The sequence below is a fragment of the Babylonia areolata genome, chromosome 28, assembly GCF_041734735.1.
Source record: "Babylonia areolata isolate BAREFJ2019XMU chromosome 28, ASM4173473v1, whole genome shotgun sequence".
NCBI lineage: Eukaryota > Metazoa > Mollusca > Gastropoda > Neogastropoda > Buccinidae > Babylonia > Babylonia areolata.
This window is the reverse complement of record NC_134903.1, coordinates 22,983,676-23,055,519: the sequence shown is the minus strand read 5'-3', so window position 1 is coordinate 23,055,519 and position 71,844 is coordinate 22,983,676. Positions and strand designations below refer to the sequence as shown.

The 71,844-nt window shown below is 44.7% G+C and overlaps 1 protein-coding gene and 1 long non-coding RNA gene across 2 annotated transcripts; one reads left to right on the top strand and one right to left on the bottom strand.

The window, feature by feature from the left end:
• Positions 1–17,587: 17,587 nt before the first annotated feature.
• On the bottom strand, positions 17,588–66,652 carry LOC143301874 (uncharacterized). Its single transcript, XM_076616291.1, has 12 exons — positions 66,316–66,652; positions 64,786–65,042; positions 63,164–63,252; positions 62,309–62,435; positions 57,873–57,994; positions 52,846–52,929; positions 51,189–51,275; positions 49,539–49,627; positions 42,606–42,825; positions 38,859–38,981; positions 36,017–36,185; positions 17,588–18,234 (listed from the first exon to the last, which is right to left on the bottom strand). The coding sequence occupies exons 1-12, from the start codon at positions 66,586–66,588 to the stop codon at positions 18,012–18,014; spliced, it is 1,863 nt and encodes a 620-aa protein (XP_076472406.1). The 5' UTR covers positions 66,589–66,652; the 3' UTR covers positions 17,588–18,011.
• Positions 42,858–45,981, top strand: LOC143301875 (uncharacterized). Its single transcript, XR_013057857.1, has 2 exons — positions 42,858–42,952; positions 44,002–45,981. It is a non-coding gene; the product is annotated as an uncharacterized LOC143301875 (long non-coding RNA).
• Positions 66,653–71,844: the final 5,192 nt, after the last annotated feature.

The following is a 71,844-nucleotide window of genomic DNA, read 5'->3' as shown; positions in this document are numbered from 1 at the left end:
TGGTGGAGAGAGATGGATAGAAGAGGACTGGGTGGTGGAGAGAGATGGGGAGGACAGGGAGAGGGATCTGGGAAGGAGAAAGAGTGAAAAATAAATAAATGTAAGAATGAATGAAAGACAGAGAGAGGGGGAGGTGGGGGGAGACAGAAAAAGAATGGACAGGTTGGGGGTTAAGGGGAAACAGAGATAGTTGGGGAAAAAAAATTTAAAAAAAACAAACAAAAAACCCCCTTCGATTTCCTGAAATAGAACACTCCCTCCCACCCCCACCCCTTTACCCCCAGACTCCAATTCACACTCATCTCGCATCCCCCCCAACCACCCCAGACTCCAATTCACACTCATCTCGCATCCCCCCCAAACCCCCCAGACTCCAATTCACACTCATCTCGCATCCCCCCCCAACCCCCCCAGACTCCAATTCACACTCATCTCGCATCCCCCCCAACCCCCCCAGACTCCAATTCACACTCATCTCGCATCCCCCCCAACCCCCCCCCCGACTTCAATTCACACTCATCTCGCATCCCCCCCAACCCCCCCAGACTCCAATTCACACTCATCTCGCATCCCCCCCCCAACCCCCCCAGACTCCAATTCACACTCATCTCGCATCCCGCCCAACCCCCCCAGACTCCAATTCACACTCATCTCGCATCCCCCCCCCCCCCAACCCCCGCAAGACTCCAATTCACACTCATCTCGCATCCCCCCCAACCCCCCCCCCCCGACTCCAATTCACACTCATCTCGCATCCCCCCCAACCCCCCCAGACTCCCCCAGCCACACACCCCCCCCTCCAGCCCCCACCACCCATCTCACCTTCACCTCCATCACCCAGTCAGTTTCTTTTCCGTCTTTTTAATTTCATTTATTGAATTTTTCCCCCCGCGAAATGTGTTGTGGGCGAAAGGTCAGGGGTAAGTGTATCAGCAGTATTCTGCTCGCTCCTCTTCTTTCCCTTTCCTTTTCTTCTTCTTCCTGTTGATGATGTTACTGATCTGGAAATTTCACAGGACTGAGTCCAAAGATGTGTTGCGTTGACAGACGCACGAACAGAAAAATACGTGCGCATGCACATGTTGGTCTACAAACACATACACACGCACACACACACACACACACACACAGAGTCATGAACTCCGCGGTCCACAATCAACCCAGTCTCCGCACAGTCCAATGAACGACCTTCACCTTGACCTGAACCCTCGACCTGGATGTAGGTCACCGTGGCCTCTTTACGGCCTTGATGTCAGGGTGACACAGTCACGGTCACTGTTGACCAGAGAGCGGACAGGTCAGTCAGTGGACAGGGCGGAGGAAGAGGTGACGGCGAAAGACAAACCGCGGCAGTTCAGTGGTCGCTATGCTGGGTGTCTCGTGTGTGTTGTACTTGCAGCGTTTTCCATTGTGATGTCATGTAGTGATTTGTTTTGTTTGGCATTGTACTGTGAAGTAGGGAATTGCTTTGTTTGGCATTGTGATGTAAAGTAGGGAATTGCTTTGTTTGGCATTGTGATGTAAAGTAGGGAATTGCTTTGTTTGGCATTGTGATGTAAAGTAGGGAATTGCTTTGTTTGGCATTGTACTGTGAAGTAGTGATTTGTTTTGTTTGGCATTTACTGTAAAGTAGGGAATTGCTTTGTTTGGCATTGTACTGTGAAGTAGTGATTTGTTTTGTTTGGCATTTACTGTAAAGTAGGGAATTGCTTTGTTTGGCATTGTGATGTATTGTAGTGTATTGCTTGGCATTGTAATGTAAAGTAGCGAATTGCTTTGTTTGGCATTTACTGTAAAGTAGGGAATTGCTTTGTTTGGCATTGTGATGTATTGTAGTGTATTGCTTGGCATTGTAATGTAAAGTAGCGAATTGCTTTGTTTGGCATTTACTGTAAAGTAGGGAATTGCTTTGTTTCGCATTGTGATGTATTGTAGTGTATTGCTTGGCATTGTAATGTAAAGTAGTGAATTGCTTTGTTTCGCATTGTGATGTTTTGTAGTGTATTGCTTGGCATTGTAATGTAAAGTAGTGAATTGCTTTGCATTTTAATGTAATGTCGTGAATTGCTTGGCATTGTAATGTAATGTAGTTAATTGTGTTGCTTTGCATTGTGATTATTGTAGTGTGTTGCTTTGCTTTGCATTGTGATGTGTTGTAGTATATTGCTTTGCTTTGCATTGTGATATGTTGTAGTGCATCGTAATGTAATGTTGTGAATTGCTTTGAATTGTGATGTAATGTAGTGAATTGCTTTGCTTTGCATTGTGATGTATTGTAATGTGTTGCTTTGCTTTGCATTGTGATGTAGTGTGTTGCTTTATTTCGCATTATGATGTATTATATTGCTTTGCATTATGATGTGATGTATTGTAGTGTATTGCTCTACATTGTAATTTAATGTAGTGAATTGTGTTGCTTTGCATTGTGACGTATTGTAGTGTATTGCTTTGCATTGTGATGTGTTCTCGTGTATTGCTTTGCTTTGTAATGTAATGTATTGAATTGCTTTGCATTATAATGTAATGTAATGAATTGCTTTGCTTTGCATTGTGATGTGTTGTAGTGTGTTGCTTTGCATTGTGATGTGTTGTAGTATGTTGCTTTGCTTTGTGTTGTGATGTGTTGTAGTGTATTGCTTTGTATTGTGATGTGTTGTAGTGTGTTGCTTTGCTTTGTGTTGTGATGTGTTATAGTATGTTGCTTTGCTGTGCATTGTGATATGTTGTAGTATGTTGCTTTGCATTGTAATGTGTTGTAGTATGTTGCTTTGCTTTGTGTTGTGATGTAGTGTGTTGCTTTGCTTTGCATTGTGATGTGTTGTAGTATGTTGCTTTGCTGTGCATTGTGATATGTTGTAGTATGTTGCTTTGCATTGTAGTGTGTTGTAATGTGTTGCTGTGCATTGTGATGTGTTGTATTGTTTTGCTTTGCATTGTCATGTGTTGTAGTGTGTTGCTGTGCATTGTGATGTGTTGTACTGTGTTGCTTTGCTTTGTGTTGTGATGTATTGTAGTGTATTGCTTTGCTTTGTGTTGTGATGTATTGTAGTGTGTTGTTTGCTTTGTGTTGTGATGTAGTGTGTTGCTTTGCATTGTGATGTGTTGTATTGTGTTGCTTTGCTTTGCATTGTGATGTGTTGTATTGTGCTGCTTTGCTTTGCATTGTGATGTGTTGTACTGTGTTGCTTTGCTTTGTGTTGTGATGTATTGTAGTGTATTGCTTTGCTTTGTGTTGTGTTGTGATGTAGTGTGTTGCTTTGCATTGTGATGTGTTGTATTGTGTTGCTTTGCTTTGCATTGTGATGTGTTGTAGTGTGTTGCTGTGCATTGTGTTGTGTTGTAGTGTGTTGTTTTGTATTGTGATGTGTTGTAGTGTGTTGCTTTGCTTTGTGATGTGTTGTAGTGTGTTGCTGTGTATTGTGATGTGTTGTAGTGTGTTGCTGTGCATTGTGATGTGTTGTAGTGTGTTGCTGTGCATTGTGATGTGTTGTAGTGTGTTGCTTTGCTTTGTGATGTAATGTAGTGTGTTGCTTTACATTGTGATGTGTTGTATTGTGTTGCTTTGCTTTGTGATGTAATGTAGTGTGTTGCTTTGCATTGTGATGTGTTGTAGTGTGTTGCTGTGTATTGTGATGTGTTGTCGTGTGTTGCTTTGTATTGTGATGTGTTGTAGTGTGTTGCTTTGCTTTGTGTTGTGATGTGTTGTAGTGTGTTGTTTTGCATTGTGATGTGTTGTAGTGTGTTGTTTTGTATTGTGATGTGTTGTAGTGTGTTGCTTTGCTTTGTGATGTGTTGTAGTGTGTTGCTTTGCTTTGTGATGTGTTGTAGTGTGTTGCTTTGTAATTGTGATGTGCTGTAGTGTGTTGCTGTGTATTGTGATGTGTTGTAGTGTGTTGCTTTTCTTTGCATTTTAATGTTATTTCGTCGTGTTGCATTGTATTGCACTGTGCTGCAATGTATCGTATCGTATCGTATCGTATCGCACTGTATTCTATTGTGTTGTATTGCATTGTGTTTCATTGCATTGTGTTTCATTGCATTGTGTTGTATTGCATTGTGTTGTATTGCATTGTGTTGTATCGAATTGGGTTGTAATATTTTTTTGTCACAGCATGATTTCCGTGTGTGAAATTCGGGCCGCTCTCCCGGGGGTAGTGTAAGGGGTGTGTGTGTTGGGGGATGGGGGGGGGGGCGTGGGGGGGCGGGAGGGGGGGTGCTGGAGCACTTTGCCACAGTGCAACCCCTCCTTCCCCCTTTTTCTGTATTGAGGTGGATTAATTTTCACAATCAAAGTGAATTTTTCTACAAAATTTAGCCAGGCACAACCCTTTTTTGCCGAGGGTTGTTTTTCGTGCATGGTGCATGGAGACCTCTGTCTTTCATCTCATCCACATGACAAACACGAAAGTGTACTGAAGGGTGGAGTAGAGATCCAGGTCCGTGTATGGAATGGAACCCCTGGACGTCTCCCTGTGGGGGGATGGGGGTGGGGGACCACTGGGCCCCCTGCACAGACTGTGACCCTGGGCTGTCAGTGTGGACAGTGTCCCCACCTGCCGGAAAAGTCCTCTTTGTTTCTGGCTCGTCCACTGTCTTCCCAGTGTCTCTCCTTCCTGGTGTTCTGCCTTGCAGTCCGTCCACCTGTGTATGGAGTTGTCTTTTTCTTTAAAGAAAGCCTTCAGTAGTATTTCTGTGTAATGTTTTTCTGGACTTGATGATTTGGCAATCGCACTGTGTTGCAGTCTTTGTTCTTATTGCTCGTACGATGTGTGAGGTGTTGGAAAGCTTTGGTTTTCTTGGTTTCACGTGCACGGATGTCACTGTGCTTGAGCCTTACTTTCTTACACACACACACACACACACACACACACACACACACATATATATATATATATATATATATATATATAGAGAGAGAGAGAGAGAGAGAGAGAGAGAGAAACAAAGACAGACAGAGACAGAGAAGGATAGTTTATTTTTGACTGCTGTCCAAATCAGCGTGTCTTTTTTTTCCCCATTGACAAAGAATCCGTTTCTTTCTTTCATTTATTTTTTTTTATTCATTTATTCATTCAGTCAATCGTTTTAACAGAAACAAATATTATCTGTGTAGTAATCATGCTTATACGCACTCATACGCACATGCAAACACAAGCACACACATATACACACACGTGCGCGCGCGCGCACACACACACACACACACACACACACACACACTCAGAGAGAGAGAGAGCACGTAATGTTTGCTGTTTGGAGCTTCGAGAGGTAGACGGAGTAAGTGTTCTTTTTTACCCAGAAAGTTTGCAAGAGGTGTGTTAAAAGAAGAGAGAGAAAAAAAAACAACAACAAAAAAACAAAACAGTAATAGAACTTTTACACTGTAACTGACAGGCTTCTCTCTCTCTGTCTCTCTCTCTCTCCCTCTCTCTCACTCTCCACCTTCCCCCACCCACCCCCCGCACCGGATAAAATTTCATCCTGTTTGAAGGGATTCAGTTTGACGGTGTGCTCATTTGCCTGTTGTTTTTCTTCTTGATCAGAGTGTCACAAAACTAGCACTCATATGTCTGCCAAGTGCGTGTTTGTGTGCATGCGTACCTTTGTGTGCTTGCGTGCCAGTCCGTGCGTGTGTGTGTATATGTGTGTGTGTGAGTGTGTGCGTACCAGTGCGTGTCTCTGTATGTGCGTGCGTCTGAGAGAGAGAGAGAGAAACGCATGAGCACAGCTCAGCACGTGAACAGCGTAAACCGCTGACCTACATTTAGGTAACACGTGATTAGGACTGCTCGTGCCGCGACTGAAAAGGCCACCTGAAGAAGAAGAAAAAAAGGGGGAGAGGGGGTAGGTGTGTGTGTGTGTGTGTGGGGAGGGGTGGGGGGGTGGGGAGGGGGAGTCGGGTGTTTACTTGGTGCGTGTGGTGTGGGTTTTGCCGGTTATGCACAAGAATGGTGATGTTTATTTCAAACACACACACACACACACACACTTGTGTGTGGACACGTGTGTGTGTGTGGTGAGTCAGTGCCAACGCTCGCCATTGTGTGCGTGTCCTTTTTGTTGACTGGAAGAGTGAAAGGAACTGGGTCTTCTTGTAAACAGTTCGAAGTGAATTTCGGTTAATGGGCGTCAGAAATAACAGACGTGGTCAGGATTTCCTTTCTCTCTCTCCCTCCCCTGGCTTTCTTTTTATGCCTTTTATTCTCTTGCCTTTCTCCTTTCGTTTATCTTTTGTCTGTGTTGTATTCACTCACGCACGTGTGTCTGTGTACACACTGGACACTCGCACGCCCACACGAATATGCGTCCACACGTACACACGCACACACACACACACACACACACACACACACGTTAAACTCAACTTGTTAGTAAAAACCATGCCCATGTATCTATTCATTTGTCACCTTTACCTCTTCATTCCCAGTTACCACTGCCACTGATGGCCACCTTTTCGAAAACTATTATGTTGGTTCTTTTTCCAACTTAACTGTTAAATTTAGTTTATTTAAATTTTAAGTACATGAAGCTGGTTTAGCAATTCAGTGGCACACACTGACAAAAAAACAAAGCCATTGCCGAAAAACAGTAGATAAAAAACAATTATATTGCCGGCTCCCATCTACCCTTTTGATAACTCTTCTGCAAGCTCGTTAATTACAATAACGACAATAATAATGAGAAGAAGAAGAAGTAATGAGTTAACACACAGCCTTGTTTAACTCCTCTTGGACTACTGAAATACTGAAAATAATAACATTTATCACGCACACATACGAAAACAGTATCATGAACAGCTTTCAGTGAGTTATATAGCTTCACATCAGTGCTGATGTATTCAGTATATCTCAGATGACAAATTCGGGAGCCTTGAATGAAATCGACAACAGCGATGCATACTTTATAGAAAGGTACTTTTGGATTGTAGCCCCAAGTTAACCCTGCCTGTTCTTCAACATTTCCTCCCTCTCTGCCCTTCTCCTAAGTCAGAGAGAGAGGGGGGGGGGGAGCAGGGGCTGGGTGTGTGAACTGTCGACCTGACCATAAAACATCCAGAGCCATTGCTCTGTCTGTCTGTCTCTCTGTGTATCTGTGTTTTCCTGTCCCCCTCTGCGGTCTCTGCTTCTGTCTGTCTGTCTCCACCTGTGTGTGTGTGTGTGTGTGTGTGTGTGTGTTCCGCTCGCTGTCTCTCTCTCTCTTCCTCCGTCTCTCTCTCTGTGTCTCTCTCACTCCCCACCCCCTCATCTCTCCTGTTGAACTGCCTTGTCCGAGCCAAATGCTGTTCTGTCTGCGACCTTTGACCTGTCTGTGACCTGGGGACCGAGGGGTCAGTCTGACATGTGACCTCACGCCTCCGTTCCGTTGAGCAAGGCACCACGCGTCAGTCTTCACCACCCCCTCCCCTCCCCCTTCACTTCATGGTAGGGAGGATGGGAAGGCAGCGAGGGAGATGTTTTCCCCCCCCCCATCCCCCCCCCGCCCTTTTCTCCCCTGTCTGTTCTCCTCCCCCGCCCCCTGGCCCCCAAATCCCCCCCCCCCTTCACCCTACGCCCACCTCTCCCTCACTCCTGAGCAGAGTCCCACAAGCTCGACAAAGCCTGCTCTGTTATTGTGCTGTGTTGTGTTCAATTTCCTTCCAGCTGAAAACGTTCTGCTGAGCACACGCCTGTCTCCTTCACTTAATTGTTGAGACAGTGGGGTGCAAACTGAAGGCCGTCAGTATCCGGGTTTTCTCTCTCTGTCTCAGTCTCTCTCTCTGTCTCAGTCTCTCTCTCAGTCTCAGTCTCTCTCTGTGCCTCTGTCACTCTCTTTCTCGGCTTTTATTTGTATTTATATTTGCATTTCTTTTTATCACAACAGATTTCTCTGTGTGAAATTCGGGCTGCTCTCCCCAGGGAGAGCGCGTCGCTAAACTACAGTGCCAACCTTTTTTTGTGTGTTTTTTCCTGCGTGCTTTTTTTTTTTTATTTGTCTTTCCTATCGAAATGGATTTTTCTACAGAATTTTGCCTGGAACAACCCATTTGTTGCCGTGGGTTCTTTTACGTGCGCTAAGTGCATGCTGCACACGGGACCTCGGTTTATCGTCTCATCCGAATGACTAGCGTCCAGACCGCCACTCAAGGTCTAGTGGAGGGGGAGAAAATATCGGCGGCTGAGTCGTGATTCGAACCAGCGCGCTCAGATTCCCTGGCTTCCTAGGCGGACGCGTTACCTCGAGTTCATCACTCCACTTGGTGGAGGTGGGGGAAGGAGGGGGAGATGTTATACTGGCTTCCCCGTTTCATATTGATTATTCTCTGTCTCGGTATTTTATTATCATTACTTTTATCATTATCTTTTTTTAAGGGGGTGGAGGGAGGGGGTGGCACGCTCCATGACACGCACTGAAAATAAACTACTGGGTGATTTTAACATCGACTTACTAAAACCTTAAGCACGCTGGATTTATAACATAAAACATTACATTCAGATCAACTGATTGACCGACCGACACGAGTCACAACCACTTTCAACACCATTATAGATCACATATACACAACGTCAAAGCAGGATATCGCTCAAGTGTGCTCCCAAGTATCTGGCTGTAGTGACCAGTTTCTTTTCATTTTGTATCACGTGGTCGAAAAAAGGAGTTAAAATTCCCAAACAAGCCACAGAACTATCATTTACAGATGTTTAAAAAACTATGAAAAAGATGCTTTCCTTTTCGATTGACCGCAGTCCTGATACGGCCTTAGTGGTCGGCTGGGCTGTAAACAACATGATCTGATTGAATTTCCATTTACCGAATTCCCCGATTTACTGAATGCCATACCTATCAGTTCACTGATCCAGACAAAGCCATAGACTTTTGGACGCGCACATTTAATGATGAATTCAACAAACACGCACCCTTAAAAACCAGCAAAGCACTATCCCAAATCTCCATGGATAACTGGAGAAATCGAAAAAGAAATACATAAACGTGACCTTCTAAAAGCTGAAAACCATAAAGACTTTAATGTGGAGAGAAACAGGGTAACGTAAATGAAACGTAAAGCATAACATCACTGCCATCAAGACTTAGTATCTGATAAACGCAACTCCAAATCTGTTATATTTGGACTGCCATCAACAAATTAACAGACAAGGAATATTCCAAATCGCAAGTGGATACGGAAGACCTTTCCCCGAACATTATAAATGACTACCTTTCAGATAAAGCAGAACAGATGATGACAAATGATACATGGAAAGACGACTTAAAACAGTTAAACGATTTTTGTTCATTTAAAAGTATTGATTCCAAAGTATCCATTCCTTTCTTATCAGTACCATACGTATATGCAACCCTGCTGTCCTTAAAGCAGTCTAATACAAGAGATCTGGATGAACTGGATTGCAAAATCATTAAAATATCTGCCCTAGTTATAACAGATACCTTGACATACATATGTAACCTTTGCATTGAAATGAATTATTTTCCATTGTTTTAAACAAGCTACAGTCACTCCATTCTTCAAATCAGGTAACCAGTCAAATACCCCAAATTTCAGACCAGTACCAATTCTTTCAATTCTCTCAAAACCATTAGAAAAACACATAAAAACATATACTTTCCCATTTGAATAAACTGAACCCAGTGATGGCCATGGAGCTGGTAACTTTTTCCCTCTTTTGACTGACACGCAAGGTGGAGCATTTTTGCAGGTGAAATTGCATGGCTCACTGTTTCTCGCAGATGGTGAGGGAATCGAGGTCTTCTTGGGGGGTGGGGGGGTAGGGGGGGGGGTCTGGTCAGCTTCCTTCTTGATTATTTTGTTGCACATGCCTTGGATTTGATGGCCTTTGGGAGGTCACTGATGTAGAGAAGGAAGAGACAAGGGCCGAGGACTGAGCCCTGGAGAACACCTGATTTGACTGGAATGTATTGTGAGGTGACTCCCTCCACCACAGCTTCTTGCTGCCTGTCCACAAGAAAGTTTTCAATCCATGTGCTGAGCTGACTTCTAATTCCGTAGCGGCGTAATTCATATACAAGCAGGGCGTGGCTGACCCTGTCTTTGTATTCAACAACGGTTTGTAATTTATTTGCAGACGACAGTTCACTTTATTCCAATCATTCATCCATAAACGTATTGACATCAAAATCGCAAGAAAGCATCAACCAATTAGCCAGATGGACGGAAATTAATCATATGTGTCTTTATGCAAAGAAAAATAAATGTATGTGTATAACAACCAGACAAAAACGTCAAAATAATTCAACAGATTTATTTTCTATTTCTCTACCTGGAATAAAAAAATTAGGAAGCAAAATCGCATGAGGTACTAGGTATCATCCTTGGTGATAATCTATCTTGGTCCGATCATGTTGCTTATCTGTGTGAAAGAATATCCCTAAAAGTATTTAAACTATCTAAAATTAAACATTTTCCTAATACCCATGCTCGTAAAAAGTTCTTTCAAACAAACATCGAATCAATAAATTATTGTGGATTATGCCTCGACAGTGTGGGATTCAGCTAATGCAATTATTCTAAAACCTTTAAATAGATTGTATAAACGCGCTCATAGTTGAGAGTGTCTCTGATGATCTCCGTGGTAGTTGAGAGTGTCTCTAATGATCTCCGTGGCCATATTTTTGTCTTCCCATCGTCTTTCTTCTTCCACGCTCATAAATAAAAAAGATTGCAAGCTTTTGAATCTTGTTCATTAGTATATTTCTTTCCACTTTCTCAAGTCCGTCGATCAGAATCAATCTATCCACTTGCAGGTCTTCTGTATTCCTCTTTGTTTTGCTGGATACGCTCTTCAGTTTGCTCACGACGTTTGAAATTCTTTTCAGACTGTTGTCCAGATTCACATGTGTTTTTTTTTGTTTTTGTGTGTGTGTGTGTGTGTGTGTGTGTGTGTGTGTGTGTGTGTGTGTGTGTGTGTGTGTGCTGTTCTGAAGGTTTTATTTTATACATAAAATTTTGTTTGAAGCCCCAATCTTTTTTGTCTTTTTTTTTTAACATTAAATTGGACTGTCTCCTGCTGTGACATTCTTGCAAGCGCCTGTGATCACTATCCCTTGCTATGAAATCAGCTGCACTGAAAAGTTAACCACGAGAAAATTCACACACAAATCAGCACGAACCGTGCGGGCAGCGAACACAGACTTCAGTGGCTTCATTCACATACACACACACAGCTCTTGTCCTGGGTGAGCCAGGCGTTACCTGCACCATCACATGCATATTCACGTGTGTTGCTCACAACACGTCCAAGCCATTCACACTGAGGAGTGATGTAAACTGTACTGAACTACAGCAAAACACATTTTCTTTGTTTTTCCAGTTAATTTGGTTTATTGGATTCTAGTTCCCGCTGATCAATAAAATCAAAGAGCGATCAAACGTCACCGAACAATGCACATGCAATCACTTTGCAAAAATCGCGTCGACAACAGCTATCAAAACCTGGTGAGTCCTTCAACAACAGCTCAACCCACACACGCCCCACACCAGCCAATGTCCATGGGAGAGACAGAGACAGCGAGAGAGAGAGAGAGAGAGAGAGAGGGGGGGGGATTCAAATGTTTTATTGAAAATGAATTTCAATCTGAAAGAGATGGAGAGATTGAGAGAAAGAGAAGGGAGAGAAAGAGACAGACAGACAGACAGGGGGTTGATAAAAGGGTGAAAAAGAACAATGAACTCAACTATGAACAAATGCGATGACAGAACGTCCGGGGCAGTGCCACCATGTGTCCGATCTCTTTCCCCTCACACCCATCCACCACCCCACTCGCACACCCATCCACCACACTCACCTATCCACCCACCACACTCACACACCCATCCACCCACCTACCCACCCACCCACCAGCACACTCACACACCCACCACCACACTCACCTATCCACCCATCCACCACACTCACCTATCCACCCATCCACCCAACACACTCACACACCACCACACCCACCCACACATGGCGAATCCCCCCGCCCCCTTCCCTGTCTGCACAACTTACTTCAAACCCTACTAGTAATGAGAGAGAGAGAGAGAGAGAGATTGGAGGATGGAAGTGGTGAGATCTCCGGAGTGTGCGGGGCAGGCGGCAAGGCCATGTTGTGGGGTAAAGGTTGGTGGGGGGATGGTGGAACTGTCCCACCGTCCACTATCTCCCCCTCCCCTTCCCTGTGCCCAGGTGTGAGAGGTGGCAGGGGTCACGGTGACCCAGACCATTCAGCCGAGGGCTGTGCGGAGTTGTAGTGAAGGGAGTCAGGTGAACGATCTGTCTCTGTGGGGGCGGGGTTTGCGGAGGGAGGGGGATGATTCGGTTCGGGGTGTCACCTCATACAGTGTCGTAGATTTTATTTACTTTAATGCCTGCTGAGTTCATGTAAGTGAGAAGTGTGTGTGTGTGTGTGTGTGTGTGTGTGTGTGCGCGCGCGCGAGTGCGTGTGTGTGTGTGTGTGTGTGTGTGTGTGTGTGTGTGAGAGAGAGAGAGAGAGAGAGAGAGAGAGAGAGAGAGAGACACTGACACTATTTTATTATCCATTCAGCTTCAAGGCCCTTTAGACAATTTCCGCAGCATAATTTCCGTGAGAGAGAAAGAGAGAGAATCACCACCATACGAATCCTGCAGTTTATACCGCCATTAGACTCCACCGCCACCCCCACCTCCCCCAAAAACAAAACAAACAAAAACAACAAACCCCCAGAAGTCAGTTAACACTTGCCGCCCCTGTAATCCCCTTCCTCCATCCACACCCCCCACCCCGCCCCTCCTTTGACTTTAATCCATCGGCTTTCCGCTGACAGACACAGCGACCTCGTGGTCTAAGTCACCTTGTCCTGGTCGTGACCCTGACCTCTCACCCATGACCGCGCGTGCCCCCTACAATCTCGCTTGATGGCGGTGTGCGTGGTGTGTGATGAGTGTCATCGGCGATCATTGGGCACTTTGTTCACGTTTTCTGTCCCAGATTTTTCATCCGAGTTTTTCTGCTCCGAGATTTTTCATCCGTGTTTTTCTGTATGTCTATGATTTTTTTCATTTGTTCTTCTGAAATTTTTAATACGTGTTTTATTTAAAGATTTTTCGTACGTGTTCTACTGTCTCTGTCTCCCCCCCCCCCCCCCCCTACACAGATGGCTCAGTCACCAAAGACCAGTCTGGCTGGGGATTCACTGCGAAACAAAATGGAAAAACAATTTGGGAAGAGAATGCTGCCTACAAAGTCACAACCTCCAGCCTAACGATGGAAGTTGAAGCTGCGACACATGCCCTCCAGTGGCTATCGTCCATCCATACGCCCGGAAACCAACATGCCATGATTCTAACCGACTCAGTGAACCTCATACAGAAAATTGAAAACGGAATGGGAAGCCCAGAGTGGCATAAGGCAATGCGCAACTTTCAGATTAAAAAACTCACATGGTCATACTGCCCGGGACATGCAGGTGTTGAGGGAAATAAGCGAGCTGACAGACTTGCTGGTAACGCAACACCAACGAGCGGCCTACATCTAGGAAAATCGGAAATCCTCAGAAAAGTCAAAGAATACCAAAAAGAACAGGTACAAGGCCATCACACCATCGATCGCCTCAAAGAAATAAAAGCAGAGAGAGGGAGCGGCCGCAAGTCTAACATGAAAGGTAGAGCACGATGCTTTGCAAATCAAACAAATATCGGCATCATTTCCAAACCAACATTGCGCAAATTTCTTCAAAACGGAACAGAGTCTCTGTGGGCCTTTCCAAATACAACAGACTGAGCAACACACTAGACGCCACGTTCTTGGCATCAGAGATCTTTTCCCATCCCTCTTGCGGCCAGTCAGTGGCAGCCTCTGTGCGTGTGTGTATGTGTGTGGATGTGTGGGTCTGTGCTTTTGAGTGCGTTTATGAATGCGCGAGAGTGTAAGTGTACACAAGTGTCAGGAGAGATCTGTGTACGTGTGTGTGGGAGGGGAGGTGGGAGTGCGGGGGGAGGTGGGGTAGAGGATGAGGTATGTGAGTGTATGCATGCCTACACTGTGGGAGCAACAGGATATTGGAACGTATATATATATATATCTTTGTATATTTGTGTGTGGGGTTGGGGGTGGGAGATATGGGCGTATGTGTGTGTGCTTGTACAAGTAAGTGTTCATCTCTGTGAGTGTGTGTTTGTGTGTGTGTGTGTGTGTGTGCCGTGGAAGCTACGATACGTAGACTAGAAATGAGTGTGTGGAGGAGGGGGGTGGAGGAGGTGCAAGGTAATGTGTGTGTGTGTGTGTGTGTGTGTGTGTGTTGGAGCTCATGTACGTTTATATGTATTTGACTGTACTTTCGTATCTGTGAAACTGCATGTTTGGTGCATTTCTGTTATGCATGTGTGGGTGTATGTGTGAATGTGTGTCTTCATATTTTACATTTATTCGCTTATTTATCACCATTGTTGTCTTATTTTTTTTATTTTTTATTATTATCATTTTATTAGTATTACTGTTATTATTACTACTACCTTTTTCTATATTATAAGTATTATTCATTTATTTATTTATTTATTTATGTAAGCTTATCTATTATTTATTCCCCCGTTTTTTTTGTTTTTGTTTTTTGTTTGTTTGTTTGTTTGTTTGTTTTTTCTCAAGGCCTGACTAAGCGCGTTGGGTTACGCTGCTGGTCAGGCATCTGCTTTGGCAGATGTGGTGTAGCGTATATGGTTTGTCCGAATGCAGTGACGCCTCCTTGAGCTACTGAAACTGAAACACTCTCTGTGTCTGCAGTTCCTTTCTCTCTGCGTGCTTGTTATTCAACTCTTTCTGCGTCTTCCCGCTTCTCTCTCTCTCTGTGAATGCGCGCGCGCGTGTGTGTGTATGTGTGTGTGTGCTTCTTCCTCTGTGTCTGCCCCCACACCCTCTCTCTCTCTGTGTCACTTTCTTTCTCTCTTTTCTCTCCCCCCCACTCCCCCCTCCCCCCCCCCCCCCACACACACACACCCTCTCCCTCTTTCTCGCACCGGTGGAGTCCTGTACAGGACAGCTGTTCAGTTTGATTTTCTATGGTCTCCAACTGATCACAGAAAGTCCAACTGATCACAGGTAGTTCAACTGATCACAGGAAGTCCAACTGATCACAGGAAGTCCAACTGATCACAGGTAGTTCAACTGATCACAGGAAGTCCAACTGATCACAAGAAGTCCAACTGATCACAGGAAGTCCAACTGATCACAGGTAGTTCAACTGATCACAGGCAGTCCAACTGATCACAAGAAGTCCAACTGATCACAGGAAGTCCAACTGATCACAGGCAGTTCAACTGATCACAGGCAGTTCAATTGATCACAGGAAGTCCAACTGATCACAGGAAGTCCAACTGATCACAGGCAGTTCAACTGATCACAGGAAGTCCAACTGATCACAAGAAGTCCAACTGATCACAGGAAGTCCAACTGATCACAGGAAGTCCAACTGATCACAAGAAGTCCAACTGATCACAGGAAGTCCAACTGATCACAGGCAGTTCAACTGATCACAGGCAGTTCAATTGATCACAGGAAGTCCAACTGATCACAGGAAGTCCAACTGATCACAGGCAGTTCAACTGATCACAGGAAGTCCAACTGATCACAGGAAGTCCAACTGATCAGAGGCAGTTCAATTGATCACAGGCAGTTCAACTGATCACTGACAGTTCAACTGACAGCTCAACTGACCACTGACAGTTCAACTGATCAGACAGTTCAACTGATCACCACAGACAGTTCAACTGATCACAGACAGTTCAACTGATCACAGCTGTTCAATTGATCACTGACAGTTCAACTGATCACTGACAGTTCAACTGATCAGACAGTTCAACTGATCACCACAGACAGTTCAACTGATCACAGGCTGTTCAACTGATCACAGACAGTTCAACTGATCACCACAGACAGTTCAACTGATCACTGACAGTTCAACTGACCACAGGCAGTCCAACTGACCATTTAGTATTCAATCACATGGTCCGGATCAGACGCCACAGAACTTTTCCTTGAGATGCTTTGTCTGAGGAAGAGGCAAAGACAGAGAAAGAGAGGGAGACATAGAGAAAGAGACAGACAGAGAGAGACAGCGCTGAGGGAGTTGGACATTGGCAAAAAGTGAAAGGGAGACAGGAATTCATGTGCTGGAAGTGACACGATTATTCATTGTCCGTGTTCATTTATGAACTGATTTATACATAATATATGTGGGAAGAGGGTGTGTGTGTGTGTGTGAGGAAGGCATGTTGGTTCATCGTGTGATGGGTGATTTGGATCATCAGCATTTGATTTGTCATCTATTCTGTCACCTCTGACATTTCGTTTTTGTTAAACACACACACACACACACACACACACCATAGTATATGAAAGGAGAACAGCTTGCCTTCAGGCATTTACATAATATACATGCAAACACACAGGGTTCATTTGCATTGTTTATTACAACAACAATAAATAAATAAAAAGGCCAAAGCAGATGTCTTCTGATTTTCAATATAACATTATAATCTTACGTTTTAACTTCATATTGTGAACAATTATCCAACATTTTTAATAACCTAGCAGGAATATATATATACACTTCACAAAAACGTATGCACATTAAAGCAGGTATGTTTTTGTAAGGGGAGAAATAAATTCTGCAAGGTGCATAGTGGTCTGCCACTGACCTCTCTCACTGATCACACTGATGACTGTTGGAGGCACAGACGTACCATGCGTTTGTAGAATACATGTTTCAGCCACAAAGTTAGTCATTCAGTGGTGTGTAAATAACAGATGTGAATTTTCATTGTGAAAAGGGAATTAAATTTGGAACAAATCGCCTCTGAACATGAGTGGTGCTCATTACACTGTACACACCGCTGTGTGCAAAGACAGGAGTGGTGCTCATTACACCATCTGCATACACCGCTGTGTGCAAAGACATGAGTGGTGCTCATTACACCGTCTGCATACACCGCTGTGTGCAAAGACATGAGTGGTGCTCATTACACCGTCTGCATACACCGCTGTGTGCAAAGACATGAGTGGTGCTCATTACACCGTCTGCATACACCGCTGTGTGCAAAGACAGGAGTGGTGCTCATTACACTGTACACACCGCTGTGTGCAAAGACATGAGTGGTGCTCATTACACCATCTGCATACACCGCTGTGTGCAAAAAAAAAAAAAAAAAAAATCATTTCACCATGCCCCCATGATTTCTGTGCAGGTTCCAAAGCGGTCATTAACTTTTTGGGGGATATGTTGGCGTGATCCTGACATACTTCTACCCCTCTCAAATCATTGTTTTGTCTGGTATGGATTTATGTGTTAGTTGGGTAAAAGCATGAACACTGAGACAATTCTTTTAAAATGTTATACAAATGTGTGTGTGTGTGTGTGTGTGTGCGCGCGCGCGCACACGCACATGTGTAATATGCTTACAAAAAAACTGCATGTCATTATTCAAAATAATATGTGAACAGAATGACAGTGTCGCCCAGTCTCATTCCCTTACTTCCCATGTGTGTCATGTTACTTCTGTCCATTCTATTATCGCCTTTCGGTACTATGTATTCATTCAACTCTGAAATGACAAAAACAAAAAAATAAGAAAAGAAAAAAAAGTTTATTCTTTGAGCACAACAGGCACAGAAGCAGAAAGGGGCATTTCTGGGAAAAGTTTACATTGAGTGACAGAGCATTAACTTCAGACTAGGAAATCAACTTTTCAAATGGCACCGCATAGCCTCTTCGTGGGACAGTCCTTTCCTTTTGTCACAGGAAAAACAGAACAATATTTCAGCTTCCCCCCCAACCCCCCAAAAAAACAACAACAACAACACACACACAAAAAAACGAAATTATAAAGCAAATAACAGTCATCTTTTAACTTCACAACTCTTTAAGTGGCAAATTTCAACATTGATGGAAGTCAAGTGGAAACAAAACTTTTAAAGCACTGGTATTGTTTCCCTTCCAAACACACACATACATTGTCAGAATCGTACTGACAGAACACAGCCCTGCCCGTTCAAACAATGGAGCACCATGAAATCCAGGACTGAGAGGCCTCAGCCTCCCCATCCTGCCCTCCGCCCTGCCTCCTCTTCTCGTCAATGTCTTCTTCGTCTTCGTCATCGTCCTCATCCAGGTCAGACTCCGCGTCAGAGTCTCGAGCCGGCTTGGCGAGGGCGGGCAGAAACTGGGTCACCGTGACCCACTTGTCCTCCTCCCCCTCCTCGCTTTCGGGAACGCTGTGAACAGAAAGGAATATCGTCATGGTGACTGATGATGATGAAGGTGATGGTGATGCTGACAGAAGCAGCTGGCAGCCCCCTGTCTGACAGCCTGTCCATGTGGCGGCAGACAGCCATGTGTGGGCACAGAGGAAGCCCCGGGCACAGGGACGACCGTGGAAATTGCAGTGAGTGGCTCCAAGAGTCCTGCCGCCATCCAGAAAAATGAAGCTGTGTCTGCGGACTTACCGTCATGTCCATATGCATGCTGGAGACTAGGATAGCAAAGTAACAGGCCACGCACTACAGGAATATGGCTTTATCAGCCAAACAACAAAAAATGAATACATTAACTAATCAATAATCATGATGATAAAATAATAATAATACTAATAATAAAAAAAAAAGAATAAACCAACCAAGCCCACCGTCACCCCCTTTCCCAAGTCCACTCCTTCAATCAAAGCACTGGCACAAGGTTTGAAAAACAACAACAACAACAACAAAACTGACACAGATGAATTTGCTGGGTCCCCACTAGCACATTCCTTAACAGTCCATGGTAAAAATACTATCAACTATACAGAGAGTACAAAAAAATGATTTAAATATGAAATAAAATAACAAAAGAATCAGCTACCAGACAGGTCAGAATGCCAAAAGAAAAATAACTGACACCATTCTCTGCAAGAAAATGACAACATTCTGGAAGAAAAAAATGGATGAAGTGCACGTGCAGGGGCACATAGACATGACAGAACTTAGGCCTGGGGGGGGGGGGAGGACATAGACATGACAGAACATAGACCTGTGGGGGGGGGGGGGAGGACATAGACATGACAGAACATAGACCTGTGTGTGTGGGGGACATAGACATGACAGAACATAGACTTGTGGGGGTGGGGGGACATAGACATGACAGAACATAGACCTGTGTGTGTGGGGGACATAGACATGACAGAACTTAGACCTGTGGGGGGGGGGAGGACATAGACATGACAGAACTTAGACCTGTGGGGGGGGGGGAGGACATAGACATGACAGAACTTAGACCTGTGGGGGGGGGGAGGACATAGACATGACAGAACATAGACCTGTGGGGGTGGGGGGACATAGACATGACAGAACATAGACCTGTGGGGGGGGGGAGGACATAGACATGACAGAACTTAGACCTGGGGGGGGGGGACATAGACATGACAGAACATAGACCTGTGGGGGTGGGGGGACATAGACATGACAGAACATAGACCTGTGTGTGGGGGGGACATAGACATGACAGAACATAGACTTGTGGAGGGGGGGGGAGGACATAGACATGACAGAACTTAGACCTGTGGGGGTGGGGGGGCATAGACATGACAGAACATAGACCTGTGGGGGGGACATAGACATGACAGAACTTAGACCGGGGGGGGGGGGGGGGGCTGGGGGGAGGGCATAGATATGACAGAACATAGACCTGGGGGGGCCTGGGGGGGAGGACATAGACATGACAGAACTTAGACCTGGGGGGGCATAGACATGGCAGAACTTAGACCTGTGTGTGTGTGTGTGTGGGGGGGGGGGGGCACAGACATGACAGAACTTAGACCTGGGGGCGGGGCGGGGCATAGACATGGCAGAACTTAGACCTGGGGGGGGGCGGGGCATAGACATGGCAGAACTTAGACCTGGGGGGGGGGGGGCGGGGCATAGACATGGCAGAACTTAGACCTGGGGGGGGGCGGGGCATAGACATGGCAGAACTTAGACCTGGGGGGGCGGGGCATAGACATGGCAGAACTTAGACCTGGGGGGGCGGGGGGGTGGGGGGGGTGGCACAGACATGGCAGAACTTAGACCTGAGGGGGGCATAGACATGGCAGAACTTAGACCGGGGGGGGCGGGGGGGGGGGGGGCATAGACATGACAGAACTTAGACCTGGGGGGGCGGGGCATAGACATGGCAGAACTTAGACCTTGGGGGGGGGGGGGGGGGGGCATAGACATGGCAGAACTTAGACCGGGGGTGGGGGTGGGGGTGGGGGGCATAGACATGGCAGAACTTAGACGGGGGGGTGGGGGGGGGGCGGGGGCATAGACATGGCAGAACTTAGACCGGGGGGGGCACAGACCGAGGTCCCGTGTGCAGGATGCACTGAGCGCATGTAAAAGAACCCACGGCAACAAGAGTTGTTCCTTGCTAAATTCTGTAGAAATCCCACTCCGACAGTGAAACAAATACACCTGCAGACAAAAGCAAAGAAAAAAAAAAGAGAATGTGGCGCTGCACTGTGGCGACACGATCTCCCTGTGGAAATCAGCCTGAATTCCACACACAGTGATGTGTTGTGCTTTGTTTTGTATTTCTTTTTATCGCAACAGATTTCTCTGTGCGAAAATCGGGCTGCTCTCCCCAGGGAGAGCACGTCGCTACACTACAGCGCCACCCAATTTTTTTGCATTTTTTCCTGCGTGCAGTTTTATTTGTTTTTCCTATTAAAGTGGATTTTTCTTCAGAATTTTGCCAGGAACAACCCTTTTGTTGCCGTGGGTTCTTTTACGTGCGCTAAGTGCATGCTGCACACGGGACCTCGGTTTATCATCTCATCTGAATGACTAGCGTCCAGACCACCACTCAAGGTCGGGTGGAGGGGGAGAAAATATCGGCGGCTGAGCCGCGATTCGAACCAGCGCGCTCAGATTCTCTGGCTTCCTAGGCGGACACGTTACCTCTAGGCCATCACTCCACAAACAATAACACGCCACAGTATTCGATTATTGGGGAGAAAAGCCCTCTTTAAAGATGATCAACACTCCACTGTTCAATCTCTATTAATTTATGGTGGTTTGAAGTGAGAATCACACGAGTTTTGAAGACCATTCGTCACCTAATATCTATCACCTTTTATTTAGATACTCCAATATCCGACCAAAAAGTCTACCATATACTTTTTCCTCCGGAGGTGTATGCTTTGCAGGTTCGCACCTCCCCTTCCTGCCCATCGGGGTGTCCGTCTGATCTCACAGGTCAAACCATTTCAGCCGCGTGCTTACCATGCCACACTTGCCTGCAGCATCCCACGGGACAGAGAGAGAACTCCTTTGTCACGTAAATATAATTCCTCTTCTCTCCTTTCTTCCCCCCCCCCCCCCCCCTCTCTCTCTCTCTCCAAAGCCCTAGCAACCAGACGAATTGAAACCGACACACACTACGTGTCAAGAACAAAGTGGAACAATAACTACTGACGTCATACCAGGCCGTGGCGTCGCATGACGTCAAAAGCCAATGAGTCTTGCCCTCTTTGACGTCACCCGGGACATCATATCTTTGAAACAGCTGCAAAAATAATTGTTGGGGTGATGGAAAAGTGTGGGTGGTTCACGTTCCAAGCTGAGAGACAGAGACAGACAGAGAGAGAGAGAGAGAGAGAGAGAAGGAAGTGTTCTACACACAGAATCTGAACGAGACACGCAAAAAGGAGACACCCCTTTTTTCTTTATCAATTGACTTTTTTTTATTTTTTTTTTTAAGTTGTTCAGAACAAAAAGACTTGGCTTCAAACGCACACGGAAGCACGCACCCCCCAACCCCCTCCTCCCAACAGTCGAAAACGTAACACAGTGATACTTTTCTAACACACCAAGACAGACATGAAGAAAGAAAGAACGAGTACTTTCGGAAACACACCCGCGCGCACACACACATAGACAAACGCAACAGACACACACACAGAGAACCGCCCGTAAGAAAACAACACAGTCATTTATGGAGGGCATTGCACCTGCACTTCAACACGCCTTTCTGCCGATACCACTTCCTCCCTTCGATAAATTGGAAACAGTTCCAAGCACTCTGCGGCGTTGCTTTGTTTGGAAACAAACTAAAAGATAACGTATGTGACAGAGACCTCTATTACCCCACCCCCACTTCAGCAAAAGGGAACGAGTTCTGTGCGCAGTACAAGGGAAACGTATGCCATTCAATGAAACCACACGCGTTCACGAACGCATAGTGTCCCTGTGTGTGCGTGTTTGTGTGTGTGTGTGCGCGCGCGCGTGTGTGTTTGTGAATGTGTGCATGCGCGCGCGTATGCAAGTAAATGCGATTGTGTGCGCGCGTGCGTGCAAGCGCGAGCACACAAAGAGCAAGCGTTATAAACAAATGAAATTAGTGGTAGTTTTCTCCAATGCCCATTCAATTCTACATGTCAGAGTCTATCGATGTGATCTATCGATGTGGTGATCTATCAACACGGGGATCTATCGATGTGGGGATCTAGAGATCTATTCTCTTGACCCTTTGCCATCCACACTCGAGAAATTAAAATGCCCGAGTGTGACAATGTTCATGAACATGTGCGTAAGTGTGCGCGCGAGAGCAGAGTTTGCCTGAGCACGTTGTGTGTGTGTGTGTGTGTGATTGATAATAAGCACATTAACCCCCCAAAAGAACATCACGCACTGCAAGAGAAAGCGCGCGGGGGTGTGTGGAAAAACCCAACCCACCACCACCACATCACAGCGGGTGCAACACAGACTGCAACAGGTCACGGTGACCTGAACCCACGCACGCGCAGCCCCCCCCCCCCCCCCCCCCCCCCCCCCCCCCCCCCCCCCCGCCCCGAGCCAACAAGAGACCCCCTTCCCGACCTCCTTCTGACGTCACACCAGCGAGTAAACAACGCCACCACTTCTGACGTCATGGTCCGATCGAAGGCTACAAGTGTGCTGCTTGCATTCACAGTGCTGACCTCGTCTGTCTGTTTCTCTCACACCACCACCACCATCCACACAAAAAAGAATAGACAGATAGATAGATGGACAGACAGACAGACTGCCTGATTAATTGATAGATCAAATAAATAATAAACTAGTGGCTTTGATGAATGAAGAAGATGGTGTATGTATGTATGTATGTATGTATGTATGTATGTGTGTGTGTGTGTGTGTGAGAGAGAGAGTGAGAGAGAGAGAGAGAGAGAGAGAGAGAGAGGGGGGGGGGGGGGCAGACAGACAGACATATTTTGTGAGAGAACACATAAAGCCTGTCTCTATAATTCGTTTCAGAAAGAAATCCTGTACAAGCTTGATCGATAAAAAGAAACATCACAATCACCCTCTGCCTGCACCCGTCCCCCTTCCCCCGCCAGCAATGAACAGCAATACACTGGTACAGTGTAGCCCCCCCCCCCCTTCCCCCGTCCCCGCCAGCAATGAACAGCAATACACTGGTACAGTGTAGCCCCCCCCCCCTTCCCCGCCAGCAATGAACAGCAATACACTGGTACAGTGTAGCCCCCCCCCCCCCTCCGCCAGCAATGAACAGCAATACACTGGTACAGTGTAGCCCCCCCCCCCCTCCGCCAGCAATGAACAGCAATACACTGGTACAGTGTAGCCCCCCCCCCCCTCACCCCCACCCCACCTTTTCTTTTTGTTTGATTGCATGTGCACGCGCCCTTGCGTGTCAAGATCAATGTAATATATATAGTCAGTCTTTCCACTCCTACTTCCCCCCAGCCTCTCGTGTCTCTCCTCTTGTGCAACGATACAAACCACACCCTCCTCTCTCACCCACGCACCCAGCCTCCCGCCCGTGTATACTGCACCCCCACCTCCCCCCCCTCCCATCTCGCCCGTCCCCCCCCTTCCCCTTTATCTTAGGTGTAAACTGCCTTGTTAGTGTTGTTATTTCATCAGTGTCGTTATTGTTTGGGTCTCTCTCCATCTGTGCGTGCGTGCGTGTATGTGTGTGTTTGACACACGATCTGTCCATCCACAGGATCTTCAACATACACACACACACACTCTCTCTCTCCCTTCCTTTATATATATATATATATATATATATATATATATATATATGCGTGTGTGTGTGTGTGTGTGTGTGTGTGTAGACATATGTTTTTGCATGCACACACTCACAAACACACACACACACACACATGCACGCACAAGGACTAACACAAATTCTACAAAACAGCCCCAACTCTTTCTCCCCTCGCCAAAATCCATCTTTTTCCATCCCCCTCCCCAGCCCACTCACACAATCTCTCCAGCATTTCATCCTCCTAACATTCTTTTCTGTTGCTCTTTCGGTTTTGTTGCTGCCGTTGTTGTTTTTGTCCATTCTCTTCGTGTTCTTTGTAGTTAGCGAGCGTTGAAGTGGAGGGGTGAACTGTGGCTGCCCTGTGGAGGGATCTTCACCTGGCAATCACCGGGTCAGCTGGGGGATGTAATATGCTCATCTGTCACAACACGCTGCACCCGCATACTCCTACCCCACTGGGTTTTTTGTTTGTTTTTGTTTTGTTTTTTTATCCCGGGGTCAAACCTGACTGGCCCACATTAATCCCGGGGTCTGTGCAGACTAGCCTTGGACTGCCCCGGTAAGTGACCCCTACTTGCTGGACCCCCCCTCAGACACCCCCCCCCCCCCACACACACACACACCCTCCCCGTAATGGATAAAGAGAGGACATTCTTGGTTCGCTTGAAATGACGCCCCAAGATCAAACTGGCCCAGACAGAATCGGTGCAGGCCATCGAAGTAAAACGCCCCCACATTTATTTCCGTCACGTTAATAAAACTGAGGAACAAAGATGATTTCCAACTTGGAGGTGCGGGGTGGGGGAGAGGGGGAGGGGTATCTTGCCTCCGGTATATAAGACCCTGAGGTAAAATAAAGCAGGGGGAGTAAGGGGGGCTGGGGGGGGGGGGGAGGTGGGGGTGTGAGACTGTTACTCCACACCACTCCATGAGCTAGGCGGAAATCCTCCAGATGAACTTCCCATACACTGAGCACAAAAAGTGAGGGACCATGCCAGGACATGGCAAGGCTGGCATTCTACATAGGGACTGAAACATAAACAAATTCAGCATCGCTGGGGGTTGAGATTATTCAATCAAACAGAAAACAGCAACGTCAAAATATCAGCATTAAAACCCCTTGGCTGCCATAAACGTATTACGTACGTGCATAGTGACGTCACTGGTGACGTCATCAGGAAAAGGGAAATAGCTCTGGAGGGCTGAAAATTTACACAGTTTGTCCAGAGTGGTATATCTCCAGACCATTTTCTCAGTTTTAGGCTTATTGTTTTTGATAATGTTTTATGACCAGAAACAGCACTTTCTGCTGTTTTCCACTTGGCACTGATGGGGTTTTAAAGGTGGTTACTACGTCAGGCATGGAAACAGGTGATCCGACACCAGATACTGATAAAATGTTCTGAGATCTCTCTTGAAACACGATGCGGAAAATCCCAGTCTCACACATGAAGAGCCCGGAATGTTGTGATGAAAGATGGGGCAAAATGTCCACATGTGATATGAGAAAACTTAACTATCTCCTGAAGAGAAATTCTTTGCTGACAAAGGTGACATATTATTAGAACAGTACAATCAACATCGTGTAAAGTACCAAACTATAACAGCAACTAACTGAAAGAGAATCAATACAATAATAGTGTGGTCTAGGTCACATGACAGAAACACTTAACTAGTATGCAACAGGGAACCAGCAATCCATTGTGTGTGCACAGGAAGGAGTGGGTGGCAGTGTCCCTGTCAATCTGTCTCAGGCAGAGTAGGAGACCAGGTCCACAGTTCAACCAGAAACATGGCCGGAGGGGGGAAGGGGGGGGGTGCAGTGGGTCAGGAACACTGGACTCAAGAGATGTGGTGACATGCCACTGGTTTTTGTTTGAGTCAGTGAGGTAAAGAAAACACAAACATGCACACACGCACACACTGTCTCACACACTCTCTCTCTCTCTCTCTCTCACACACACACAATCACTCTCTCTCTCACACAGTCACACACAATCACAAACACACTCTCTCTCTCTCACACACACATACTCTCAAAGAAACACCAACACACACAAGTGCAGGTGGGTGTGGGTGGCAACCTGCAGTGCCACATGTGCATGACTGGGACATTCATTTCAGTGCACTGTGACAGGGGCCCACACAGTGTCCCCCCCCTTCCCCCCCCCCACTCACATAAATACACACACACAATCATTAACACACATGCACACACACTCACACACAAAATTCACACACACAGTTATGGTGTGTTTATAACTCTACAAGCTTTCTTGTTTAATGGTTTAAGGATTCTCATGTTTGGATGGTTGGTTAATCTAAGATCTACAGTTTGTTCAGAAAAAGTGGTGATTTCAGAATCTGAATAAGTCAACATAAAATGTCTGAATTTACACTTATTGTAACAACGGTACACACACACACCTCATACCCTGCCTTTTTTTCCTCAACAAGAACTGCTGCACATCCTAAAATGAACCAAGAACCCGGTCAACACCACAGTCTTACAAGCTATTTCTGTCACTTTGTGTGTGTGTGTGCCTGTATATGTGTGTGTATGTGCATGTGTGTGTGTGTGTGTGTGTGTGTGTGTGTGTGTGTGTGGAGGGCAGCTGCTATGTACATATTTATGTTAAAATATATGTATGCAGTGTGCATGTGTGTTTGGTTTGCTGGTCAAATTTTGGTGTGTGCATGTAACATTGATGTGTAATGTGTTACATAAACAAGAGTGCTTTGTAAAGCTCAAAGAGCAAATTTCTGGACAGTGTGCTATTTAATTATCCATTATTATTATCGTTATCATTATTACTATCATTATCATTATTACTATCATTACTACTGTGTGACAGTCCATATGTTGACACAAGTGAACATGTGTGTGCGTTTTCTGGTTTTCATGTGTTTTTGTCTGTGATTTATTATTTGATGTTATATATGAATAATTAAGTAATTATTTTCTGCTGTCCTTCACTCCATCCCTCCCACATGCCTTAATTTTTACAATATTTATCGCTGTGTGAGCTGATGCAGCGTTGTGTGGTGTGCACACACTGAACGTTTCAGTTGACAGCAGTGTGTGCACTGTTTGAGTGTGTCCTGGTGCCACCTGTAACATGCAGCGGGGTGCAAGGAAGAGTGAATGAAGAACACCACAACAATGTCCTGTGGCTATTTCTCTATGTCTCCATGCTATGACACCAGCACAGGTGTGAGGAGCAGTGGCCCTGTGGTAAAGTCCCTGACTAAAAAGCAGGTATCCACGGGTTCCAGTCCTGCACAGACAGGATTTTTTTTTCTTCCTCCTCCCTTCACTAGAATGTGGGTTGTGGTCTGGGTACTTGTATTTTGCTTGAGTTGATACACCAGTATCCTGTCTTCAGCATCATCATAGCACATGTAAAAGAACCCACAACAAAAAGGGTTGTCCCTAGAAAAATTGCACAGAAAAAATCGCTTTGATAATAAAACAAACTGTATTGTATTTTCCTTTTTTGTCACAACAGATTTCTCTGTGTGAAATTCGGGCTGCTCTCCCCAGGGAGAGCGCGTCGCTACACCAAGAGCGCCACCTTTTTCTTTTTTGTATTTTTCCTGTGTGCAGTTTTTATTTGTTTTTCCTATCGAAGTGGATTTTTCTACAGAATTTTGCCAGGAACAACCCTTTTGTTGCCGTGGGTTCTTTACGTGCGCTAAGTGCATGCCGCACACGGGACCTCCGTTTATCGTCTCATCCAAATGACTAGTGTCCAGACCACCACTCAAGGTCTAGTGGAGGGGGAGAAAATATCGGCGGCTGAGCCATGATTCGAACCAGTGCACTCAGATTCTCTGGCTTCCTAGGTGGACGCGTTACCTGTAGGCCATCACTCCAGTGGACAGTTGTGGACAAAAAACAAAACAGCCCAACATCAAATGGGTGGTACTGGAGTGTGGCTGAACTCTCTCCATCAGAGACCGCCCAGATTTTACACAGAGAAATCTGTCGTGTTATCAGTACAATACAACACAACATGACTGTCAGACAGACACACTGTGACAGACAAACTGATCCCCACACCCAATCCCTTGAACAAAGGCGTGTCGCAGTCACAGTGACCACCATGAACCCTCTGACTGCTGAAAAGTGTGCTCGTCAGTGAAGGGCGGTTCCCTCACTGAGGTAAGACACGACTTGCAGGTGAGGACATTTGTCCCCATTCTTTACCAGGACTTCTTCCACACAGGACTGCATTACGGTCTGCAAAAATCAATGACAGACACCACTGACAACGGTACAGACATGAAGCAGTAACAGAACTTCAAACGTGTGCCTCTCACTCGGACCTTGCATCACCCAGTTCAGGAGTCACGGGGTCAGGGTTCAAGAAGGGGATGAGCTGCCCTCCACAGCCTCTGCATCAATGCACTGACCACCACCACCACAACCACTGCCATGATGGCTGGAGGGAGAGGGGGCAGAGGGGTGGGGGCGGGGTGCGGGGTGGGGGGCGGCGGCTATGGGGGATCCTACCTCATCAGGCGTTTGTCACACCCCCACAGCAGCTGTCACCTCTTGTGTGAGGTCAGTGGGTTTATTTCTGTTGCACTCATTTGATCAACACACACACACACACACACACACACACACAAACAGGAACACAGAAACAAACATGTACCACATACACACACACACACACATAAAAAATGAAGATGGGTGTATGTGTGTGCAGGTGGTTAGCATGTGCACGTGTGTTCATGCATGTGTGTGTACGTATATATGTACGTTTTAAATAGAGAAAAGGTGATGTTTTTTATCAGGCTTATTTTGCTAGGACACTATTGTGTGAGAATTTGTTATACATGTTGCATGGCAAATTTTACTGTTTGTATGTATCACAAACTTCACTACTCTTAATTTCTCTAACTCAGAGTGAGATAAAGTGATTCTGATTGTAAAATGTGTTCCTGTTCAGAACAGTCATGTCAGTTTTACCAACCGCAGTCAGGACATTTTTATTTTAGATATCTTATAAACCCTCGAACATTTTCAACATCCAGGTTACCCCAGACATATAAATATTTGCAAAGTCCACAAGAACACAAATAGCAATGTTTGTCTGAAACATTAGAAACCCAGAAATATGCATTGAAATCCGTAAGAAGACTTAAGTTCTGTATATCTGCAGCCAAATTTTACAGCATAGTGTAACTTGGGTTTGCCTTGCAACAGAAACCTAGGATTACACACTAATTTTAGACAGAGAGAGAGAGAGAGAGAGAGATACAGAGACAGACAGAGACAGAGAGAGTGAGAGAGAGTCAGACAGACAGACAGAGACAGAGAGAGATGAAATGTCAGCATTACCGTGCAGTTGACATTCAAAAAAACATCTTGTATCATTACTACTTCAGTTTCTTCTTCTTTTTCACTGTTATCACACTGGGCTTTCAATTTTCTGACTGGGTCAAGGTCTCATGCCTCCCCCTTCCCCTCCTTGGTTTCAGCATTGTAGACATGTAATATATATATGTCAATGATATTTATGTCACATATCTTTACCCCACTGATTCTTCAACCTTTGCATCCTGCTCTGTCTGTGTGTGATTTTGTGCATTCATGTGTGTGTGTGTGTGTGTGTGCGTGCGCGCGCATACATGCGAATGTGTGTGTGCATGTGTGTGCATGCATGCATGTGTGTGTGTGTGTGTGTGCATGTGTGTGTTCAATTCATTTAATGTCTATCCAAATTAAGTGATATTAGACAAAAAAAACCCAAAAAAACAACAAACACACACACACACACAAAAAGGGGGGGAGGGAGGAAGGAGGGAAAGGGTAAGGGGGGAAAAATCACAACAATGTGGCTAAAACAATAACTGCCAAACTGAAAAAAAGAAGAAAAAAAAAAGAGGATAAATCGTTTTAACAACCCAGCTGGACTAGGTAGGCCTCCTTAAGTCATGGCTGACCATGGATAGAGTATATCCCACCTAATGTCTAACTGAGCTGTCTGCTTGGACCAAGCAGCGTCGCCTGTGACTGTAGAGACCGATGCGAGAGAGACAGTCTCTGTCACAGCGGTCACATGTGTAAGCTGATGCTGGTCTGTCGGCTGCCGTCCCTTTTCTGCGAGTTCGCTTTTCTGCTGCAGCAGCTGACAGTTTGTCCTCACCAGTCTGTAGCTGATTCTTGAGAGTGCTTCTCCAGCTGTTGCGGTCATCTGCAAGGTCCTCCCAGGACTTAGTGTTGATCTCAAGCGCCTTCATGTCACGTTTGCAAACGTCTTTGTATCTCAGCTGTGGGCGGCCAGTGCTTCTCTGCCCCGTGGCGAGCTCTGCATAAAGGATGTCTTTTGGGATGCGACCATCTTCCATGCGGCGAACGTGGCCCAGCCAGCGCAGCCGACGCTGTCTCAGCATGGTGTACATGGTCGGGAGGCCAGCGTGAGTCAGGACTTCGGGGTTTGTCACCTTGTCTTGCCAGGAGATGCTGAGTAGTCGCCGTAGGCTTCTCAGGTGGAAGGTATTGAGCCTTTTCTCCTGACGAGCATGTGTGGTCCACGCCTCACTGCCATACAGCAAGGTGCTGAGGACGCAGGCATTGTATACAGCCATCCTTGTCTTTGTGGTCAGCTTAGGATTTGTCCACCCTCTTTGTGTGAGGCGGGCTAGTGATGTGGCTGCCTTCCCGATCCTCTTGTCGATCTCAGTGTCAAGGGAGAGGTTGTCGGTGATGGTGGACCCAAGGTAAGTGAATTGATGGATGGCTTCAAGCTCATAGTCATCAATGGTGATGGCTGGTGGAGACGGCGTGTCTTGGCCTAGGACGTTTGTCTTCTTGAGACTGATGGTCAGACCGAAATCTTTGCAGGCCTGGGAGAAGTGGTCCATTAGTGACTGCAAGTCCCGCTGGGTGTGGGTCACAACTGCGGCATCGTCAGCAAAGAGCATGTCTCTGATGAGGGCTTCGTGGACTTCTGTCCTTGCTCTGAGACGGGCGAGATTGAAGAGCCTGCCATCTGATCTGGTCCGCAGGTAGATCCCTTCTTGCGCTGTGCTGAACGTATATCTCAGGAGAAGAGCAAAGAAGATTCCAAGTAGGGTGGGGGCGAGGACACAGCCTTGTTTGCCACGCTGCGTACGTCGAAGGGCTTGGAGAGGTTACCATTAAACTGCACCGTTCCTTTCATGTTGGAGTGGAAGGACTCAATCAAGCTGTGCAGTTTGGGGGGGCAGCCGATCTTTCGAAGAACCCTGAAAAGGCCATCTCTGCTGACTACGTCAAAGGCCTTGGTGAGGTCAATGAATGCGACATACAGGGGCATCCTCTGCTCTCTGCACTTCTCCTGGATTTGGCGAAGGGAGAAGATCATGTCTACCGTGGATCTCTCTGCTTGGAAACCGCACTGTGATTCCGGGTAAACGCGTTAGGCCAGTTTCTGCAGGCGAATTAGGAGGACCCAAGCGTAGACTTTGCCTGCAATGCTGAGAAGCGAGATGCCTCTGTAGTTGTTGCAGTCGCTCCTTTCGCCCTAGTTTTTGTACAGGGTGATGATCTTGGCGTCCCTCATGTCCTGCAGTACAGCTCCCTCATTCCAGCACTGACAGAGGACTGTGTGCAGAGGATGCAGAAGAGTAGTCTTGCAGTGTTTAATGAGATCTGGGGGAATTCCATCATGGCCAGGTGCCTTGCCTGATGTCAGGCTGTTTATGGCCTTGCTGAGTGCCTTCTTGATGCCATCATACATCCCTCGGATGTTGCCTCTTTCAGCAGCATTCTGTATCTCTTCACTGAGCTCTGTCTAGTACTCATTTGCACATCGCCTGGCGTTAAACTGAACCTTACTCCTGGCGGCCCTGAGGATTTGCAGGTTCTTCTCACTGGGTGACCGTTTGTACTTGGTGAGTGCAGCATGCTTGGCCTCAATAATGGGAGTCATCTCTGATGATTTGGCCTCAAACCAGTCGTGGGACTTCACAGTTTTCTTCCCAAAGGTGGCCATAGCAATGCGGTGCATGGTGTCTTGTAGCGTTTGCCATCTTTCTGTGGCAGAGTCTCTGGGCTGCAATGCATCAAATTCTCTCTCAAAGGCCTCTGCGAACTGTTCTACAAGGTTTGGCTGAGACATCTTGCTGACATCAATGCGAGAGTTCCCTTGTTTCTTTGAGCTGTGGAACTTCTTTGGTTGCAGTCTAATCTTGCAGCATACCAGAGAGTGGTCCATGTCGCAGTCTGTGCTGTGGTAAGAGCGAGTGTGGAGAAGGTTTTTGATGGCAGCTCGTCTTACTAGGATCAGATCCAGTTGGTGCCAATGTTTTGAGCGCGGGTGCCTCCAGGAGACTTTGTGTTGGGGCTTCGTCTTGAAGGAGTTGGCGATGCACAGTTCATGGCAGGTACAAAACTCAAGTAATCGCTGTCCGTTCTCATTTATTTTCCCCACTCCAAAGGAACCGAGACAGGAGGGCCACAAATCGTTGTCTGCACCCACTCTGGCATTGAAGTCACCCAGGAGAACAAGTTGTTCTGTCCTGGGGATGTTCCTTATGGTTGATGCGCGAATTTCATAGAAATCATCCTTGGTGTCTGGAGAGGCAGACAGAGTTGGAGCATATGTGCGGACAAGAGTGACATAGCCTTTGGAGGTGTTGAGGTGGAGAGTCAACAGTCGTTCTGAACTGCCGCTTCCAGGTTCAATCATGTTCAGCAGGCTGTTCCTGACTGCAAAGCCCACTCTGTACTCTCTTGGGGCATCAGAGCTCTTTCCTTGCCAGAAGAAGGTGTAGTCCCTCTCCGTTAGTGTTCCAGAGTCAGCCAGCTGTGTTTCCTGCAGAGTGGCAATGTCCACATTTAGTCTCTTCAGCTCGCTGTTTATGACAGCCGTCTTTCTGGCGTCGCTGATGTCTTGCAGATCTTGGGAGAGCCCAGGCATCATTGTCCGGACATTCCAACAGGTCAGTTTCATTGTTGATCCGTTTCTTGAATTTTCTTTTTGCCTGGTGCGGAAATTAACGACCTGCTTGTCCGATATTCTCCTAATCTTCATACACCCATAGAAGAAGGCAGGTTGTGGCGGGACAGCACCTAATTGGCTGGGGACTGCCCAGCTTGGGCAGGCGGTAGCTGTCCAATGGGACGCGAGGGTCCCTCCCACCATCAGAAGCAACCCCTGGCGTCGGCTCTACGCCAATTGAGCGCTAACTTATAACCGGTAACTGCTGCTTCACGTGTTGTTCCGACGCTAGTGCTAGTAGCGAAGCTGGAGTGTCCTCTCCAGGTTTTAGGTGCAAGGTGCAAGGTGTATGTGGATGGATGGACGGATATAAGCCTAGGCAATGTAATATGGAAGACAGGCTGTCCAATTGGACTATCCATCAAAGATTTGACACAGTCCAACATTAGCAGAGACAAGTCAAAGATATATACATGAATCTTGAAAAAAAAAAAAAAAAAATTATAACAGCAACCAAATTGGACTATTCAACAATGATTAAAGCAACTGAACAATAAAAGTGACGAGTCCAATATTTCTTGCATCGGAAAAGATGCTAGTACAGGTATATGACATTTTAACATGTCGCAAGTAAATACATGATCACTTGTTATAGGATTACCACACATACAGGAAACACTTTTTATGTATTTTGTCTTGAAACAGTTCAGTTTCCATCTGCAGGTCAATGATGCAATCTGCCTTTTACTGTAAATGTGTTGTTCATGTTTACCAACAATTCCATAAATATTACTTATTTCTTCGTATAAGTTGGAATGCCCCATTTTCCTTTCTTCTGACTGAAAGTATGATCGCTGGTTTGTTCTACTATACTATAACATTCTTGCCATGAAAATGAAAGAGATAAATATGTTGACTCAGCTGATTCCTTTGCTCCTTTTTTCGCCAAGAGAAATTATACAGCAGAAAATGATTTGAAACCTGAACTGAATCTTAAGTCCGATACTGACTTTCCAAAAAGAGCTAGGACCATAGCCATATGACCATAAGTACATATACATCTACTACTGTAACAAGCTCTGATCTAAATCTGAAGCATAATGTAGCCAAACAGTCCGTTTTATCCCCTATCCCACCCTGGGCACTCAAGAGAGCCCAGTTTGATATTGATTATACGAATGTAACAAAGACTGAAAACATAAGTTTACTGTCATCTTGTGCCCGAATCCACTTATGTGATCAATATCCAAACCACCTGATGGTTTATACAGATGGTTCTGTGTTAAACAATAATGCAGATGCCGCATATATCATACCTGAACTAAACACAGAAAAAATTTATAACATGAGAAAAAATAAGTCAATCTTTACCGCAGAGCAAGTTGCAGTACTTATGGCATTGTACTTCTTACTCGATTTGACAAAAAAATATATTCCAGACTGCTTTTTGTGTTGACTCTCTAAGTCAGTCATTAATGCTATCAAATCTTTACACTCAAAAGTTAGATCTGAAATTATTATTGAAATTAAACATCTAATTCATCTACTCTCATTGAAGGGTACTGGTACAACATTTATCTGGATTCCTTCGCATTGTGGCCTTCTTTATAATGAGAAGGTGTGTGTGTGTCTCTGTGTGTGTCTGTGCATGCATACATATATATGTGTGTGTGTGTGTGTGTGTTTAAGCATGTAATGTGTGTGTGTGTGTGTGTGTGTGTGTGTGCGCGCGTGCGTGTGTGTGTGCGTGCGTGTGTGCGTGCGTGCGTGCGTGCATGTGTGCGTGCATGTGTGAGTGCGTGCGTGCGTGTGTGTGTGTGTGTGTGTGTGTGGGAATGAATATACTGGTGTGAGTGGGAAGAGAGGGTTTAGGTGTGTGGCATGAAGAAGCTAAAAGTAGAAAGAAACCTACTCAAAATGCCAAAGCGCAGATGCATATACATGTATCTAAAGTAACCTGGCCTCCTCTTTTATATATTATATATATATATAATGTCGACAGTTGTGTGCTGAAGGTTTCAACTCCCAGTTAACAGTGCATCATCTATCTTTTATGTGCAGTGTGTCAAACAGTTTCAACTCCCAGTTAACAGTGCATCATCTATCTTTTATGTGCAGTGTGTCAAACAGTTTCAACTCCCAGTTAACAGTGCATCATCTATCTTTTATGTGCAGTGTGTCAAACAGTTTCAACTCCCAGTTAACAGTGCATCATCTATCTTTTATGAGCAGTGTGTCAAACAGTTTCAACTCCCAGTTAACAGTGCATCATCTATCTTTTATGTGCAGTGTGTCAAACAGTTTCAACTCCCAGTTAACAGTGCATCATTTATCTTTTATGTGCAGTGTGTCAAACAGTTTCAACTCCCAGTTAACAGTGCATCATCTATCTTTTATGAGCAGTGTGTCAAACAGTTTCAACTCCCAGTTAACAGTGCATCATCTATCTTTTATGAGCAGTGTGTCAAACAGTTTCAACTCCCAGTTAACAGTGCATCATCTATCTTTTATGTGCAGCATGTTAAACACCATTTTGAAGATTGGCTGGCCCAGGAGGTTTTTTTATTTTCTGTTTTCATCTGTAGTTTGTGTTTGGTGCCATGCTCACGCTGATCGCAGTTTTTAAAATCAATGCACATAGTGTATAACTGAGCACTACCAGTGCTGACTGAAACATCCATACAAATAGATATACAAATATATATTGACAGACAGGTACACACACACACACACACACACACACAAACACACATGCAAATTATACAAGCTAAATATGATACACACAAGTAACAATTTTAAAAAGTAAACACACACCTCTGTCTTCTTCCCTCTCTCTCATGCACACACACACACACACACACAAACACATATACTCACGCACACCAAACACACACAAAATATTTTTTTTAAAAACACACACACACAAGAAACATCATGCCATCAAAAACAACACATACTCACAAACCCAAACAAATCATGAATTTTCCACACTCTCTCAGTCCCCCCCCACCCCAGAGAAACCAAAGACAGTCACAGAGACACACATTACCTGTGTCCTGGAGGAAGTAACTGCCACACTTTGAGCTGTGCTCCCCCAGACACAAAGACACAGTGACCAGAGCGCAGTCTAGAGGCAGCAAGGCAAACGATTCTCTCCGTCCCTCCTGCCTCTGCATCATCCATGGACACCAGGTACTCTCCAGTGCTCAGCGAACGAACTGACCAACACACACACAAGACATGTTAGGAAGTAGAAAGTGTAATCATGTCAGTGAACAGGGAAAAGTGGGCAGGAATAAAGACCTGACAGTGTAATCATGTCAGTGAACAGGGAAAAGTGGGCAGGAATAAAGACCTGACAGTGTAATCATGTCAGTGAACAGGGAAAAGTGGGCAGGAATAAAGACCTGACAGTGGATACATGTCAGTGAACAGGGAAAAGTGGGCAGGAATAAAGACCTGACAGTGTAATCATGTCAGTGAACAGGGAAAAGTGGGCAGGAATAAAGACCTGACAGTGGATACATGTCAGTGAACAGGGAAAAGTGGGCAGGAATAAAGACCTGACAGTGGATACATGTCAGTGAACATGGGAGTTATACCCACCAACACAGGAAGAAAAGAAGGAATAACGAAGATGAAACAAAGAGATAAACAAAAAAGAACTTCTTACTAACTTATATGTAAAAAAAAATTTTTTTAAAAAGACAGCTCTCTGAAAATTATGTCTTGAACAACAAAGTAGAAAAAAGAAGAAAAAAAATCTCAACTCAGACCAACGATGCAGGGGAAATAACTCTGACATGGAGCTGACCAAACATGGCTTCAATGAACTATCTTCACACTCCAGTTCAGAGAGAATCTCTTGTTGAAGAAAGTGATAAATAAACGCATATTTTGTACAGATGTCACAGTTTTGTCAAGAAATGTATCTCTTACAGCTTCCTGGTACTGACACATATTATACTCCCTGACAAAGTTTGTTGGGCTGAACACAGACAGCAGAGACAATAGAACTGAAGTTGGAAGACAGGTGTTAACATATGCCTCCAGCTTATTCTGTGTGTGTGTGGTGGGTGGCTGGGTCGGTGGGTGTCCCAACAGAAAACAAACCATTCTATCAATTCCAATGCAGTTTCAGCAAACAGAAACATACTTTCCATATCAAATGGAAAACACATCATGTTGACGCTTCTTTGACCCACAAAGTCACAGAAACATTTCTTTACTAACCACTTGGCTGCCTCTTCAGTTAAATTCACAAAGCTCCTGGAGCCTCCAGTGTTGTTTACCTCCACTATATTAACAGTGACATTTCATCAAAGCCTTTTTAAAACAGGGAGAACCACTGACTGAAGCTGAATGGCCGAGGGAATGTTCGCAAAAGTTATTTGTTTCCCTTTTCCAACTCATGAGTCCAAAAGTTCTTGAGAACTCGTTTTTCTCCTGAGAAATGAAACTGGTTTTCAAAATGGCGATGCCAGGGTGGTGAGTTCTTTTGTTTATTTCCATATAAAAGCAAAACCAATCATGCACCAGTCTGTATAATTTCACACATAAATTCCAACAAATAGAGACGCCACAGTAGTTTTAGTGCATGTCATACTGACACTGCATTTTTTCCTTGGCATAAGGAAAACAGCTGACCTCAAAAACTGTCGGCAGTCAGAGGGTCAATGTTCACAGTGGTGAATTAAAACATCAGCCACTCAACATTGATGTATCAAACATCAGCCACTCACCATTGATGTATCAAACATCAGCCACTCACCATTGATTATCAAACATCAGCCATTCACTGTTGATGTATCAAACATCAGCCATTCACCACTGATGTATCAAACATCAGCCACTCACCACTGATGTATCAAACATCAGCCATTCACTGTTGATGTCTCAAACATCAGCCACTCAACACTGATGTATCAAACATCAGCCACTCACTGTTGATGTATCAAACATCAGCCATTCACCACTGATGTATCAAAGATCAGCAACTCACTACTGATGTATCAAACATCAGCCACTCAACATTGATGTATCATTCAAACATCAGCCACTCACTATTGATGTATCAAACATCAGCCACTCACCACTGATGTATCAAACATCAACCACTCACCGCTGATGTATCAAACATCAACCACTCACCGTTGATGTATCAAAGATCAGCCATTCACCACTGATGTATCAAACATCAGCCATTCACTGTTGATGTATCAAACATCAACCACTCACCGCTGATGTATCAAACATCAACCACTCACCGTTGATGTATCAAAGATCAGCCATTCACCACTGATGTATCAAACATCAGCCATTCACTGTTGATGTATCAAAGATCAGCCAATCACCACTGATGTATCAAAGATCAGCCACTCACCACTGATGTATCAAACGTCAGCCATTCACTGTTGATGTATCAAAGATCAGCCATTCACCACTGATGTATCAAACATCAGCCATTCACTGTTGATGTATCAAAGATCAGCCAATCACCACTGATGTATCAAAGATCAGCCAATCACCACTGATGTATCAAACATCAGCCACTCACCACTGATGTATCAAACGTCAGCCATTCACTGTTGATGTATCAAAGATCAGCCAATCACCACTGATGTATCAAACATCAGCCACTCACCGTTGATGTATCAAACATCAGCCACTCACCGTTGATGTATCAAACATCAGCCATTCACTGTTGATGTATCAAACATCAGCCACTCACCGCTGATGTATCAAAGATCAGCCACTCACCGTTGATGTATCAAACATCAACCACTCACCACTGATGTATCAAACATCAGCCACTCCCTGTTGATGTATCAAAGATCAGCCACTCACCACTGATGTATCAGCCACTCACCATTGATGTATCAGCCACTCACCATTGATGTAGCCATAGCCGGTGTCCAGGTCAAAGGTTGAGGTCAGCAGCAGGTCCTCCCAGAGACACACAGCGTCTGTGGAGGCAAACTGACTGACATGGTTCACCGCTTTGCTCACCACACCTGCACACAGGTACACCAGCACACTGATGTGAAATACAGAACAGGCCAACAGGAAATATCTGTGTATCATTCAACAGCCTCTTCAGTATGTTCATTTTGTGCAAGGGATACAGACATAACCTTTTTGGGGACTGCCACATACTTCAAACTTCTTGGTATTTTCCACAGAAAATGTTGTTGACTTTGACAGACACTTGTCACTGGCATGAAATTAGAGGGAAAATCAAAATGGAGTTCACCAGGACAGCAGGGCACAGACTTTGGGATAATTCTGTACAAAAAAATCGGGGTTTCCAGATACTTTTTCCAGACCCTTTCTGGACAGACAAAACATTTTCCATACCAAACACAAAGCCAAAGAGGAAAAAAAAATCATCAGCTACATCGCTGACAAAAGAGACTGGTGGATATCACAGTTCTGATCAATTTTCATCACTTTCTGTTTGTTTTTTTGAAACGCATTAAGCTCTCTGCTGAATGGTACTGGTTAAGGATTTTAGGAAAGCTCAAAAAGACTTTTCAAGTCCCTAAATAGCAAAACATATCTTCCCCAACACTTTTCTAGCCCTGAAAACGGTTCTCTCATTTTGCCCAAGACTTCCAGACATCCATCAATGTACAAAGCCTGTGGATACTGCTGCTGTGGAAACCATGTAGGTCTGAGGTTATCTGACAGAGTGAAGCACTACCACACCACAGAACTCCCTGCCATTAACCAGGCCCTAGAGACAGAATCTTCAGTGCTACTCAGGACTCCAAAGCAACTCTCAAGACATATGGGCAGTAGTGGTCTGTATGATCCAAAACTTTCCCACCTGAGCCCAACTCTAAGAAGTGGGTCAGGGACCATAAAATAACCACTTTCCCACAATGCTCCTATCCACAGGAGACTAATGTCAGACTGATACTTGTTCCACTAGCTCTATGTGTGTGTCAAGTCAAGTCATGTCAAGATTTTATTTCATGATGGTAAATTGAATAAGCAACAACTGCTTTTTTGTTCATGTCAAGCCATCAATGAAAAAAACACCACCAAAAAACAAACAAACAAACAAAAAACAGGAGAGGAAGAGAGAGAGAGAGAGAGAGAGAGAGAGAGAGAGAGAGAGAATAAGCAAAACAAGAGAGGCAAGGCCTTCAAGACTCACTTGTGATACACTTAAAAAAATCTAATCGATAAAATGTGTTCTGTATTTGTTATTATAAAGCTTCGGGTTAAAAAAAAAAAAAAAAAAAAAAAAAAAAGAAGGAAAAAAAAGTCCTAACCAGATTTGAACCCTGCGTGTTCGGGTGAGAAGAAACTGTCTTACCCATTACACTATCGTGGCTCCTTAACTGACATTCTAAAATTTAATATTTGAACATACTTTTTTAAAGGGCGATAAATCAATTGCGGTATTCGCAGTGAGAACGCTGTTTAAATAATATTATTCTGGTGTATCTTGGGCATTCAAAAAATCTTTAAGGGCAATAAAAAAAAAAAAAAAAAAAAAAATAAAAAAAAAAAAATTCAAAAAAAAAAAAATCTTTTTAAGACCACAGTAAAGGAGACGTGGATAGAGGCTATATGCAATCACACTGCAACATTTAGCCGTTTTCACTAGATCTAGATAGATGTACAAGTTTAGTTACACCCGCTGGGAATGTAGTACGACACGGTCGATTCAATTTCTCTTTTATGTTCATTCTAGTTTTATAGTTTTAAAATTGATATGAAAATTGAATATTTTGTTAACCTAATAACATGCAGAGCCAAGTACAAGTACTTCTAAACGTCGTAAGAAGTGAAAAGGACTTCATTTTGAGAAAAGTCAAAAACTGGAAATGTTTTCGTTTCATCATGATCAATTCAAGGGTATTAACTCGCATGGTTTACAATTTTAAACTGTGAATTCTGTGGATATTTTTATGGCAGTTTGGGGCATAATCCAGTAAGTGATGAGGCGTTCACAAATCTTTCTCTGAATAAATATTTAACGGTCTCCTTCTCCAACTTTCCATCACATGTTATTGTGTATTGTCCATTGAATATAGGATTGAACGGGCAGGTCAACAACTTGAAACAAAATGGCGTCGTTCGCGTTCGCGAAGAATACAAGCACGCGCTTTGAATGTGTATAAATATGTGTATGCAATTGATTTTTGCCCATGACCTTCAGGGCTCAGCCAATAGATCTGTAAAGTCCACTCGTCGTATTGATTTTAGTATTTTCCGAAAAAAGGCCACTTGGGCGAATGAACATTGTGAAAGCCCTGTACACTGAGAGTAAAACACACAAGTTTTTTATGTACTGAGTATAATTTCATGTAATGTTTAAGATGAGAAAGATCAGTTTAAAGCAAATTAAGTCCCCTGGCATTAATTAGAAATTAATTTCCCTTTTTTACTATCTGCACCAAAACGTTTGCAAAATAAATAAAACTTCCATGCTTAGCAAAAGAAGTTCCTGTTTGAACAAAAAATGATGATAATGACTGCTCTTGTTGTTGTGTCAGAATATCAGATCAAAGTGCCAAGTTTAGAGAATACAAAAAATATAAATATAACAGTAAATGCGTTTGCATATAATTAGGCTTCTTTTTTAATTTTTTTTGTGCCCATCCCAGAGGTGCAATATTGTTTTAAACAAGATGACTGGAAAGAACTGAATTTTTCCTATTTTTATGCCTATTTTTTGGTGTCAACTGACAAAGTATTTGCAGAGAAAATGTCAATGTTAAAGTTTACCACGGACACACTGACACACACACACACAGACAACCGAACACCGGGTTAAAACATAGACTCACTTTGTTTACACAAGTGAGTCAATAAAAGCAACAACAACAAACAAAATGAATATATATATATATATATATATATATATACATACATACAAGAACATTGTGATAATGAAATACACAACTGCATTTCTATTTCACACACACCACACACACGCACACACACTTGAACACAAATGCTTGGACATAAATACACCATGCCCATCCCATTCATGTGCACATATTCCCTCATAAACTACAACACAAGCATATACAAAACATTTCACAATTAATAAAAGAAGTATTAGACTAACAGATCAATAACTGTTTTTAATGTGTGTGTGTGTGTGTGTGTGTGTGTCTGTGTGCGCGCGAGCATGTGCTTGTGTGCGTATATGTGTGCTTATGTGTGTGTGCACATGTGTATGCGTGTACATATGAGTGGGCATGCATGCATGTGTGTTAACTAGGCTCCAAACAAGCAGTTACACCTTTTCCCGCTCTGTAAAATTTCAGGAGGCACCACGGCAGAATCAGGGAATTCTGATCCAGTGTTCACCAGTAATCAGGGTTTGAACCCCAGTTTTAACCTTTTAACCTTTTTTAACATTCCTACGCCCTCTGTGTGTGTGTGTGTGTGTGTGTGTGTGTGTGTTTGTATGAGAGAGAGAGTGTGTGTGCGTGTGTGTGCATAGGTTCATGCATGCACTTGTGGTGTCTGTGTGTGTGCACACAAACCATCTGTGTAGGTGATTGCATTCCAGGCCGCAATTCTTTCCAAATCAACAATCAATCACCCCAACATACCAGAGTTCAAGGCACAGTTTTAACCTTTGAACCTTTTCAACACTGCAGAAACCTCACCTTTCTTCCAGTCCAACAGCTTCAGGTTGACGGCATCGTCGCCAATGACAACGACCTTGTCTGATGCCCCCAGGCTGCGAATGGTCCGCCGGTGGACCTGACCCGACCCTGCGACCTTGACATCCTCCGACACGAAGACACGCACCAGCGAGCCATGACGGATCTCATGCACCATCACCAGACCCTCGGCGTCTGCAGTGATGACGGTGTTGTTCAGCACCTGGTGACACACTCAGTGACTGGAGGGCTCCCACACACAAAGGCTCAAGGTCCACCAACCACTGTGGCCAAGTGGTTTGCGTCGCGGACTGACGGCTGGGAGGACACGGGTTCGAATCCCAGCGCAGGTGGGTTTTTTTGCCCACGACTGGCTCGTACCCAGAGTTGAGTGTGCTGTGGGCTTAAATGGGGAGACTGGGACCACACAGTCAAGTGTCATCCACTTCAAGGATGCGTCTTTGTGTGTGTTGCTCTATTTACCTGACCAACACTGCAAGTGTCTGTATCTCTTGGGCCTGGTTAATGCCAGGATATCATTGTGACAGAAAGCGTAGAGTACAGCCTTGTCACGCAGTCCCAAACCAAAATGGACCTCCACAGCAACATCATCATGGTCATCCTCCTCCTTCATCATCATTAATATAAACAAAACAGTCTCAAAGTCTGTGGCCTTTCATGCCCTGCTCTCATGGTGACCTCAGTTTTGATACCCCTCCACTTCTGTGCTTGTTGAGCCCTGTCGGTGTCTTCAGTGTCGGCAGATTCATGGGGCACTGTTGTTTGAGGGACGTGGTGGTGGTCTCCACTCTGGGAGGGACGTTCACTCAGTCTGGCTCCGCGACTAAGCTATTATTGTCGTTAGTAGGGGGCTTAGTAGGTGGTGTCCTAAGTATGTTGAATCAGAACAGGCACCACTGAACACCACCGAAGTGACTCAGCAGCAGTGCAGGGTCTCCTCTGGTGTGTGGCCTCCTGGCGACCTAACATCGATGGTTCCCTGTGGACTGCCGACACTGGAACTGTGACGACGAACCCAGGTGTGGGCGTGTACAGGGGAATCTAAATGAGCGGCGTGGGAGTAATGCCACTGAAATGGTGCAGATGATGGGGCAGCAAAAAAAAAAAAAAAAGGTTCAAGGTCCTAAAGCCTTTCATGGCTGTCAGGACGGTGCATTCACAACCACTGAGTCCAGGGCTCAGCATATAAAAGCAGGGCACAATCCTCCCCTCTTAACCCTGACTGACTTGCTCCTGTCCTCCGGCATTGCCCTGTGGTTTTAACCACTGCGCAATGGGAACACAGGAACGACCCTGACTGTGACCTGTATGTGAGTGTGTGAGGAGTATGCACAGCGGTGTGCATGCATGTGAAGTGTGTGTTTGAATCTGTCAACAGAAAAGGACACTTCCCACCGATGGATGACCAGGAACCAACCCGAAGGGACCACCACCCAGACGAGGAGCCAGAAGCCAGCGAAGACACCCCTTGGACTGCCAGCCTGGACTCCCCCACATGACAACCACCAGGACAAGGCGTGTGACTGATGCTGTATGGGGCCCCGGTTCCCCTGGCTGAACCAGGGGGCTTAACGGTCATCCAGAGTGCGCCCCCCTACTGTGATCATCGCCACTGGGACAAGACATCACGAGAACCAGCCTCAGACCGACAACCAGGACTCCACCACCCGAACACAGCCAGGACACAGCACAGACCATGGGCATCACCGGTGGCCAGCACACAGCAAGGACCCTCCACGAACAAGACCACAGGACCAACGCCTTGACCATGTCACACACCCATGGAAAAGACCACAGCCATGAACAACTTGACCTAAAGGGCGTGAAGTCGATAGGTCGTTAAACTCCACTCTACACCCACACCTCCCCTCTTTCTGCCATCTTAACCTTCCTATACCCAACCCAATCAGTTCGGCACTGGACTTGTGATCCAGTGTTCAGCAGTGACCAGGGTTCCAGGCCCCAACACAGCGTGGTGTGTTCTTGGGAAAGTCACTTGTTTCCAATTTACCTCAGTCCAACCTGGTGCCAATGGATACTGAAGAACATATATAATAATATAAATGTACTAAAGAATATTTGAATAATAATACAATTGTACAAAACCATTAAAGTAAGGAAAGTAAATATATCTTGAAGCAGTAATATGAAACCTTACAGGTATCTGTTTTTGCTTTTCTTACCAAGGTTTGTAATTAATTAACTCATGTATTTACATCTGACTTTTGTTTCATTTCTTTTCCTGAAAGGTAAAATTTCTCAATTTTTTTCTAGATAATAAAGCATTCTGTATAATGATTTTAACCCCACAGAAGATGATCACATTGTACAAGGAAAGGAGTGTGTTTCAATCAGATAAATGTCTGTCTTATGAAGCAGAAGTTGGGTATGTGAATGGCTGCTGTGTGTGCCTCAGTTCCAGAGGTAACTGTCTCTGCTGTTCCCTGCACACCTGTTGATAAACAGTGCCTCAGTTCCAGAGGTAACTGTCTCTGCTGTTCCCTGCACACCTGTTGATAAACAGTGCCTCAGTTCCAGAGGTAACTGTCTCTGCTGTTCCCTGCACACCTGTTGATAAACAGTGCCTCAGTTCCAGAGGTCACTGTCTCTGCTGTTCCCTGCACACCTGTTGATAAACAGTGCCTCAGTTCCAGAGGTCAATGTCTCTGCTGTTCCCTGCACACCTGTTGATAAACAGTGCCTCAGTTCCAGAGGTAACTGTCTCTGCTGTTCCCTGCACACCTGTTGATAAACAGTGCCTCAGTTCCAGAGGTAACTGTCTCTGCTGTTCCCTGCACACCTGTTGATAAACAGTGCCTCAGTTCCAGAGGTCAATGTCTCTGCTGTTCCCTGCACACCTGTTGATAAACAGTGCCTCAGTTCCAGAGGTAACTGTCTCTGCTGTTCCCTGCACACCTGTTGATAAACAGTGCCTCAGTTCCAGAGGTCAATGTCTCTGCTGTTCCCTGCACACCTGTTGATAAACAGTGCCTCAGTTCCAGAGGTCAATGTCTCTGCTGTTCCCTGCACACCTGTTGATAAACAGTGCCTCAGTTCCAGAGGTCAATGTCTCTGCTGTTCCCTGCACACCTGTTGATAAACAGTGCCTCAGTTCCAGAGGTAACTGTCTCTGCTGTTCCCTGCACACCTGTTGATAAACAGTGCCTCAGTTCCAGAGGTCAATGTCTCTGCTGTTCCCTGCACACCTGTTGATGAACACCTTGTGCGGCAAAAAAAGAGGAGGAACATGTTCTAATAGAGAGAGTTCAGTTCAGTTTGTTTCAAGGGTGTCTGAGAATGCAGACATCCATTGTAAAAAAAGGAAAAGAAAAACAGCAGCAGATGCCTGACTGTCCCATAAACCCAACACATTCAGCTGATCAGGCCTGGACAGTTTATCCTATGTTTATGTATAATGTTAACATAAAACTAAAATAAATGAATACGACAATACAAATAATACATTAAAATTTTGTGAAAGGAAAGAGAGAGAGAGAGAGGGGGGGGGTGGGGGGGGGGGGAAATGATGCTTTTTATTTCCAAAGGTCATAAAAGTATTATTTATCTACATTGTGCTGGATCCAGTGCAGAGACAAATCAAAGTACTTACACACAAGTCATTCATGTGCACGCACAGCTTTTTGACTGTGTGACAAACAAGATGCATCATTCTGCAAGTTAGGATTGATCAACTGTATCAATGGTGAATTCAGACCCCTGTCAGTTCCAGTTTCAGTTTCAGTAGCTCAAGGAGGCGTCACTGCGTTCGGACAAATCCATATATGCTACACCACATCTGCCAAGCAGATGCCTGACCAGCAGCGTAACCCAACATGCTTAGGCCTTGAGGAAAAAAAAGGGTGAATAAATAATAGATAAATACATTAAAAAAAACAACTACTACTAATTATAATAATATGTATAAGGCGCAAAAACTTGATGAAGTCAACTATAAGCATACATTAAAAAAACATTAAAAAAATTTAAAAAAAAGAAAAAAAAGTAGTAGTAATAATAATAATAATAAAATAAAGAAATAAAAAAGACAACAATGATGATAAATAAACAAATAAATGTAAAACATGGTGACACACATTCACACACACACCCACATATGCATAACAGATATGCACCAAACATGCAATTATTTCACAGATATGAAAGCACAGTCAAATACACATGAACGTACATGAGCCCCCCCCCCCCCCACACACACACATTACCCTGCACCTCCTCTACCCCCCTCCTCTACACACTCATTTCTAGGCTACGTATCGCAGCTTCCACGGCACACACACACATACACACACACAGATGAACACTTACTTGTACAAGCACACACACATACGCCCATATCCCCCCCCCCCCCCCCCCACACACACATATATACAAAGATATATATATGCACACCCGCACGTTCCAATATTCCGTTGCTCCCACAGTGTAGGCAAGCATACACACACATACCTCATCCTCTACCCCCCCCCCAGACCCCTCCCCACACACACACACACGCATACACACGTGCACAGAACTCTCCTGACACTTGTGTACACTTACACTCTCGCGCATGCACAAACGCACTCAAACACACAGACCCACACACACACACATACACACATGCACAGAGGCTGCCACTGATTAGCTGCAAGAGGGATGGGAAAAATTCTCTGACGCCAAGAACACCCACATATGCATAACAGATATGCACCAAACATGCAGTTTCACAGATATGAAAGCACAGTCAAATACACATAAACGTACATGAGCCCCAACACACACACACACACACACACATTACCCTGCACCTCCTCTACCCCCCTCCTCTAGTGTGTTGCTCAGTCTATTGTATTTGGAAAAGCCCACAGAGACTCTGTTCCGTTTTGAAGAAACTTGCGCAATGTTGGTTTGGAAATGATGCCAATATTTGTTTGATTTGCGAAGCATCGTGCTCTACCTTTCATGCTAGACTTATGGCCGCTCCCTCTCTCTGCTTTTATTTCTTTGAGGCGATCGATGGTGTGATGGCCTTGTACCTGTTCTTTTTGATATTCTTTGACTTTTCTCAGGATTTCCGATTTTCCTAGATCTAAGCTGCTCGTTGTTGTTGTGTTACCAGCAAGTCTGTCAGCTCGCTCATTTCCCTTAACTCCTGCATGTCCCGTGCAGTATGACCAAGTAAGTTTTTTAATCTGAAAGTTGCGCATTGCCTTATGCCACTCTGGGCTTCCCATTCCATTTTCAATTTTCTGTATGAGGTTCACTGAGTTGGTTAGAATCATGGCATGTTGGTTTCCGGGCATATGGATGGACGATAGCCACTGGAGGTCATGTGTCACAGCTTCAACTTCCATCGTTAGGCTGGAGGTTGTGACTTTGTAGGCAGCATTCTCTTCCCTAATTGTTTTTCCATTTTGTATCCCCTGTCAGCTGTAGATAAATAACTGGTCAGTGAAGGGCTGCTGCCTCTGAAATAACACACAGCTTTCAGGTCAGGATGTAAGTCACCACTCTATATTTGGATATCCTCCTCTTGGGGATGCAAAACTTGCATTACTTTTGATCAGCTAAATCAGTTCCACCACTTAAAAAGTACACAAAAAAGCAGAAACTGCAATTCAAAATCATGCCACACTGATCTCATTTCAATAAGGTTTGGCGCCAAAGGCCCTTATGGGTTAATGAAAATCTCAGTATCAGTCAATGCAGACTTCATCGCCACAACCAGCCTGATCATACAACAGCCTGACAGGAATATAATGCCTACACCAATACCTTGTGTGCATGTGCGCGTGTGTGTCCCAGGAATATAATGCCTACCCCAATACCTTGTGTGCGTGTGCGTGTGCGTGTGTGTGTCCCAGACTTTCGTGGGTCGACCACCGTTTTATTTTGTATATGAATTCATTATGACAATTCAGAATACATGTAGAAGGAAAAAAATAATATAAAATTAAATTAAATTTTAAAAAATATATTCTTAAAAAAATCTGAATACAGTGAACATTAACAATAACAGATGTAAGTCGTTATACTTATATGCATATATAGTCCATTACACAATCAACTCAAAACGAGACAATAATCAAGACCAATACCCAGCATTCCATAACTATGTCATTGTAATAAATAGCAATTGTGGAATAAATCACCCATACAAGAAAAAGCATACAAGTTTTCATTCACTGAAAAAAAGAAAAAAAGAAAAAAAAAGACCAACAAAAAGAAGAACCCCCCCCACCCCACCCCCCCAAAAAAGCCAAAAGACTCAAGACAATACTATGAAAGGAAGTTGTACAATTTATACAATAATGTGTACAAAAGTTAAAATCAATCATAAAGACAGTCAGGTGGTCAACCAGGCAGACAGACAGACACAGAGACAGACAGACACATACAGACAGACCCCAAAACATTACCACCAAGAACAGATTATGTCAAAATTAGAAACAAGATGATATCTTCAAGAATTTTCAAGGACACAATATATTCCTGAAATGCGATGCTGTACATGTAAGAATATATATGCATGTTCACACATACAGAGAACCACTGACAAAATCCCTTGTGACAGCTGGCCATCTTTTAATGTGAGTGCACTTTCTCTTTACTTGGGCTCCCCACAGCCTGTGATGGACTCAGTGAATGCCCACACTGTCTGAACTAGAACTTCCCATCCACCACTTTGTCCACACACCAAAATGGGTATCCTAATTTGTTCCTTCTGTAACATGTGATCCATGACCATAACGTCAAAAATGGGCCATCAATTTTTTTTCCTTTTTCTGTAGTAAAGACAGCTATTCAGGAATTGTAGGCATGTTTGCTGGAATGCAGAAGAAATAAATCATTGACAAATAAAATACAACTTAGCAACAATGGACAGAAATAAGCACCATGTTACACTAGCCATACCTTCACTGCGGTCACAGCATCCTCATGATCCCGAACAGAGCAGACGTTTTTCCCTGTCTTGACGTCCCACAGTTCCACCTTCCCTCCATCTGGAATACAGGTAACAACAGTCAGACAGTCTGCTATCACACAACACAGGTAACAACAGTCACACAGTCTGCTATCACACAACACAGGTAACAACAGTCACACAGACTGCTATCACACAACACAGGTAACAACAGTCAGACAGTCCGCTATAACACAACACAGGTAACAACAGTCACACTGTCTGCTATCACACAACACAGGTAACAACAGTCACACTGTCTGCTATCACACAACACAGGTAACAACAGTCAGACAGTCTGCTATCACACAACACAGGTAACAACAGTCACACAGACTGCTATCACACAACACAGGTAACAACAGTCACACAGACTGCTATCACACAACACAGGTAACAACAGTCACACAGACTGCTATCACACAACACAGGTAACAACAGTCACACAGACTGCTATCACACAACACAGGTAACAACAGTCACACAGACTGCTATCACACAACACAGGTAACAACAGTCAGACAGTCCGCTATAACACAACACCGGTAACAGCAGTCACACTGTCTGCTATCACACAACACAGGTAACAACAGTCACACTGTCTGCTATCACACAACACAGGTAACAACAGTCACACAGACTGCTGCCACACAACACAGGTAACAGCAGTCATACAGTCTGCTACCACACAACACAGGTAACAACAGTCATACAGTCTGCTACCACACAACACAGGTAACAACAGTCACACAGACTGCTATCACACAACACAGGTAACAACAGTCAGACAGTCTGCTATCACACAACACAGGTAACAACAGTCACACTGTCTGCTATCACACAACACAGGTAACAACAGTCACACAGACTGCTACCACACAACACAGGTAACAGCAGTCACACTGTCTGCTATCACACAACACAGGTAACAGCAGTCACAGTCTGCTATCACACAACACCGGTAACAGAAGTCACACAGACTGCTACCACACAACACAGGTAACAGCAGTCACAGTCTGCTACCACACAACACAGGTAACAGCAGTCACAGTCTGCTACCACACAACACAGGTAACAGCAGTCACACTGTCTGCTACCATACAACACAGGTAACAGCAGTCACAGTCTGCTACCACACAACACAGGTAACAGCAGTCACAGTCTGCTACCACACAACACAGGTTAGAACACAGGTAACAACAGTCACACAGACTGCTACCACACAACACAGGTAACAGCAGTCACAGTCTGCTACCACACAACACAGGTAACAGCAGTCACAGTCTGCTACCACACAACACAGGTAACAGCAGTCACAGTCTGCTACCACACAACACAGGTTAGAACACAGGTAACAACAGTCACACAGACTGCTACCACACAACACAGGTAACAGCAGTCACACAGTCTGCTACCACACAACACAGGTAACAACAGTCACACAGACTGCTACCACACAACACAGGTAACAACAGTCACACAGACTGCTACCACACAACACAGGTAACAGCAGTCACATTGTCTGCTGCCACACAACACATGTAACAGCACAGGTAACAACAGCCAGTGTAGAGTAGCCTCTCCACCATCCCTCATCTCACCTGATGCAGTGACCAGGAGGTGTGCAGAACAGCTGTAGTCCAGACAGGTGATTGGGTTAAAGGTGTACACTGACCTGATGAGCTTTCCTGAAGCATAAGGTATGAATAAAATGAACCAACATTGACAGAGAAGCATAAGGTATGAATAAAATGAACCAACATTGACAGAGAAACATAAGGTGTGAATAAAATGAACCAACATTGACAGAGAAGCATAAGGTATGAATAAAATGAACCAACATTGACAGGGAAGCATAAGGTGTGAATATAATGAACCAACATTGACAGAGAAACATAAGGTATGAATAAAATGAACCAACATTGACAGAGAAACATAAGGGAGGAATAAAATGAACCAACATTGACAGAGAAGCATAAGGTATGAATAAAATGAACCAACATTAACAGAGAAACATAAGGGAGGAGTAAAATGAACCAACATTGACAGAGAAACATAAGGTATGAATAAAATGAACCAACATTGACAGGGAAGCATAAGGTGTGAATACAATGAACCAACATTGACAGAGAAGCATAAACATTTCCATAAAAGTAAACTGCAGGAATCAGCCACTGTGGCAAAGTGGTTAGTGCCTCAGACTGAGGGCTGGGAGAATGTGGGTTCAAACATCATAAGAGGGGGGCTTTTCCACCCACAGCTAGATCCTACCCATGTGTGTGTTCCATCATGGTTTTACATTTTCCCAAGAGGCCATGTTGTGACCTTCACTTTGTTTCCTTCCACAGAAGTTTTTTTGTTTTCAACATGACCACTGATTGTACCAAGTTTGCTAAAGATCATATTTGAGACCTTAACTCTCTTGCACACAGACAACCAAATCTGGGTTATTACAAGGACTCACTTTGTTCACACAAGTCAGACAAAAGCCAAAAACAATTAAAAAAATATATATATTAAAAAAACAATAACAAAAAACAACTGCAAGTCACACACAGGCAAGCTGAATTTGTTGCCAAATCAGGTATTCTATTATAATTTGCATTGTACTGTATTACTCTTTGTCACAAGCGATGTATCTGCATCAAATTCTGGCAGCTCTCCTAGGGATGAATGTGTTGCTACAGTCAGCGCTAAGTCAGTGTGCATGGGTTCCAGTACCATATACACACAGGAATATTTAATCCCTCTCCACTGGAACTTGAGTCGTGGTCAGGGTGCTAGTCATGTGGAGGAGACAATCAACCACATCCTGTGTGTAGCATGCACTTACTGCACATTTTTTTTAAAGAACCCAAGCAAAAAAAGGGTTGCTCCTGGCAAAAATCTGTAGAAAAATTCACTTTGTGAAACAAATATACTTGAAGACATAAAGGATAGCACCGCACTGTAGAGATTTGCTCTCCTAACTGAAAGCAGCTGGAATTTCAGAGAAATCCATTGTGACAAAAAGCAATACAACACAAATACACCTTTGATCTTTAATTGCTCGTGTATATCATGCACAAAAATAAGGACTTGTGCATGCCTCCAACGGTGTGTAATCAGGCTTCACAGGAATGAGCTATTTGCCAAAATTCTTTCTCTGCACTGTTTTAACTGAGTGAAATACATACTATTCACATAAGGAATTATGTGTGCTGATTTGTAATTGCACTATCAGTAACTGTCCGAAGGAAAATCTTTCAGAAGACTGACCTGATTTCAAGGACCACACTTTGAAGGTGCAGTCTGTTGATCCACTGATGATGCAACTGTCGCCTTCTGTAGTGTCCTCCTCTTCTGCAATAAACCCCACAAATTTCAGTAACTTTACAGCAATAAACACAATACACACTTTACTGCAATAAACACCCCACTTTTCAGTAACTTTACTGCAATAAACACCACACACATTTTAGTAACTTCACTGCAATAAACACCCCAGATATTTCAGTAACTTTACTGCAATAAACACCCCACATATTTCAGTGCAGACTGCGACACGGACCACTCTCTGGTATGCTGCAAGATTAGACTGCACCCAAAGAAGTTCCACAGCTCAAAGAAACAAGGGAACTCTCGCATTGACGTCAGCAAGATGTCTCAGCCAGACCTTGTAGAACAGTTCGCAGAGGCCTTTGAGAAAGAATTTGATGCATTGCAGCCAAGAGACTCTGTCATAGAAAGATGGGAAACGCTACGAGACACCATGCACCGCATTGCTATGGCCACCTTTGGGAAGAAAACCGCAAAGTCCCATGACTGGTTTGAGGCCAAATCATCAGAGATGACTCCTATTATTGAGGCCAATCATGCTGCACTCACCGAGTACAAACAGGCACCCAGTGAGAAGAACCTGCAAATCCTCAGGGCCGCCAGGAGTAAGGTTCAGCTTAATGCCAGGTGTTGTGCAAATGAGTACTGGACAGAGCTCAGTGAAGAGATACAGAATGCTGCTGTAAGAGGCAACATCCGAGGGATGTATGATGGTATCAAAAAAACACTGGGACCAACACAGAGCAAGACTGCCCCCCTCAAATCCCTCACTGGGGAAGTAATCAACGATCCTAGCCAGCAGATGGAGAGATGGGCAGAACACTACTCCGACCTCTACACCACAGAAAACATGGTGTCCAACTCAGCCCTCGATGCCATCAAGTGCATGCCGGTCATGGAAGAACTTGACACAGAGCCAACTGAGGACAAACTCAGCAAGGCCATTAACAGCCTGACATCAGGCAAGGCACCTGGCAGTGACGGAATTCCCCCAGATGTCATTAAACACTGCAAGACTACTCTCCTGCATCCTCTGCACACAGTCCTCTGTCAGAGCTGGAATGAGGGAGCTGTACCGCAAGACATGAGGGACACCAAGATCATCACCCTGTACAAAAACAAGGGTGAAAGGAGCGACTGCAACAACTACAGAGGGATCTCGCTCCTCAGCATTGTAGGCAAAGTCTACGCTCGGGTCCTTCTAATCCGCCTGCAGAAACTGGCCGAACGCGTTTACCCGGAATCAAAGTGTGGTTTCCGAGCAGAGAGATCCACGGTAGACATGATCTTCTCCCTTCGCCAAATCCAGGAGAAGTGCAGGGAGCAGAGGATGCCCCTGTATGTTGCATTCATTGACCTCACCAAGGCCTTTGACTTAGTCAGCAGAGACAGCCTTTTCAGGGCTCTTCGAAAGATCGGCTGCCCCCCCAAACTGCACAGCCTGATTGAGTCCTTCCACTCCAACATGAAAGGGACGGTGCAGTTTAATGGTAACCTCTCCAAGCCCTTCGACATATGCAGCGGTGTCAAACAAGGCTGCGTCCTCGCCCCCACCCTATTTGGAATCTTCTTTGCTCTTCTCCTGAGACATGCGTTCAGCACAGCGCAAGAAGGGATCTACCTGCGGACCAGATCAGATGGCAGGCTCTTCAATCTCGCCCGCCTCAGAGCAAGGACAAAAGTCCATGAAGCCCTCATCAGAGACATGCTCTTTGCTGACGATGCCGCAGTTGTGACCCACACCCAGAGGGACTTGCAGTCACTAATGGACCGCTTCTCCCAGGCCTGCAAAGATTTCAGTCTGACCATCAGTCTCAAGAAGACAAACGTCCTAGGCCAAGACACGCCGTCTCCACCAGCCATCACAATTGATGACTACAAGCTTGAAGCCATCCATCAATTCACTTACCTTGGGTCCACCATCACCGACAACCTCTCCCTTGACACCGAGATCGACAAGAGGATCGGGAAGGCAGCCACATCACTAGCCCGCCTCACACAAAGAGGGTGGACAAATCCTAAGCTGACCACAAAGACAAGGATGGCTGTATACAACGCCTGCGTCCTCAGCACCTTGCTGTATGGCAGTGAGGCGTGGACCACACATGCTCGTCAGGAGAAAAGGCTCAATACCTTCCACCTGAAAAGCCTGCGGCGCATACTCAGCATCTCCTGGCAAGACAAGGTGACAAACACCGAAGTCCTGACTCGCGCTGACTCCCAACCATGTACACCATGCTGGGACAGCGTCGGCTGCACTGGCTGGGCCACATTCGCCGTATGGAAGATGGTCGCATCCCAAAAGACATCCTTTATGGAGAGCTCGCCACGGGGCAGAGAAGCATCGGCCGCCCACAGCTGAGATACAAAGACGTTTGCAAACGTGACATGAAGGCGCTTGAGATCAACACTGAGTCCTGGGAGGACCTTGCAGATGACCGCAACAGATGGAGAAGCACTCTCAAGAATCAGCTACGGACTGGTGAGGACAAACTGTCAGCTGCTGCAGCAGAAAAGCGAGCTTGCAGAAAAGGGATGGCAGCCAACAGACCAGCATCAGCTTACACATGTAATCTCTGTGACAGAGACTGTCTCACATCGGTCTCTACGGTCAAAGGTGACACTGCTTGGTCCAAGCAGACAGCCCAATTAGACATTAGGTCGGATATACTCTATCCATGGTCAGCCATGAAAAGGAGGCCTACTACTAGTCTCTATTCCTTCCTCTGTGTGTGTGCATGCATGCATGCTTGTTTGAGTGTACTTTGGATGAGGTCCTGGCAGAAACAACACAAGACTCGTGCTTTGCTGTTTGCACATGACATTTAAGGTCAGTCTCTCCTCTGCTGAAAATCATGATTTTGGCACATCACAATGTATAGAAGATCTATCAATAATTGCAAAGCAAGGATCAAGTGAACCCGGAGAACTCACTGAAATATTCTGGCTGGCATTTCTGTTAATGCAGTCATCATTTTTTCATTGACATTGGACTCACAGGATAAGACAATAATGGAATGAAGGTGGCTTTCTCAAAACTTCATTACAAAGAATGAAGTCAGCCAATCAATATATTCCAAATTAACTTTTTATCCAATCACCATCAAGCCTTTGCTTCATTCCATACTCTTTGTGATCCTGGTTAGCGAGCTATGCTGCTTCTTACCAAACTAAAGCAAGCATTTTTTTGTTTGTTTTGTTTTTGTTTGTCTGTTTGTTTTTTGTTTGTTTGTTTTTTTCTTGGTAGATCAGGAAATTGGAGCACTGCAATAATACATAGAGTTTGGAGGAACCACCATGAAATCAGAGCAGTTGGTATCCCTGCAATCCCTCTCACCAACCTCTAACCCCTCCCATTCTCTCTCTGATCATTAACCATCTCTTTTCATCTATTACATACATCCACATACCCTAATACCACGTATTTTCATGCTATAAATTTAACACACACACAAAATGGAACCCATTTTTAACAGTAACAACCCAGTAACACACATACACGCACACATATATACTCATTCGACAGAAACAACTTTCTATTAATGCATATCTGCTAGAAAGCAAATGTTACATATAAAAATACCATAAATTCCAGCCACATAAGGAAGTTAAGGGGGGACACAGCAGTGCAAAAGAGACCAAAATGATGATTTTTTCATGATTTGGGTTTTTGGTGGATTTTGATTCTTGAATATCTCTTCTATCATATGCATAAGTTTTTCCACTGTAAAGATGTCTTTAACAATGAAAAAATTGCCAATAAAGATTGCTTGCTGAATCACGAAAGTGTTTATTTTGTTCAATTTCAACGCAAGTCGGCAAGTTTCTGGCCTTGACAACATACCTTGGACTTGCTCAATGACGAGTAAACCTACAACCATGAGAATTTGCATGATTGTTTTATGACATGTTATTGAAGTTTTGGCATGAGTATGTATGAAAATATTCTCTAGGTTTTAATTCATAGCAGTTCCAATCTTTTTACCCATTGTAAATTTTGAGGATTTTGCCATACCCAAAATTTCAAAAATTCATAAAAAGTACAATAATTGAAGAATCAACAAAATCTCAAATGAAAATGAAGATCATGTCATTGTGTATCAAGTCCACATAACAAAAAGTATCTGCATGCACCACATGGATCACAAACCCGATTTCTTTGATACATTGTTTGGCGGCCATTTTGATTTGTTTCCATAGTAACGGGTATTCACAGAAATCTAAGAACACTTTTTTTGTGATCCACAAGTGACACCTAGCAGACAAAAAAAAAAGAAGAGATATAGTCAGAAAGAAAAAAAAGTCGTTATTTGATTGTAGTGTCCGGCCTTAAGGAATACTAGTATCTGTCAAATTTATATTAAAAAAAAAACATGTAATGACAAACATGCAGAAATTACTGGAATTTTAATTCATAATTTCTATTCTATCACATTTGATTTGTATACCACTTGCAGTAGCTGAGAAAATTCCAATTTCAAACTTAATAGTTTGCCATGGACATATGCACACGCATGCGCACATACACACACATGCACACACACACATATGCACACATGTACACACACATTATACACAAGCACCAATGTGAGCATAAGAACAAGAAGTGGATCACACTGACTCTCTTTACACACAAGTGAAAACTATTCCATTGCAGACAGGACTAGTTGTTAAGGATCAATGTCACAACTGGCGTTCTTCCAATATGTCTAGATGGCACAACTGTAACAAAACCAGTTCCTTTGTCAATACAGTAACTAATATTATAGTAATAAAGAACCTGAATCTGTAAACCAGAACAACAAATGAAAGTAAAAACAAACAAATTACCTGACTAAAAACACTGGCTGTACATTTTCAAAGTGTGGATACTGGATATCACTGTATTATTACCTGAAACCACCTGACCAAAAGCATTGGTAGTACATTTTCAATGTGTGGATATTGCTGGACATAATAATACTTACTTAACAGAGCACTTTCTTCTGCTGACAGAATCAGAACAGATGTCACAGTTTCTGTGTGTCCCCCAAAACTGCACGTTTCTTCCCCACTTTCCAAATCCCACACTTTGACCGTGGTGTCCCGACTGTAATCACACAACAATTACTACAATGTATTGTACTGCATTGCACTACATTGCAATGTATTGCATTGCATTGCATTGTATTGTAATGCAATCACATTGTTCACATCAGGTTTCTCTGTATAAATTTTGGGCTGCTCTCCCTATGGACAGCCTGTCACTACAAAACAGCACAACCTTTTTGTTTCCGTTGGCAAGTGTATTGTTTTTCTATCACTTGCTGTGCTCTGGATTTCTTTTTCTGCTTTCCTGTCAGTTTTTGAACTGTGCTGGCCCGCCATTCATCTCTCCCTTCAACACGCCTGTACACGTGCAAAATGTAACGTAACGTTCAGTGGTTGTGGACAGGTGGGCAGCTTTTGTCAAGGTGAGCGCAACGTCCCTCCCTCTGTTCTGTACTCGCGCACTGAACTGTTTGCGATTGAACCTGCACCTTTGACCCCTGACCTAGTTGTGCGCCTGCGAGGAACAGGCATAGGCGCTTGCCTGCCGCGAAGACGAACTCGCTGAGCAGGAAAGAGAAAACAAAAGCCCATCAAAACTGTCGTTTCCGTACGGACCCCCAACAGCACTACTGACAGTACCCCTGATGCGTTACCTGTGTGTGTTGACAGATCCACTTCATGCGGCGCTGTTTGTGCTGCTTCCAACCTCAACACACATGTTCCTGCTAACATTTTTACTTCCCGTGACATTGTCCCCTCTGATGACAATATTCCAAACTGAAATGTATCCCCCGTGCCAGTGATAGCCTCTGCTCCGCTTCCTACTCCTGCCACACCTGTCTCAACTCCCGGACCTTTTTCTTCCTTCCCATTGTCCTCCACTGCTCAGTCACCATCTTCTTCTTCCACTGTCTGTCTGCCTGACTCACCTGCTTCACCATTAGATTCCTCTCTCCTTACCTCTGATCTCTTTCATGCCTGTCTGTTCAATGCTCAATCTGTCTGCCCTGATCAAACGACTGACTATATTTCTGATTTTATTTTTGAAAATAACTTTCATATTGTATTTCTTACCGAAACCTGGTTAAGTCACAAGGTCACGAACCCAAACTTAAACAACTGACCCCCCCTGGATACAGAACTATGTCACTTCCTCGATTGTCTCGTGGAGGTGGCATCACCACCGTCTACAGAGATATCTTGGAGTCTTCCCTCTCCTTCTCCCATAACCACGCCTTTCCACATGATACCTTTGAAATGCTAGAAGTCACTCTCAGTGTTCCCGGTCACTCAATCATCTTCTGTTGTCTCTATCGTCCTCCTCCTAGTCGTAAAAATAACCTAATGTCTTCTCTGTTTCACGATGAGTTCCGAACACTACTTGATTACTACAACCTTCGTTCTGGCAAACTTATTATCCTCGGAGATTTCAATTTTCATTTCGACAACCAGACTTCCACTGATGTCAAACGCCTATGTCTATCTCTGTCCACTCATTCTCTCTCTCAGTTCGTTACAGAACCAACACACAGATCTGGCCATACGTTGGTCTGGCTCATCGCACGTGACTCTGATGCCATGGCTGCGTCAGTGACTGTAACTGACAAACTTTCTTCCGACCATTCTGCTGTTATATTCTTGCTTAATATTTCAAAACCTACCAGAACCAAAAAATCTGTTACTCGTCACAACCTGAAATCCATCAACATTAATACGTTTTCTTCTCAAGCTGCTGAACGCTCTTTCCAAAATTTCTTCCCGTACTGACGTATCCACACATTACAACACTGTCCTCTCTCAACTGCTGGATGAACATGCACTCCCCACTACCCATGGTACACACAAGACATTCGACTTGCAAAACACAAACATCACCAACTGGAAAGACGATGGTGATCAACAAAACTGCAAGTCCACAATCAAATATTCCAAAAACAAATAAATAAAGTCAAACATATGATCTCATCAGCAAAAACAAACTTCTTTTCTTCTCAAGTTCTCGATGCCACATCCACCACATCTCTTTACTCTGTCATGTCAAATCTTCTCGGAACTGCAAAAAAGACTCCTCTTCCTTCTGCCTACACTTTTTCTGAACTCCCCAATGTCTTCTCCTCTTTCTTTTTCGAAAAAGTCCAAAGTATTCGTACCATCTTAGACCAAATGTCTTTCCAACCTGTTCATCCTGATCCTCAATTCAGCGGCACTCCGCTCCATTCCTGTAATCCATTGACTGAAACAGAAGTTCATGAAATCCTGAAAGAAATGAAAATAAAATCCTGTGAGCTCGATCCTATACCAGCCTCGGTCTTTTCCCAGTGTGTCTCACATCTTCTCCCCACAATCACCAATATTGTCAACTCATCCCTTCTCACTGGAATGTTTCCATCCACTTTCAAAACTGCAATCGTCCGGCCTCTTCTGAAGAAATCCAACCTTGACGCAAACATTTTGAAAAACTATCGACCAGTTTCTAATCTTCCATTCATGTCCAAACTCCTTGAAAAAGCTGTCCTCAAGCAGCTCAACAACCACCTTTGTTTCAACAATCTCATCCACCCATTTCAGTCTGCCTATCGCGCTGACCACAGCACCAAAACCACTCTCCTCCACATTCTGAACAATCTACTGATAGCATCCGACTTAGGAAAAATTTCCCTTCTTACTCTTCTCAACTTGTCATCTGCCTTTGACACGATAGACCATTCAATCCTTCTTTCCCGTCTTCATTTTACATTTGGTATCAACGGCACTGTTCTAAACTGGTTCAAATCTTATCTCACTGATCGATTCCAGTCTGTCATTGTTGATCATTTCCAATCTGAACCTGTTAAAAGGTCAGTCAGGAACCTCGGTGTTGTCCTTGACAATACACTGTCAGACATGTCAGTCCTGCTTCTGTCAACTGCGGCGCATCAGTGCCGTCCGGAAATATCTGTCCCCTGACACAACATCTAGACTTGTCGTTTCTCTCATCCTCTCTCGCCTTGACTACTGTAACTCTCGACTGTCTGGTTTGCCTGCTTCATCCATTCAGTCCCTTCAGTGCATACAAAACTCTGCTGCCCAACTCGTCCTCAGAAAGAAAAGATCTGAGCACATCACTCCTCTTTTGCAACATCTCCACTGTCTCCCTGTCTCCCACTGAATAAAGTACAAGATCAGCACTCTATGTTATAGATGTATTCACAAAACTGCCCCTTCCTATCTCTGCAGCTGCCTTCACCTCCACACTCCATCTCACTCACTACGATCGGCTTCGGATCCACTCTGTTTACCCATACCCAGATTCAAACACTCCACTGTTGGCCGCCGTTCTTTCTCTGTCTCTGGACCTTGCAAGTGGAATGAACTTCCTCTTTCTCTTCGTCAAGTCTCCACACTCAGCTCTTTCAAGTCTGGCCTTAAAACCCACCTCTTCCCAAAATAGCCTCATTTGCCTGCCCTTCCTTGTCTTTAGTTTCTACAGTTTTAGAGTTATGCATGCGTGTGAATGACTAGTGTGAAAGCGCTTTGATTTGTCTCTGCACAAGATTCAGCGCTATATAAATACCATTATTATTATTATTATCAAAGTGGATTTTTCAACAGAACTTTGCCAGGGACAACCCTTTTGTTGCTGTGTGTTCTTTTGTGTGCACTTAACGTACGTTGCACACAGGACCTGAGTTTTTTTGTCTCATCCAAAATGACTAACATCCGTACAACCAATCAAGGTTTCATGTAGGGGGAGAAAATACTGGTCAGTTTGGGAATCAATCCCGTATGCTCATATTCTCTCAGTTTCCAGGTGGATGTGTTACCGCCATTGAGAAGGCAAATGTATCACAAGGAAAAAACAAAGTCAAATATCTACGGGTGAGATAAGAATACTTTATACTACAACAAAAAGAAATTACACCAGGTGCAGCATAAAACAACCCACGGCAACAAAAGGGTTGTTCCTGGCAAAATTCTGTAGAAAAATCCACTTCGATAGGAAAAACAAATAAAACTGCACGCTGGAAAAAATACAAAAAAATGGGTGAGGCTGTAGTATATGCGACATGCTCTAACTGGGGCGAGCAGCCCAAACTTCACACAGAGAAATCTGTTGTGATAAAAAGAAATACAAATACAAAAACAAATAAAACAGGACCCAGAAGTGGACTGGGGGAAAAACTGATGATGATGATAAGAAAATAAGTAGAAGGTGATGATGGAAAAGAAGAAAAAAAGATACGAAAAAGGAAGAAAAGATCAAAGGAAGGTAAAGACAGGTTTACAATTCAGAAAAGATCCAGCTTTCTCCCGTTACTGTCCCCCCCCCCCCCCCCACCAAACCCTCCCCCCCCCTCCAACCACACCCAAGCACATTTGAATAAAAGCTGACCTGGCGGACACCAGGTTAGTTCCCTGGACACTGATGGAGGTCACCAGGTCATGGTGTCCGTCCAGTTCCGACACCAGCACAGTGATATGTTCCCACTGACTGCTCCTGGTCTTCTCCCCGCCTGCCTCTGTCAACAGGTGCACAGTCAGTGTGACACGACAGCAATGGCCACTTGTCACACACTTCAGTGCAAAAAAATGTCACAGAGTATTTTCATGTTTTGTTCTGGCATTTCAAGACTTTCAGGAGGTACCATTTGTCCAGACATTCCTCTTGATGTTATGCAAGAAATATTTGGTTTTTTACATGATCGGTTCATCTGTAAAATAGTTATTGGACTGATTTTGTGTACTTTCAAATGCACAACAGTATAAAGAAAAATGGTGACATCCCTTGGACAGTGGCAATTTCATGTGTGTGCCTCAGTGTGTGTGTGTGTATGTGCGTGTGTGTGTGTGCGTGTGCGTATCTGTGTGAGTCTGAGTGTGTGTGAGGAGAGAGAGAGAGAGAGAGAGAGAGAGAGAGAGAGAGAGAGAGAGAGAGTGTGTGTGTGTCAGCTTTTACAACAGTTAAATATGCAGTATATAATTGAGCACATAAAAAAAAATTTGTAGTTATCTGTTAGCAAGTGTCAAAAATATGCACAGCCATGTACATAACATAGATATGTACTTGTACATGTGTTACAATGTCTCAATAATATGCATAAACAAAGACTCAGTTGCACATTCTACAGAAGGCATCAATACTATGCATAACTGTGCATCCATACGGTTATTCTGGCAAGAAAACATGACTAACCAACCAAGCAGCCAGATCACAAGGACAAGCCACACTTCCAAACGATGCACTCACTTCTTCCTCTCTTGGAAGCTTTCTCTACTGCCCTGTCACCAGAGGCCTGGGGTGGGCTGGACTCGGGTTCCTCTGCAGTCAGCAAGCTCCTGAAAAAACCAAACATTTGTATTTGTATTTCTTTTTATCACAACAGATTTCTCTGTGTGAAATTCGGCCTGCTCTCCCCAGGGAGAGCGCGTCGCTACATTACAGTGCCACCCATTTTTTTGGTATTTTTTTCCTGCATGCAGTTTTATTTGTTTTTACTATCAAGGTGGATTTTTCTACAAAATTTTGCCAGGAACAACACTTTTGTTGCCATGGGTTCCTCTACATGTGCTAAGTGCATGCTGCACACGGAACCGCGGTTTATCATATCACCCGAATGACTAGCGTCCAGACCACCACTCAAGGTCTAGTGGAGGGGGAGAAAATATCGGCAACTAAGCCGTGATTCGAACCAGCGAGCTCAGATTCTCTGGCTTCCTAGGCGGACACGTTACCTCCAGGCCATCACTCCACAGCTGTTAGTCAGCTCTACTCAGGTAGGTAACATGACAAGCAGAGAGGGTGAAAGTATTTTGGTTTTTCTGTGTGCAGCTGTGGTGGCCCAAGCGGTAATGCCTCTGCCTAGGAAACAAGAGAAACTGAGGGGACAAGTCTCAACACAATTTTCTACAGCTCGAGTGGTTGTCTAGATGCTAGTCACTCAGATGAGAAGATAAACTGAGGTCCCACATGTAGCATGCACTTAGCGCCAGAACCAATAGCAACAAGACAGCTGTCCCTGGCAAAAGTTATAGTAAAATCCACTCTGACAAACTTGTGTGTGCGTGCATATGACTGAAGCCTGAGTGATTGACACAGGAAACAAATGAGTGCCAAGAGGTAGCTGTAAGTCAGCTCTACTCAAGTAGGTAACATACTGTGCAAATGACTGTAAAGCGCAAAGAGTTTGGTATCTGATGATAACAATAATAACAAGTGGAGTGATGGCCTAGTGGTAACGCATCTGCCTAGGAAGCCAGGGAATCTGAGCGCGCTGGTTTGAATCACGGCTTAGCTGCCGATATTTTCTCCCCCTCCACTAGACCTTGAGTGGTGGTCTGGTCGCTAGTCATTCGGATGAGATGATAAACGGAGGTCCCATGTGCTGCATGCACTTAGCGCATGTAAAAGAACCCACGGCAACAAAAGGGTTGTTCCTGGCAAAATTCTGTAGAAAAATCCACTTCGATAGGAAAAACAAATAAAACTGTGCGCAGGAAGAAATACAAAAAAAGAATGGGTGGCACTGTAGTGTAGAGATGCGCTCTCCCTGGGCAGAGCAGCACGAATTTTAGAGAAATCTGTTGTGATAAAAAGAAATACAAATACAAATACAAACTGAAGGTAAACATTCACACCTGGCTGGGGTGAAAAACTGGAGTAAAGTGCCTTTTCAAAAGGACACAACACAATGCCAAAATGGAACCTTGGACCATGTCCACTGCTGAACACAGCAGCAAACATCCAGCGCCTTACCAATCATTATTCTGCCACAGTGCCACCAATTTGCAGTACACACTGACACACAATGACACGTGATAAATGAGAAAAGAAAAAGAAAACTTTTGATGGATTTAACAACGTTCACTCACTGTTTTGCATGAACTTTCTCCTTCATCTTCTCTTCTCCTGAAGGGGCTGTCAAGACAGCCCCGCCCTCCTCACTCCCCCTCCCCTCACTCTCTCCTTGTGGTACATCCCGTGCTTCCTCAGCTTCTTCTCTCTCCACTGATGGTGAAGGTGGCAAAACTGACACTGTGCTGTCATCCACTGCCTGAGAGTCTGCGCCACTGGCAACTCTGTCCAACAGCTCTTGAAGACGCTCTCGAATGTCAAACTTTTTGTCCACCTGTCCAAAAATATCAAGCAAATAACTTTCACACTGTATGAGTCACTGTATGAGTTGTTTTTTTTCTCCTTCTCATAAAAAATGTCCATGCATGTGTAGAAGCATTCAAGCATTCATACCACTGTCCAGAAGCATGCACACATCATGATGTACATGACTGCACATGTTATAGCTAGCAAGCATACTTTCAAATTTCTCCCGGTTAACATCTTTATAGTTATACCTTGGGACTTTGTCTTTTTGAAATTTTGAAGGTATTTGATCTTAGTTCCAAAAAGGTGAATGTTCTTATGGCTCTAAATCATATTCTTGATCTTCCAGTTTGCCTTCTACAAGTCTCAGTTTTGCGTTGATTCCAAATCTGTATTATATTAATATATGCTTTAAATCATCAAACTGTAAGAGCAAATCCAAGATCATAATTGAAATCAGCCACATTTTACATCTTTTATGTTTGAAAGAAACACATATTACTTTTTGCTGGGTTCCTTCACATCTTGGTAAGCTTATTCTCTACAATGAATGGGCCGACGGTGCTGCAAGAAAAGGTGCAAAAAGTGAACAGGGAACTGTAGAACTTAATGTGCTTCTGTCCATACAAGAGGGCTTTCGAATACTAGGAAAAACATCAAGAAGCAAAGTCTGGGAATTATGCCAGCAAAACGGCAAAGCTTTAAACCATAGTGTAATTAATGTTCAACAACCAGGAACTATCAATCAGTCAAATACATACAGTAATTCACTGTATTAGTGTGTGTGTGTGTGTGTGTGTGTGTGTGTGTGTGTGTGTGTGTGTGTGTGTGTGCGCGCGCGCGCGCGTGCGCGTATGTGCGTGGATACTTGCACGCAAGTGTATGCCCCTTCTGATGCATTAAACGTCTGTACAAGAAAAACTTCACAACTTCAGTCACAGACCTTGCAGTTCGACAGCAACAAAACTTTTCAAACATCGAAACAGTGAACTGCGCAATGGACAGAAACATGGGTTATCTTATCTTATATTCCTTCCTCGAAGTCTAAAAACATTGCCCACCGCTTGAACCAGTTAGTTATTCAGTTATCTATTCATTTTTAAAAATCAACAATATGAAAAGGTATATTCAAAAATAAAATTAATTGTTCCCTGAAACCATTTACCTCCCTTCATTTGCATTCTTTTGTCTTCTGCATTGGTTGTTTACACGTCACTTGAACTTTTGCTGAGGCTAGGAATCTGTTTCGGGATGTTTTGGGTAAGATTTTTTTTTTTTTTTTTTTAAAGAACTGAACAAACCTTTATTTCCTCCAGTTCATCCAGTGGTCTGGTCAGTCTCTCTAGGTTATCAATCTGGCGAAGTTTCTTCCTCAACTTTCGAATTTCCGCAGCTTCTGACATGAAAGCGGCCATGATTAAGCGGGAGCGTGATACTTCCCCGTGTCGGTTCTCCCCCGTGTCGGTACTCCCCTGTCGATACTCCCCGTGTCGGTACTCCCCACAGACGTATTTTTCGATACTCCCCCGTGTCGGTACTCCCCACGGTCGTTTATATAGAGTGGACCAAGCCATCCTGAGGCTCACCGCGTGACCGCTTGAAGCGACCGTCCCTCGCGCGCGACAGCCATTATTAGCCCAACTTCAGTGAGCGAGAAAGCGAAAGTGAGAACATGCCGTGTTGTGCTGCCATTACTTGCTCCAGAAAACCTTCGAAGGAAGAAAGAGAGGAAGGAATAAAAAAAAAAAAAAAAAAATTATAATCTCATCGGAAAAAGAATGACATTTTCCGTTTGATTATTTGTTTATTTCTACACTGTCATTGTGCAGTGAAAGAAAATGTGTTTTCTTCTTGTTGTGTATACCGTGCTGTGTGTGTGTGTGTGTGCACTTTTCTGTTCACCAAGGTAAAATCGTCCATGACGACAGAAAAGTTTTAAAGTGATTAGAAAAGAAAAAAACAAAAAAACGCATCACATATTCTACTGAATTCAAACACGTTGTGCTTTGCAAGAAATATGTAAGTTACACTAAACATGCGCGCGTTCGCGTGCTCAGTCGCGTGTGTGAGTGCATGCGCGCAGTGTGTGTGTGTGTGCGTGTGTGTGTGTGTGTGGGTATCTGTCTGTACGTGTGTGTGTGTCTGTGTCTGCATGAGTGCCATGTTTTGTGTGCGTATTTGTCAATAGTGCTCGAGTCTGTGTACCTGTAAGCAAATGTGTGTATGCAGGGATGCACTTGCACTTTCTTGAGCTAATGTTTTCTTCACAGTTCTCTGCCACTTCCAGAATTCCTCACAAACAACCTGAACGACCGAAACTATGGTTTGTAAAGATGCGGAGAGAGAGAGAGAAGGTGGAGGGGGGAAAGACCGTGACACAGAGAGAGAGAGAGAGGGGGGGGGGGGGGGTTGCGTTCATGTTTCAACGAGAAAAGCATCGACACTTCAAAAATGTAATCTTCTGTATCCATTCAGGACATTTTTAATTATTAAAGTGTGTGTGTGTGTGTCATGTGTTTGTGCTCTCAATGATAACTACAGTAGGCTATGTGGAAAGACTTGTGTGCTTCTTGTAGATTTTAAAGATATTTTAGCACTTTTTCAATGTATGGATTGATACAATCTTCCCCTGTCTCCTTTCTTCCCTAACTCTCTAACTCTGTTTCTGACTGTCTCTCTCTCTCTCTCTCCCCCCCCCCATATATATATATATATATATATGAAGCTGAATTTTTAATCCATTTGAAGCGTTTAATTATTAAAAACTTTTTCATGGAATGTGTGTGTGTGTGTGTGTGTGTGTGTGGAAACATGGACACAGAAATAGGGATGGTCATAAAACCATCTTCGGCGGCCTTTTACAGGGTGGTCATGTGATTTTATAAAAGCTATGACTTGGATAGTGTGTGTGTGTGTGTGTGTGTGTGTGTGTGTGTGTAAACTATGATGACTGATATGTGTGTATGCACGGAATTAATAAATACATGTATATGGACTGGTCGAACACAATCACCACACACACGCACGCACACACACTGGCACATTGACACACACAGAAGAGTTCCCGTACAAACTGCGTATATAAGAGAGAGACAGAAAGACAGAGAATGAGACACAGACAGATGGTCTGTTAAATATTGTATTAATAAATCCTTTCCCGTACATTGCTACGTCGTGGGTGTAGGCTACAGACACCCATGCTTTCTATGAAGGAATGACTCCTCGCTGTACGCTGTGGGTGTACAGACACCCATGGTCTCTGTGTAGGAACTAAATATATATATTTATCTCTATGTGTGTGTGTGTGTGTGTGTGTGTGCGCGCGCGCGCGCATTATTTTTGGTGCACATTGAATGCAGGTTACAACACGGAGGATCCAGGATCACAGAACCCTCTCCCCCCTTTTGAACCTAGAGTCTACCTGGAGGATGTCAAAACAAGGGCTGACATCAGCCAATATTTGCTGCCAGTGGACATACGTTCAATGCAGTGGACAGACAACAGAACAGTTTCATTTCTGTCAACAGCTCATACAGTGAGTAGATCCAGCTTTGTTCATCATAGATCAAAAGTTTTGGGGAAGTTCAGAAAAATCAATGTTAGGCAGCCACAACTTGTCAAAGACAATAAAAATATGGGTTGTGTGGACTAAAGTGATCAGTTAATCAACAAATACAATGCATTACACAAAACAAACAATAGTGGAAAACTGTCTTTTTTCATTGACATTGCACAAATAAATGCTTTTGTTTTATTTCAAGATTTCAGGAAAAAAAATAACCTAGACATTCCAGAATTACAGAAATGATAGATATGGTCAGTAAGATTTTACTGAAGAAGTGATTAGACAGCTTGCAAGCCTGGGTGAATATGAAAAAGTTCCAAAGCATCTAATAAAAATATATTTACTGAACATTCCATTTCCCTATTAAAGAGAGAGGGAGAGATAATTGTAAACAAAAATTAATGTTAAGCAGAGTTAAAGAAAAACAACAACAGCAACAACAAAAACCAACCAATGTGATGTGTGTTACCTGTGGAAACCACCTGTGCTTTGTGGATGGCAGGAGCTGCCTTCTGAGTTTTCATGTAGGGAAGGTCATGCATGTATAATTATGTGTGGAACACAAATGCAATGATGATAGGGTAGGGGCGGGGTCTGCTTTTGTTGTTGTTGTTTGTTATTTTTCTACAAGTAAGTGATGAGTTCTGAAACAAGTATGTTCAGTTTGTTATTACCACTAGTGTTGGGGGTTAGGGGGTGCACGGGAGGGGTAGTACCTCTAGAGGGGGGGGGGGGGCTTGTCACGCTCTTCCGGGAGTGGTTCGTCCTCTGTTGGTCCCCACCGGCACCCAGCTCTCACCTATGGGTCCTAGAAGCTGCTAGCATGCGGCAGCGCCCAACCCCCGGGCAACGGCTTTGACAGGCTGGCTAAACTAGGTGAGGGTAGCCGACAGGTCTCAAACCCTCGGTGAGTTAGGGCTTGTCTACCCAAGCATGTGAAGACTGGATCCGGCGGACTCTGCGGAAGAAACCTTCATGGTTCAACGGAGAGGAAGGCGGTTGCAGCAGAGCACTGTGGAGTGCTGAGGGCAGGATGAGGCACATAGGACATCCTGGTCATCCACTGCATCCGTTTCCGTCTCCATTCGTCTTGACCTCGTCTTGCCACTGGATACAGACGGTCTCGGACAAGAGAGTGAGGTCGACGGTGCGCAGCTCCTCCTCACTATAAACAAAGTCATCGCGCAAGTCATCAGTCATCCCATACCATCATTTTCCCCAAGCCCTGTGGCGACAGGCGAGCGACGAAGCGACAGGTGTGGGTACACTGGCAGTCGTAGTCGCGGACCTGCACACAGGCGGCGCAGGCCATAGGGTCGTTTTTCACCGACTGGAGCAGCGGTGGAGATCGGCAGCCCCCTGAGCGACTGAGCAGCCCTCTTCAGGACAGCACTGCTCAGGAAGGGGCTAGAAAAGGTGCCCTAAACATTGCCTGCTCCACACCACCCTAGTCAGCATACTGCGGCTGACTGGGACCCTACTCAAGCGGTCGACACACAAAAGAAAGAAAGAAGAAAACAAGGAGCACCCCATTGACCATTGCCACATGGAACGTGCGTACGCTTCTGGACAGAGGCGACTCAGCCAGACCACAGAGACGCACAGCACTCATTGCGAGTGAATTAGCCAGGTACAACATCGACATCGCTGCCTTAAGTGAGACCAGACTGGCAGAAGAAGGCGAACTCTATGAGCGAGGCGCAGGCTACACCTTCTTTTGGAATGGTCGCGGACCTGAGGAGAGACGTGAGGCTGGAGTTGGCTTTGCAGTGAAGACAACCCTCGTTGGCAAGCTGGCTGGCCCCCCGAAAGGAGTGAACGATCGCCTGATGACGATGAAACTCCCTATATGCAACGGGAAGAAGTTTACCATCATTGTCAGTGCCTACGCGTCCACCATGACCAACCCGGATGAGATCAAGACAAGTTCTACGAGGACCTGAACGCTGTCATCACCACTGTTCCCAACGCAGACAAGCTCATCATTCTTGGTGACTTTAACGCGAGAGTTGGTTGTGACAGCACCTCCTGGGAAGGCGTGATTGGGAAGCATGGGGTTGGTAACTGTAACAGCAATGGTCAACTACTTCTCCAGACATGTGCCGAGCACGACCTTCTTATCACAAACACCATCTTCTGCCTCCCTACCCGTAACAGGATGCATCCTCGCTCTGGGCATTGGCATCTCATCGACTTTGTCATCGTCAGGAAGAGGGACAGGCAGGACGTACGAGTCACGAGGGGCCATGTGCGGCGCCGAGTGCTGGACAGATCACTGCCTTATCGTCTCCAAGCTCAACCTCCGCATCCAGCCCAAGAGACGGCCTCAGGGCATGAAAGCACCTAAACGCCTGAATGTCAACAAGCTGGAGCTAGGCAACATCAAGCAGAGCTTTGTTGACACCCTGGAGGAACGCCTTGAGTCCACCGTGCTGGACAATCAGAATGTGGAGGCAGCATGGGGCGCACTGCATGAGACCGTGTACAACACTGCCATGGAGTGCCTGGGGCCTTCTGTCAGGAAGCACAAAGACTGGTTTGATGAGAACTGCACTGAGATCAAGCAGCTGCTAGAAGACAAACGCCAAGTCTACAAAGCCCACATTGAAGATCCCAAGTCACAGTCAAAGAAAGACATACTGAAGAGTGCACGCAGCACCATCCAGCTGAAGCTGCGGCAGATGCAGGATTCCTGGTTGAGCAACAAAGCTGATGAGATCCAGGGCTTTGCAGAGAGGAACGACATGAAGAACTTCTATAACGGCCTGAAAGAAGTCTACGGTCCCACCACCTCCGGATCTGCTCCACTCCTCAGTGCTGATGGTTCTACCCTGATCACTGACAAGGACGGGATCCTTGAGAGATGGGCTGAACACTTTGACAGCGTACTGAACCGCCCTTCCACCATCAATGATGAAGCCATCGACCGACTCCCCCAGGTGCCAGTCAGTGAGTCGTTGGATGCCATTCCAACTTTAGAGGAGACCCAGAAAGCTATCCGTCTGCTATCCAATGGCAAAGCCCCTGGCTCAAACTCCATTCCAGCTGAGGTCTACAAAGAAGGTGGTATGGCGCTGACTGAGAAGCTTCATCAGCTGTTCCAGCTCATCTGGCAGCATGAGGCAGTTCCACAGGACTTCAAAGACGCTTCCATCATACACCTGTACAAGCGCAAAGAAAATCGTCAGGCCTGTGACATCCATCGTGGAATATCCCTGCTGTCCTCACAGGCAAGACTCTGGCCAGAGTGCTACTCAACCGTCTC

Excerpts from the sequence above, each read along its gene's own strand:
- LOC143301874 (XM_076616291.1), bottom strand. The coding sequence starts at position 66,588 with ATGGCTTGGTCCACTCTATATAAACGACCGTGGGGAGTACCGACACGG. Across the intron at positions 52,930-57,872 it reads AGAAGAAAGTGCTCTGTTAA|AAGAGGAGGACACTACAGAA; the intron begins GTAAGTATTATT and ends GGTTTATTGCAG. Across the intron at positions 18,235-36,016 it reads TTACTTCCTCCAGGACACAG|CGTTCCCGAAAGCGAGGAGG; the intron begins GTAATGTGTGTC and ends TTCTGTTCACAG.